Source organism: Pinus tabuliformis, chromosome 9, assembly GCF_031772625.1.
Source record: "Pinus tabuliformis cultivar Carrire ecotype Pingquan chromosome 9, CPIR1, whole genome shotgun sequence".
Classification (NCBI taxonomy): Eukaryota; Viridiplantae; Streptophyta; class Pinopsida; order Pinales; family Pinaceae; genus Pinus; species Pinus tabuliformis.
In genome coordinates this window covers 248081132-248153220 of record NC_142307.1, presented here as the reverse complement: position 1 = coordinate 248153220, position 72089 = coordinate 248081132, and the positions used below count along the sequence as shown (strand labels likewise).

The following is a 72089-nucleotide window of genomic DNA, read 5'->3' as shown; positions in this document are numbered from 1 at the left end:
TTGTACATGCATGATTTTGTCATCTTCTACGTTGCAACTCCTTATTTCTTCCGTCAAGCTTCTCAATGTGTCTGCCAAGTAAGAAGAGTGCCCCACACCACACTACAGATCTATTCATAGGGATATTCTATATAGTCAACTACCTTACTAGCCATCTGATCTCATTCACACAAGGCATACTATGTCAGCTAAACCAAATAACCACAAATAAGCATACCTTATCATAACTCAGGGAGGATACCATCTCTGCAAGATCATCAAATCAGTGTGATGCATTTACAATATAACCATAATGCCATATAGACATATATCAATAAGTGCATCAACGCATAACCATTGTTAGTGTCAGTGTCTTCACACTTCCGTCATTGATCAAATTGCTATTTTGCATTCATGTTATGTGTCTCATTTGATTAGCTGCATTCCATTAGGTCATGGATCAACTGATGGTAGTGGTTTCATTTTAGTTTCCCTCATGTCATATACCTGCTGACTTGTTCAAACATCTTTTCAGTCATCTCAAGTTGTAATTGCAGTCATTTTAACCGAGATTGACAAGGAGAAAGCCCTCTCCAGACCTGGTAGGGCTACCTACTAGGTTAAGCATGGTTTGATGTTACCCTAGACTTACCTTCCTTCAGCCTGAGGTATATCCAGGCACTAACATAGTGGTGACCATACTAGGGAAGAGGTGACTGATCTTCTCTGGGAAAGATCATTCAAGTTACAGATCTGATTGTTGATGGTGGACAATAGTCAAACACATATGAAGGCTGGAATCATCTACTTGATGACTCCAATGTTCAAGATCCTGATCTTCGACTTCACTGCCAAAGAATCCAGTTTTCAGAATGTTGATGGTAATCACCGATGACAGGGTATGTCGCAAATCCGTTATCTACTGAAATGTTATTGATTTTGAGGGATGAGATAGCAAAATTTCAGATTGATTAGAGTTTTTTAACATCATTGTTTCTTAGCTTGAAATCGAGCCAACTCACACCTGAGAATAAATATTGTTTTCCTGGCTTAGTGGTTGAAAGATTGGAAAATGAAATTGAATTATTGGATGTTCAAATTAAATCACATGAATTCCAAGACCCTAAATAGTTCTTGGAAACTCTCCCTCCTCCCAAAGACGAAAAGGTAAGGCTGCCCATAGATGGTTGGATGGAAGGATGTTATGATTTATAGCGAGGATGTGACAATCTCCAGCCAAGAGTATATGTTAATGAGTTGGGGCAGTAGATAGAATCTAACTTCTATGATCCTATATCAACATATATGGAATATATTTTTAAGTTGAAAGAAAAACCAGGTTGCCTTTTACAGAGCCAGAGGTACTATGGGTATATATTGCTGGTAGGATTTCCAACTATGTTCTGGTTCAAACACTATCAAACAACAACATCATTGTCACAGTTGCTTGATTGGTTGGTCTGGCATTATAGCATTACTTGATCTATTGATTTTGCATCTGAGTAGGGTAGCTTTGTAAATAAATAAGCTGCCAAAGGCAACATTTCAGTTTCCGGTATTTGTTATGTACATGTTGCAGTATGTGTATGTTTGGATTGGTATGAGTTGTTTTGAGCTTGCAACTATCTAACCGTATTTGCCAATGGATGAGGCACTTGGTCTACGGTGTTCTTGAAACCTCCAAGGAGTTTCCATCCCCAATGGAGCCGATGTTAGTTCCAGTCTTCGCAGCCTGTCACCAGGGATCAACATGAGCTCTTACTAGGTTTGGTTTGGTTAGATGTTTTGCACATGATATTTAGCACAAAACATGTCACAAATGGGTCCATCAGAAGAAGCTCGGAAAAATATTTCCAACGGTATATCACACTCATATAACTGGTTTTTGGATCATAAAATATGATCGAAATGAATGATTGGTTCTTGGTTATGCATGTTTTGAGGCCAGTTGCTGCACATGGGTACAATTTTACTACAAAATAAGTTTGGACAGGAATTTTAAAAACGTGAAAGAGGTTTTTGTCTATCACATACAAAATAACAGAAACCTCCTTTAGTTTATGCACAAGTGCTACTGTGTGGGAGATATGCAATGACATTTGGAGCCTGCATTAAAACAAAGCAAAAGTTTCATTTATTTTATTGTTTTAGTCATTTTAGTGTGGTTCCATTTTACAACATATGGAAAGTAATTTTGAAACCCCAATGAAACTTTTGTTAAAAACAAGCAATATAACAAAAACCTCTTTCATTTTATTCACAGGTGTTGTGAATTTGGATATGTGACTAGATCTTTACAGCTCATTTTCACAGATTTAAATTTTTAATGATTTTTTGTTTTAGAGATGATTTTGTGGCACAGATTGCGAGCAACTGGAAATGAATTTCCAAAATTTGTGTTATGAAACCAGCTCAAGAAAAGATAGAAAAGATAGATCAACGCCTTAGAATTCAGCCTCTTCGAGGGGGCAACCTCCTTTACATTACATAAATGAACAATTCTTGGATGATACAAATGAAAAGACCTCCTTTCTATATATAGGAGTCTAATGGGTCATAAGATATAATCAGAGCCAACATAACAATAATAATGTAAGGGCACAATAATAACAATAGTGGGCTTCTATATGGCACAATAGTAACAATATGGGCACTACATGGGTACATCAATATAATAAGTGGGTTGTACTAATAACAATAAGGGGTTAAACTAGTAGTATAGGGGCCTAACATGTCCCTCTCCTTCAAAAAGCGTTGTCCTCAACGCTTGAGTAGTTCTTGATGCTTCTGTATAAAATTCTTGTCCTCCCAAGTGGAATCTTCAACAGGTAAGTTCTTCCACTTGATGAGATACTCTGAAATTGATTGATTTTGTAGCTGTCGGGTTCTTGTTTTTGTGATTGCTCTAGGTTCCAATATGATTTTTCCTTCCTCTTCAATTTTTGGAAATATTGTTTGAATTGGGATCTTTTGCAACTTTTGAATAAGTGGCCATACTTCTTCGTCCTTCTTCCATTCATCCCTTGCTTCGTTTATCCAATCTGGTTGGATAATATAAATAGCACAAAGCAATGCTTCCACATCCTCATCCTTGAAGAGTCTTCCCATTCGGTAAGGTCGCCATTTTTTAAGTGCATGTAGTATTGCCAGCATTTCCTTCTCATAAATAGCTTGCTTGAGATGTAGCAGTAAAAATACCCAGTCACCTGCATCAAAACATTTTTCACTATGATGTTTATCTACTTGTTGTTTCATTTGATTTTGCACTGAAGTGGCGTTATCCTTTAAAATTTGGAGAACTTTTTGTTGATGCTCGATGTGATCTTTCACTGCTTGAACCTTTTTCTTCTTGATATGTCCTTCTATCTCTAGAGTTTGAGGAGTGGTAATTTCTTCCAATCCTTTACAAGATATGGTCGGATTCATTTCTTGATGCTCGATGTGATCTTTCACTTCTTGAACATTTTTTTCTTTCCTCGGGGCATCAGTTACCGATAATAATGCTCTACTATGCCCTTTGAATTCCTTCAAAATAAATTTTCAAACCAAGCTTAAGCAAAAATTTAAAAAACTCTACACACCTTTTTTCACTTTGTAGGAGCTTGATATTGCCTCTGATGTATCTCTGTACTTTCCAATCATCTAGTTCTGAAATTGTGATTTGTAGTAGCTCTCTGTGTCCTCTTTCCAATGCCACCAGTCTGATCCAAATTGGATTCTCCAAGAAAGAGTTATGCACAATCTCCCAAGATGACCTGATTATAGACCTTTCCAGAAGAGTGAATTTGTATGAAGTGCCACGTGTACAATTTTCGACCTTTGGTTCTAAAAAATATATACAAGAAACTACAGTCCGTCCTCTTTCTGTACCTTCTTACGAAATTTCAATCCGATCCCCAGAGCGAAAGTTATGACGATTTTCCCTAGGTCACCTGTTTTGAATGTAATTCAGGAGTCTGTAAAAAGACCAACTTCCTCAGAGCATATCTCCGCAGATATCGTGCAAAAAGATCTGAAATTCGGACCCAAGGTTCAGCGTGATTTCTTCTTAAATGATTTTTTTTTGTGAAATCTGAAACGTCACAGAAAAAAAGTTATAGCGAAAATGCCACGATGACCTGTTTGGAGCAGCGAAACCCTAGAATCCAACGCTTTGATACCAAATGTTATGAAACCAGCTCAAGAAAAGATAGAAAAGATAGATCAACGCCTTAGAATTCAGCCTCTTTGAGGGGGCAACCTCCTTTACATTACATAAATGAACAATTCTTGGATGATACAAATGAAAAGACCTCCTTTCTATATATAGGAGTCTAAGGGGTCATAAGATAATCAGAGCCGACATAACAATAATAATGTAAGGGCACAATAATAACAATAGTGGGCTTCTATATGGCACAATAGTAACAATATGAGCACTACATGGGTACATCAATATAATAAGTGGGTTGTACTAATAACAATAAGGGGTTAAACTAGTAGTATAGGGGCCTAACAATTTGAGAGAGGTTTCTCTCCAACATGACCTTATCTACAAAACCTCTTTTAGTTTTTGTAACAGGTGCTATGGTTTAGGAAATAAGGGTTCATATTCAACACCTATTTTCAAAAATTCGGTCCAAGTTTAATGTAACTGGTTCTATTTTGAAGAAGATGGTTGAACTCAATTCCCTTAGTAAAGGGATGAGAATATGTATATATTTTATGAATTTCATAGTGTAGAGGTTTGATTTTGGCAGCAGAGAGGTTGCTTGGCTTTGTGTAAAAATTTTCCTGAATATCATTTTAATAAAGCAGTCTTTTGCCCTTTGGATCTAGGATTCATCATGGTGTCGATGTTTAGTATGTTTTTCCTGTAATGCATTTACAAATTATGTTTTTTCTACCTTGTTACATCATTATCTAAATGATATTTTAGGAATTCAGCCGTAATGATGCTCCTTTCGTGATGATTTTGTTGTTAGCTGTAATGGTTGTCTGAGCAGAATTCATCCTTGGCTAGATGCTTTGTTGAGAAACCTCGTGATTCTCTTTCATCTAAGGTTGTTGTTGCAGATTCATCCTTTGTATGAAGCCTGCAGGGTAGCAGACTTTCTCCCTCATACTTCTCACATTTACAATCTTCACTTGGTTGAACATGGCACTTAATTTACCCCAGGTTTGCAGGCAAAAACTTGCATTGACTCCATAGCCCAATCATCCTTTCTCTTGTTGTTTCGACCCAAAACCTTCAAAATAAACCAAGAAACCTAGAGCTACTATACCTAGCCTAAAATCCATATTTGTTTCAGTCATCTTGACAGAGATTGACAAGGAGAGAACCCTCTCCCGACCTAGTAGGGCTAGCTACCAGGTTAAGCGTGGTTTGATGTTACCCTAGACTTGCCTTCCTTCAGCCTGAGGTAGATCTAGGCTCTAACAACCATCATACTAGCTAGGGTCTAGTCATCGATGTAACACCATATCAATAATGCATGCTATGACCTCATGCATTTCAACAACCACTAATCCAGTGCACACATTACCTCATGCAATTATCAACCTGTATAAGGAATGCCTAATCAACTACACATATGCATAACCACATGTAGTTGAGCATGAAAAATCAATTATTGTAATCAACGTACAAGACTCATGCATGTAATCAAATAACCAAGAATACAAGCCAAAATACAAGAATGTAATAAAGATACATATAATTGCATAACTAGTCATATACTCATGACGATGCATTCAATAAACCAACATCAAGTTGCTTATGATAGCCTTACTTCTAACATGATCAATATGATGTAGTGCAACAAGCACATGGAACATGAGTGTAAGATCCAAACACGTAACTGACATGCATGAATGACCAACACATTCACCCATATCTATAGCACTAGATATGCCCCAAAGAGAGTGCAACCATGCTCTGATACCAATTTGCAACACCCCCTCCCAGGTCTACCCAAAGTAACCGTGTCAACTAGGGTAAAGATGAGAAAAGAGGCTACAATGACTAGATTCAACCTCCTATGTCACCTTAAGGAAGTGGAATCGAAAAAATATCATGTACAGTCATCTAACATTATCAACAGACCCTCAAGAAACCAGTCAGCCACTCAGACAATCTGTTCCTAGGTCCCCTTGCTATTCTACAGCTCTTAGGCCTCAGTCACTCTCATGATATGCATAAGGGAGTGACCAAAAACCTAAAGTCACTCTCACAGGCCTTCCTTCCAGTGAATTTGGTGCAAAATTGTCAGTTATGTGCTAGCAACCTTGAGATTTAAGCCACATTTCTAGCCTAGAATCCTGGCCTACGCCTAGAACTTCTTGTAACTTCTAGAATTCATTACAAACATGATAACAATGATGATCAATAAAAAATCACCCTCAAGAGTAGGCCTAAGCATCCCCAATCAGGACTTCCATTATGTCAAACACTTGACATCAATGCAACCTACATGTCTGGCATACAAGACATAGTATAAATGACTGAAACAACTCCTCCTTCTCCATTGAACTACTAAATCATCAAATAGGTATTTCATCCATCCATTTAACAGTTACAAGTAAATATATGAATAAAATTAACATAAAACAACCACATAACCATAGTTATAACCAGCATTAAACCATGTAAATAAAAGAGATAAGACAACCATTAAATACACATGTAAATCAGTGCAAAAGTAGGAGAACTTAGCTTTTATTAATCATAGGAAAATCTGATAAGGTTCAGGAATTCCACATACCATCTGACCATAGACATGGCTGAAGCAAATCTTTCTTTCAGTTAGTCGCCCTCCTGCAAGATACCAAGAATGAAGGTGGGATCTCATAGAACAACCAAGGTATTCAAGAGGTTAAACGACCTCCACCCTCATCAAACCATGATTGCACCAAAATTGGTGCTTCGATCATAAGAAAACAGAACTCATAATTCCATCTAGAATCCATCACTATCCTTGAGGAATTTTCCATCTCCCATTCTCTCAGGCTTTACCAGAATCCAAACTTGGATCACTAGGCCCTAAACCGAGACTTCTCCCTCAGGATTTACCATTTATCCCATCAAAACTGGTCAAGGGATTCCTATGACTTTGGGAAAAAACCTTGAGACCCTGAATGCCCCATATTTTGAAATCCATCCGACAAACCAAAGATACAAAAGACGAGATAAACATTCGAACATACCATGGAATCTGGAAAAAGGCTAGGCTAGGCTAAAAACCATTGTCATAACCCATCAAAACCATGCCACCGATAGCAAGAGAACCATGCACCAACATGCAAAGCCATGCACATCCAAACCAACTAGGAAATGACACATGAAAAAGGTTACCTACAAGCATTCCTGCTAAAGCTTCTTGATCATGCTTTCCTTCCATTGATCCTTTCTTTCTTTTTCTTTCCTTGCTCCAAACTAGACTACTCCAAGAAAACTCTAAGTAACCAAGAGTGAGAGAGAGAGTGAATAATGAGAGAGCTCCCAAGCTAAGACTGACAAAATCTTGAACTGACAAAACCCAAGAACTAGTCCTCAGAATCCTTTTTATGAATGAGGCCTCTAATTTCTTCATTTTCCATTATTTTCCTTCAGTTTCCTCCTCACATGTAACCTGTGACTTTTCACCTTACTTTTCTCCTAATTTCCTTTCTTTTCATAAATAAATGTGCCAAAATGCCTTTTTACCTTTTAATGCCTTTTCCTTAGCATTTTCCAATTTTCCTTAGCCAAAACACACATCCAGTGATGCCCACTAGGATATATTTTCCCAACATTTAGCTTGGAATAAGTGTCCCTTAACTGTGGCCTTATTTTTCTTTTATTTACTTTTATTACATGAAATTTTCACGAGGGTTGTTACATACATGCCTTACTGTAGCAATACAGGGATCCTATAGTAGTTTCCTATAGCATGCCTATAGCAGCCTATTTAGCCCTTATTGTGAACTATAATGCAATTTTTACTTAGTTTAGGAGTACTTTGACCCCCCAAATTGGACTCCATGATCAAAGACAAAATCTAGGCCATTCCAACCATCCTTTTTCCTTCACTGCAAGATAGAATATCATTAGTTTCTTTGTCATAGATTTAGCACAAGTATAACATTTCTTTATATGCAAGTGTGAATTATATATATGATAAATGAAATCTAGAGTTATGGGTTTGTAGGATAATTTCTTGTTTACAAGTGAATTTGATAGCTATATGGTTGATTTCAAATAGTGTAGTTTCCTTTCTACAACTAGTATAGCTCTTGTGTTGTTTCATGAATTGATTCACTAGAATTTACAAGTTGGTAGCATATACAATTTAGATTTGAAAATAATTTACTTTTTCTATGTTATAGACACCCTTTGAATTTCACTTTCAGTAGTTAATTTCCAGCTAATTTAGTGGAAGAATGGTCTTCGATCCCTATTGATCAAATGACCTAGTTTAGGGTGACATTGTTGAAAAGTGTAACTAGGTTCGGTCTTCATAATGACTTGAAATTATGAATTTATGTAATGAATAAGAAAAATATAATAAAATTTATTTTGTAATACTTGCATCATGTGTTTCGTGAGCAAGGATATTTTATTATAGGTCAAAGACTTCTTCTTGATCTCTTTAGGGGTTTGTCATCTTGTCATAAATGTATAATTTAGAGTCACATATATGAAGTGTTCTTACCATTGTAAAGAAGTCAAAGTGTTTATGTAAAATTCCTCCAATCTAGAAAAACACAATCATCCTATGTTAGATTCAATATGTATATGATGAATAATTCATGTCAGCTTCGAATGGACACACACCCTTTGGATAAATATTGGCCTCAATATATATATATATATATAAGTGACATGTCAACTTTCTTATGAGACACGTCGGTTCACAAAGGATAGGTCGGCTTAAATATAGGCACCAACCACTATATAAAGGAAGCTCAGGTCATTTCCACCACACAGTTTTGGATCACTCTGAGATTTTGGATCATAACACAGAATGACAGTTTCGGGTATGTGCCACAATGAGACAGTTCAGATGCGACAATGATAGTGAGACAATTTGGATGCCACAGAAGAACAGTTTGGATGTCATAGAAGGACAAAATTTGGATGTCACAGTGAGACAGTCTCGGATGGGTCACAGAGAGACTGTTTCGGATGAATAAGGATAGGCTTCAGATGGGTGTCATTGCTACACCATGATGATAATGCTACTAAGTGCTACATGGTGCTACAAGGTGTTGCAAGGAAGGATGATTGTGTCTTGATCTAGGAGAGGCAGTTCTGGTCAAGTATATTTGTCAAGGTCAATGTACTTATCTATTGAAGAATGTATAATAAGAGAGTTGTAGGTTTTCCCCTCAAGAGGAGGGGTTTTGGCCCTGGTAGAAAGCCAACATATTGTGTTCTTATCTCTTTTGTTTTGGTAACTAGTTGATGAAGTAAGAAAACAGACCCTAATAATAACAAGAGAAGATTGTGCTAATAAGAAAAATTAAAAAGTAACTCACAAATAGTTATCATCGTGAGAAGAATCACATTAACCTGATTGTCCTAGATTATTCAACATGGTATAAGAACTATGGTTATAGTCAAGGGAATATTAGTGACACTTAAGGGTTGGCTATCTCTTGCGTGAAGGATTGAAGTCACCACAGTGATTGTTTCATCACTCTATCTTTGTGTTACTTCTAGTTCGGTATCAATTCTAAAATTTTTGGTGCATTTTAGTGACACTACAAGAATGACATCTAAACAAATCTAGAATATCTCTATATAATCCACAATATTGGGCTAGTTTAGACTACATTCAAGTACACATTTCATAACTAATCATAGGTTCGGGTCCTCTCTATACTTAGATACCTCCTTTAGTCTCATTTCAGTGATACACAGTTCTTGACACACCTTTACAAGTATAGGTGTTGCAGTTTGGATGGTCTACATGCTAGCTTCAATTTGGATGTTGACCACAGTTTGGATAAATGCTCATTATAACAATGACGTCAGTCTCAAATCCTTGGTTAAGAAGATGGGTAAACGTTTGGTGGTACTACAGTGATAGTGCTTCACTATATAGGTGTTATTTGACAATGTTATAACCTCAATAATAAGAAGTCTAGAACAATGACAATCTTAATACCACAGAATGTCACAGTAATATGCCACACTATGTTTCTTAATGTCAAGATTAAACTCATCATTCACCTTTCCATTTCTACTTTATTACATTTGATTTCAAATAGTGATTGGTTCGACCTATATGATAGTACCATAAGATGATCGGTGTCATATTTCATATCAATCATCATAAGAATCATATGTATGAGTATATTGATGGTGCTGGACCTGCCAACATGTTAGGGGATCTCCCCGATAATAATTCCAAACTACACTTCAGACCATTTGGTGTAGGAGTCCTAGCAGTGGGTCGTATGGTATTGCCTTGACTGCGGTTGCGCTTAGACGCAAGTAAGATTTCCCTGTTGGTAGCAAGGGTGTGAGATATGTAGTAAGTCAAGGAAGTTGCATGAATGGTTCTAACACACAGATGTTGATGTGAGTGCACCCTTTGGAAATGTATGAAAACACGTGGCTAAGAAGGGAATGCATGAGAAAATATGCATCACAAACTGGAAAGCAAGTAAGCTGAAAATCCAAAGTGATGGTTAAACCAACAACAAATTTCAGTAAGATTCATACATACTTATACATAAAAGTCCATACGTGCATGCGTAAGAAAATAGATATATATATATATATCATTAGAGTAAACAAGTTAGCTGAAATACAATAACAACATCTACATGAAATGAAATGGCTCTATTATATTAAGAGGTGAAAGTTCCAATCATACAATACAACCATGACCAACCACTAGTTCCAATAGTGGAATGTTACAATCACTTCCGCCTCCTCCTCCAAAAGAGATATACTAGCCCTGCACTGTGGAGAAGCCAAGGCTCGTTACAATACTCTCCAATATTTCTCTAAGATACTCCTATCGGAAGCTTAGCTGACAAAAAGCCTCTACACGGAGTTATGAGGTTCTATTTATAGCAAAGAGTTGGGTGACCCTTGACATTCTCATTTGTGATCACTTTTCACCTACCCTCATGAATCTTCACCTACCATACAACTGTTACATTCAACTATCGACACTTGGACCTCCACTTTACAAGATGTTACATACAATATTCACAGGTACTCATTTCAGAAAAGATAGGCTTGAGTAAGCCATGCAAGCTATCACTAACACTCAGACAGTTGTGGTAAGACCAACTCTTCGACATCCTTGCGATGATTGGTGGTGGCGTACTGATGCTAAGCTTGGTCATCCGTGATGGTATCCATGCGCTCAATGGTGACATCCTACTGGAAGTGAACTCTCGCCTCCATTGCATCTAGGTACCCGATCCTCTATCCAACTCGTCTGTTAACACATGCATCATCGTCTCGGGTGCGTCTAGAGCAACAAGATATTGATGCATAGTGTCTGTGATGATCTCTAAGTGTGCATTGGTGACCATGCACATCAACTGGTCAAAGTACATTTTCATCTCCTATCAGACTTGCTTCTTGTCTTCGCCTCGGTGATTGTGCCAAATAGTGGGATTACATGCATGCTCATAATGATATCCATACCCCTAAATACCCTTACATGCGATCGAAAAAACTTCTCACCTTGTCTATGCCATGCCAACTTCTGGATGGGTCCATAACCTGTATGGGCACTGTTTCATCAATCTCTGTATGTTGTGCATCCTGTTGTGCATTTTCTTGCTACAATTCCCTCTCTCGTATGTGTAGCTCATGTTCTTCCTTCAGTTGCTTCTTCAACACCTACAACTCCTTCTTTGTTTCTCTCTTTGTCTTTGCACAATCCTCCTTTTGTGGCAATGCCTCATAGCCTCAGTATCCAAAGCTTATTTCATCACAAGTGGATCTGCTTGAACTTGCAAATTTGTGCCACATTTACTCTATCAACAACCTTCCTCTTGTATGTGTGACATGTTGGCATTATGATGCATGTGTTGTACTTGATGGCAAACAACTCATAGAAGATCAAATCACTTATATATATCTAGATGAATCTACGGAAGAGATATCAGATGACAATTCTCAGTATGACAAGTCCAAAGGGGGAGATTGTTGGCATTTTGAGACAAGTGTTGTCCTTGATGGCAAATCACACAAATGATAAATTATAGTGCAGCAAATTTATTTGATAAATTATAGTGCAACAAAGTTTCCTTCATGTAGAGAAAAGTTCACGCACTTTTATGCAGAGAAAAGTTTATTCCATGTAGAGAAAAGTTCACGCACTTTTATGCAGAGAAAATTTTATTCCATGTAGAGAAAATTTCACGCACTTTTATGCAGAGAAAAGTTTATTCCATGTAGAGAAAAGTTCACGCACTTTTATGCAGAGAAAAGTTTATTTCGTGTAGAGAAAAGTTCACGCACTTTTATGCATAGAAGAGTTTATTTCATGTAGAGAAATGTTCACGCACTTTTATGCAGAGAAAAGTTTATTTCATGTAGAGAAAAGTTTACGCACTTTCATGCAAGAGAAAGGTTCACACACTTTCATGGTTGGTTCATGGTATTAGTCCGACAGTTTTTGATCCTATGGTTTTGGTCCATGGTATTGCATCCAAAAGTGTTGATCTCACACAATTTCATGGTTGGTTCATGGTATTAGTCTGACAGTTTTTGATCCTATTGTTTTGGCCCATGGTATTGCATCCAAAAGTGTTGATCTCACTCACTTTCATGGTTGGTTCATGGTATTAGTCCAACAGTTTTTTGATCCTATGGTTTTGGATCGTGGTATTGAGAAAGGACTAAGGCTATAAAAGAGGAAGGAGATCATTTGGCAAGGTATCTTTTGATTAATTGAATATCTGATAAAGTGCTAGATCTGGAATACGGTGATTGGGTTATGGTACAGATCTAGATCTGAATAAAGAAGGAACCTAAGGGCAAGGAGAAGGATAAGTTCTATTGATGGGTCAAAATATTAAGGCTGGAATAGTCGTATCTGGTGCATGCTTGATCTATAAATCTGATATCTGAATGTTTGAAAGAATGAATTTATAGATCTATACGCAGGTTTCTGTTGGTGAAGTTGCAAACTTTACTTGAAATATGTTTTAGCTGTTTTTATCTATTACTGTGGTGTTCAAGGTTTTGATTTGATATCTGGTTGCTATGTGCTGAGAAAGTATTAATTCAGCTTATGCACAAGGAAGTTGGTTGATTGCAGATCTATTTGATACTTGATGGATCGGGATCTTAAGGATTGGAATGTTTATCATTATCTGGTTTGATAGACTAGATCTGAATTATTGACGTATGTTTTATGAATGGTATGATCTGGGTATGTCTGATGTATGGAACAGCTGGAAAGTTATAAGGAAATATTTTTAGATCTGTATGCGGGTTGGCTTTGGTGAAAGCATTGATTCAGTATTGGGTAATTCAGAGATTGATGATGCTAGTATTGATTGATTATGAGCTTCAATGATATTAATGGGTCCATTATGAAAATTGGATGAAACGTGGCCTTTCAGATTATGATGTTGTGCTTCAGTGTATCCAGTCCGAAAATTGATGAAGCGTGGTACCTGGAGGAAGAAAGAGAAGATTGTAGCCTTCAGTAGGTCCGCACCTACGTACTAGTACATCAGCTAGTACAAGAGCCAAGGGGGTGGTAGCTCCCTTCTAGTAGCAGCTAGAAAACAAGTAAAGGTTGGAGCATCTCAGAAGGTAGCAGCCTGCGCAAAGGGGGTTGTAGCTCCCTTCCAGGAGAGTCTGGAGAATGAGAGAAGGTTGTAGCCTTCTTCAGGTAGAAGCCTGTGTACTGGTATAAGTCTGCACCAGTACAGAACTATTGTATAAGGTATTTCTTATTAAAGAAGATTGAGACGACTTGCAGTAGGTGGATTTCACCCACATTGGGTTTCCACCTTACATCATGGTGTTCATGTGTGCTTCTTGTGTGTGATGATTTTTTCTATTTTACTGCTCTGGTTTACTACTCATATGGTTAATAATGTTCTGATGCACTCATTAGAGATCAACTAACTGAATCATATGTTTAATGGATATATACTTGTTGCATCACATATGAATCGTAATATGGAAAGAAAAAAAGTTATATTGATCTGATAATACTGATTCACCCCCCCCCCCCTCTCAGTATTATTTCCAACAATTGGTATCAGAGTAGGTCCTTTGGTAGAGGCTTGATCGCTTAAAGGAGATCCGTAGAAAAATGGGAAAGAAGCTTAAGAAGAAAGCACATAAGCAGAAGAAGACATCTCCGAAGAACTATGACAGTGGGAGAATCGATTAGGGATTAGGTATAAGAAACTCTTCAGATTCAGAATCAGATTCAGAATCATTTTAGAATGAAGATGAACTATCAGGTATGAATTTGCTATCCTCTGATGTTCCAGCTATCTATCCATTTGGAAAAGATGAAAGTGATAGTGAAACAACTAAATATTCTCTTATGGGTGAACAAGAAAGATATCAAATAGAGGCAGAATTTAAAAGGCTTTCGGAAAAAATCAAAGATCAACAAGATCTATTGAAAAAAAGGGAATGTGACTTCAAAGAAGAAGTTGCCAAACTAAAAGCTCAACTAGAGGAAGGAAACAAGGTAAGGAAGTTATTCAAGGACAAATATCAAAAGTTGCAGGATGAAGTCAATGAAAGAAGCACAACCATCAAGAAACTCAGAGATAGATCCAGTTAATATGAATGTCTTGAAGCCACGATCCGCTCGCTAAAAGAAGATCTTGAAGAATCAAAGAAGTAGAATAAAGAACTACTCCAAGCTCATGAAAATGAAGTTCTTGAACTAAGATGTCAGTTGGAAGAAGAAAGAAATGCTGAAGAAAACGTGAAGAAGCAGTATCTTGAAAAGGAAGAGCAACATCAAGTTGAGGTAAATATTCTAAAAGATAAATTAGAAGAAAAGGATAAACTGTTACGATTTCAAGATAGTACTAAAGTCTTGGATGATATTCTTAATAGTCAAAGGTCTGCTGCTATCAAAACTGGTCTTGGTTTTCATGAATCTATTGAAGGTGAATCTAGTTCACAAAGTAAGACAAGGGACTCGACTGCAAAATCTGAAATGCTCAATAAGGAGATGAAAGGTCAATCTCATCATCAACCAAGGAAAGAAATTCTTCAAAGAAAATCTTTTACTCCTCCTATGAATAGTGTTCAATGTTCTGTATGTCATAATCTTAGACATGTTGCAGCCATATGTAGAAGAAGAAGGTTTCAAGACCATCAGGTAGAAAGATCATCACATTCAAGGTATTTTAATGGATATTGCTTTGCTTGCAATATGTTTGGTCACAGAGCTGTTGATTGCTATAGAAGAAATATGAGACATGTAAGATGTTACACATACAACAAGCTTGGACATATAGCTAAGGAATGCAGGAACAAAGTATGGGAACCATACCAAAAGGAGAAAACACCATCATCACACTTGAAGATGTGGAAGAAGAAAGAAGTACAGTCAGAAAGAGGTGGCACAGCACAACATACAAACATAACATAATCAGAGGGAGCTAGAAGTGTAAAACTTCAGTGTCCTAAATCTAATACGCAAGTTTCTTAAAGAGAATTCATGTATATACGCGAGTTGGTTATGACATAGTCGCGTATATGATTGTTTGAGGAAAGGTAGTAGGGACAGGTTCAGGAAAAGGATCAGTTATGATTCAGTTTATTATTTGCGCTGTTTAATAATGGTTACAATTTGCTAATGATGTGTGGAAATGACTTGATGGTTAGAAGTGTTTTGTTTCTAACTTGATAATGAAGATGTATTGATACTTCTTGCTGATATGCATGATCAGATCTGACAGTAACCAAGATGGCACAGGTTTAGGGGGAGCATATGCTTTTAATGCATTGTTGGCATTATGGTTAATAGTCCTTGGTGATGATGCTTATATGGATAAATGATTCATCTTGCTATGATATGGTTATGAATTGTTCAGATGATTCTTTGGGTTACATAGTTGATATTTAGATCAGATTTGTGGTTGATTCTCTAATGGTGCTTACATGGTGATCTTCATAAGGATAAGGAGAAGTACAAAGCTGGAATACACATCTTCATTACTTGATGAGTCACTCATATGCTGTTGTCGTCATATGCATAAAGATCATATAATACAGTTATGATGTAAGATTCCTATAGTTCTTGGTGCTCATGTGGATGAGGATTGTTGATGATATAAAGAAGCCTTGACAAATGATCTTGAGCTCAAGATACATAGTGCAGGATACATGCATGATTACTCAAAGTTGCATTGTTGGATACATGATGATGATGAGTTCTACATATATGATGATAGGTTGATACTTATATATGTTGATTGATGCAGATACTCCCAAGAGATGATACATGGATGATCTTGTTGATAAGATGGCTATGGCATTTTACATATAGGATATAATGTGAGTGATTTTATGATTTGATATCTATCTGCAGACATATCCTGTCATAGGACATTTACAGGTTGCTGATTTGGAATTGGATGTATGCGAGTTTCATAAGGAGTATCCGCGTATATATGCAAGTTTCTGTGGATAGAGTCGCGTATATGTTGGTTTGAATAAAATTAGTTGGCCAGACTCTGGGTGAGAAGAGTCTGATATGGGTCTCACAGAGACCATCTGACACAGATTTAGGGGGAGCAGATTAACTTCTAATAATGCATTGTTGGCATTACCTTAGAAGCTCTTGGTTCGTGTACACAAGCTGTTTTGGTTAGAACAGGTGCAGAAGGAGAACAGAAGGAGATCATGGTTGCTGATCTGAAAAGTGTTTGACAGATGCTGCTGCTATTAGTTACTGGTGACTTTCGTAAGTCTTGCTCGAGATATTTCATCTCTATGTCATGTATCTCTTTTATGGTGTCAAGGTCATGTAACGGCCTATGTTGTACTTGATGGCAAACAACTCATAGAAGATCAACTCACTTATATATGTCTAGATGAATCTACGGAAGAGATATCAGATGACAATTCTCAGTATGACAAGTCCAAAGGGGGAGATTTTCGGCATTATGAGACAAGTGTTGTCCTTGATGGCAAATCACACAAATGATAAATTATAGTGCAGCAAATTTATTTGATAAATTATAGTGCAACAAAGTTTCCTTCATGTAGAGAAAAGTTCACGCACTTTTATGCAGAGAAACGTTTATTCCATGTAGAGAAAATTTCACGCACTTTTATGCAGAGAAAAGTTTATTCCATGTAGAGAAAAGTTCACGCACTTTTATGCAGAGAAAATTTTATTCCATGTAGAGAAAAGTTCACGCACTTTTATGCAGAGAAAATTTTATTTCATGTAGAGAAAAGTTCACGCACTTTTATGCAGAGAAGAGTTTATTTCATGTAGAGAAATGTTCACGCACTTTTATGCAAAGAAAAGTTTATTTCATGTAGAGAAAAGTTTACGCACTTTCATGCCAGAGAAAAGTTCACACACTTTCATGGTTGGTTCATGGTATTAGTCCGACAGGTTTTGATCCTATGGTTTTGGTCTGTGGTATTGCATCCAAAAGTGTTGATCTCACGCACTTTTATGGTTGGTTCATGGTATTAGTCCGAGAGTTTTTGATCCTATGGTTTTGGCCCGTGGTATTGCATCCAAAAGTGTTGATCTCACGCACTTTCATGGTTGGTTCATGGTATTAATCCAACATTTTTTTGATCCTATGGTTTTGGACCATGGTATTGAGAAAGGACTAAGGCTATAAAAGAGGAAGGAGATCATTTGGCAAGGTATCTTTTGATTAATTGAATATCTGATAAAGTGCTAGATCTAGAATACGGTGATTGGGTTATGGTGCAGATCTAGATCTGAATAAAGAAGGAACCTGAGCGCAAGGAGAAGGATAAGTTCTATTGATGGGTCAAAATCTTAAGGCTGGAATAGTGGTATCTTGTGCATGCTTGATCTATAAATCTGATATCTGAATGTTTGAAAGAATGAATTTATAGATCTATATGCAGGTTTCTGTTGGTGAAGTTGCAGACTTTACTTGAAATATGTTTTAGTTGTTTTTATCTATTACTGTGGTGTTCAAGGTTCTGATTTGATATCTGGTTGCTATGTGCTGAGAAAGTATTAATTCAACTTATGCACAAGGAAGTTGGTTGATTGCAGATCTATTTGATACTTGATGGATCGGGATCTTAAGGATTGGAATGTTTATCATTATCTGGTTTGATAGACTAGATCTGAATTATTGACGTATGTTTTATGAATGGTATGATCTGGGTATGTCTGATGTATGGAACAACTGCAAAGTTATAAGAAAATATTTGTAGATCTGTATGCGGGTTGGCTTTGGTGAAAGCATTGATTCAGTATTGGGTAATTCAGATATTGATGATGCTAGTATTGATTGATTATGAGCTTCAATGATATTAATGGGTCCAGTATGAAAATTAGATGAAACGTGGCCTTTCAGATTATGATGTTGTGCTTCAGTGTATCCAGTCCAAAAATTGATGAAACGTGGTACCTGGAGGAAGAAAGAGAAGATTGTAGCCTTTGGTAGGTCCGCACCTACGTACTAGTACATCAGCTAGTACAAGAGCCAAGGGGGTGGTAGCTCCCTTCTAGTAGCAGCTAGAAAACAAGTTAAGGTTGGAGCATCTCAGCAGGTAGCAGCCTGCGCAAAGGGGGTTGTAGCCCCCTTCCAGGAGAGTCTGGAGAACGAGAGAAGGTTGTAGCCTTCTGCAGGTAGAAGCCTATGTACTGGTATAAGTCTGCACCAGTACAGAACTATTGTAAAAGGTATTTCTTATTAAAGAAGATTGAGACGACTTGCAGCAGGTGGTTTTCACCCACATTGGGTTTCCACCTTACATCATGGTGTTCATGTGTGCTTCTTGTCTGTGATGATCTATTCTATTTTACTGCTCTGGTTTACTGCTCATATGGTTAATAATGTTCTGATGCACTCATTAGAGATCAACTAACTGAATCATATGTTTAATGGATATATACTTGTTGCATCACATATGAATCTTAATATGGAAAGAAAAAAAGTGATATTGATCTGATAATACTGATTCACCCCCCCCTTCTCAGTATTATTTCCAACATGACATGGAGGTGTGCTACCTTTTGCTGTTGATGATGGTGCTTCTCACTGTGATGCCTCTGCGACTTCATCTTGATATCCTTGTCCATTAACAACTTGATGTCTTCATAGATAGGCAGGTTCATAGACACTTGATCGACTTCATCCCCAGTTGTGCTTTGAATGGTCTCATTGACTTTTCTCTCCTGGAAGCCATTGTACCTGTGATGGTGAGAGGTAGACGAATCCCTGTGATATATGGAGACATAACAACACTCACGACAAGCAATTTCTCAATCAAAAACCAAAAAAAACTGGAGGACTGACAAGTAACATTCATGTGTGTCTATTTGTGAATATTGCGCAATTTTCACCAGGAGACTAACTGCCAAAACTACGCAAGGACTGGGCCAGACTTGCATAATTTCTGGAGGGAAGGTAGAGTTTTCACTTCCAGAAATGCACAATTGTATTGGGGCAAAGCAAGATCCGGGCCAAGGAAACCCAAACCCGCTGACGGGTGACTGAAAACATGATAAGTCTAAATTTATGGTGATACTGAGTGTAAACAAGATGAATGATGATGCATGCAAACAACAAGTGTGGGATTCCAAAAATAGGAAAGCATGCACGTGCGTGAAGCGATTTGCCACAATGGCGACCATCAATGAAAAGCAATGTCATGAATGTGACAACAGTGAGATGCGAACGAAAACTGGAATGGTTCTTCTAGAAGATAACATACATTCAAATGATAGCAAACACTGATTGAGATCAAGCAGACAACATTCACACAAAGCAAAACAGAAAAAGCGACAGAAACGCAGTGCAAGACATGTAAAGCGGGCTTACCCTGAAACAACTGAGATGAATGTGACGACAACTCCTAGATGCAATGTGGGGTGTCAGAGCTACAAGATTGATATGAGGAATGAGCTCTGTAGTGTCTGGTTCATAAGTTTTGATAAAATCGAGGTTATGACATGGATGCCAAAAATCTAGGAAAAGCGACACTTGGTAGGTGGTTTCTAAAATGAGCCTTGCATGTAACCTCAAACTACTAAAATAGATCCCTAAATATAGGGATACCCTTGCATGCTATCTTGGGAAAAGTAGTCCATGCATGCAAATTAGTTTTGCTCGGTCCTGGAGGAAACTGGGCAACCTCAAGGCACATGCATTAGTCTGCCAACCTGGGATGAAAATTTGCCCAGTTCTTGGGATGAGATGGGCTAGCTGTCCCAGAGGGATTGCACAATTTCTAGGGTCAACAAGTGGTTGCCTTGCAAAATTTCATAATTTATGGGCTGAGTAGTAGTGTTGGGTCAAATTGCGTAGTTTTTTGGAGGAAGACTGCCTGACTATTCTACGCAATTATGGAGCCATGCAGGATGTCAGGTTGATTTATGCAATTTATGGAGGGAAGGTTGGTTCCCCTCCAGAATTGCATAATTTTTTGAGGGAAGCCTGAAAGACTAATTTGAGCAATTCTTGAGCTCAGTAGGCTGGTCAACTGATTTACGCAATTTCTAGAGGGAAGGTTGGTTCCCTTCCAGAATTGCACAATTTATTAGGGGGCTACTTGGCTAGCACATGGTCTAAATCCAGAAAGATAGCCAGTGAGGGGAGTGAAGCAAACTGACATGCACGGGCTGAAAAGGCATTGAGAAAAAATTGAAGCCTATATGCTCGACGGTGTAAGACATGCTGCTCATGATGGTTGGTAGGGAGGCTCCAAATGGAAGCTAAGGCAAACTTTTGGAGGGCGCTTGCAGCCACTACACCAGAGGAGTAAAAGTATCTCAAGGCTCAAGTGATCTCAATAAAATATAGTCTCAAGCAATTATGGTAATTTCATAATTATGCTATGGTGCTTAGTGATGGACAGTGTAAGAAGGTCTCAAAGGAAGTCTTGTAAAAGGATTTAAGTTGTGTCATGCTAGGTAGCTCAAGTAAGGATATCATTCATGGAAGCATCAAGATGAAGATCTCCTCTTCACGTGCCCAGTAAGTATCTTTCATGTTTATAATCAATCATTGGTTTAATTGACTTCATTTTGCAAGGAAGTTAATATGTTGGTTGGTTAATCGAAGGTCCTTGCATGAAATAAGGAGGACAATCATAGTCCTCATAGATAAGAGAATTCATTGAACATATCAATGAAAAGGGTCTCCTCTAATTTCATAGGAAGTAACTCTTAAGGTTTTCTATAAAAAAAAATATTGGAGACATGAAAGAGATATTTGATGCAATGAAGCAGGTCATATTGAAGGTATCGAAGAATAAAGGGATATCTACATAAAATCTGAACTGTGAGATTTGGAGAGATGACAAGAAGATAATCAACATTAACTAATAAGAAAGGTAACAAATGTCTATGGGACAAGAGAATTGCCTCATTTTGAAACTTGTGGTTTCTATGCTATATGGAAAAAGGAAAGTTGAGGACAAAAGTGTTGAAGGTTAAACATTTTTAGAAAGGAAAGGGAATGTTATAAAATTTGGTCTTCAAAAAATAAAGAAGATAGCTAAGATTCAATGCTATATGGAAATAAAAATCATATCACGAGAAAGATGGAGGAAGTTGAGGAAAAACACCAAGAAAATAGGGAGTAATAGATCTCTACTATGATTAAGATGGCCTCCCTCACAAAATGGTCTTATCATAAGCTTCTAAATCTTTTTGTTATAGATATGGCTATAATAAATAATAGGATGCATCATGGCTTCATGATAGCTTTAGAAACTAGAGCTCATGACATCACCATGGGGAATCATGAATGACGAATGGAACAAAATCCATGGCAGTCAAACATGAAGGATATAGCTCTTGGGAACCTCATTGGACATTGAAGGAAATGAAGAAGTCATCCAGGACAAGGGTCATCATACATCAAGTTGAAAAGGAAACATCTTCCGGATGGGGATATGAAAGATACTCAAAATTCTCTAATGGAATCCTCATTGGGGAGTTCACTAATCTAGAAAGGAAGCAAGTGTTTCATTATAACTCCAACTTCTGAAATTCACAGATGATGTTATGATGACATAAGAGATGAAGAAGGTCAAGGGGTTGAAGACACTTCAATCAAGGAAGACGCTAGAAGAAGCCTCGATGACCTAAAGGTAAAATGAGGTATGTATCCTTGTATTTAATATTATAAAGTCATGTCATATGGTTGCAGGTAACATTGATCACTACTTCTATTTTGAGAAGCATGATAAAGGGAAAAGGATCTCCTCCCCTAAAAGGATGTATGAAGGCATAAGTCACACTAGGTGAAATCAACATAATATGTCCTCATATGAAGTATGAGGTGGTTGACTACACTTAAGGAACTCTGATTCTAATATCCTGGGAATGGAATGTGTAAGAAAGGAAAAGATTGTGAGATATGCAACCATAATGAAGGAAATCAACATCCAAAAGACTAAGAATATTTGACTAGGAAATCTCCCAGAAAGATATGAAGACTCTAATGAGAGTCTGGAAAAGATGGAGACCGTTGAAAATGGATATCTTTGGAATATGTGTCAACATGAATGCAGGATATTGATTCCTATAGGAAGATTTCATGATGAAAATCCATCTTGTAAGGTACTATTTGATTTAATTCTATTTTTTGATTTCTTGAATAATATTTGGATGAGTTCATGCATGGCTACTGGAACAAGAGTTGTAAGCGCAAGTACAACTAGCATTCATGTGGTGAATGGAAATTCTTGAAAGAAGCATGATGAGAAAGAAGTACACATATGAATAAGGTTCCAAATATGTACCAAAAAATCCACTTTCCATGAAGAAAGGAATGACATGACGAACCAAGGAGGAAAGTGATCGATGGCTAATGCCCTAAAAAGAAGAATTTTCTCATGAAAAGAGAGTCCCAAGTTGAGAGGGAGCTCTGAAAAGTCCCTAATTAAGACAGAGCTTGGGAAATTCCATTATCATATGGAGCTTAGGTACATTACTTTATAAGAATGGGCATACCTTCCCTAGTTGAGAGCGAGAGATAGACACATCATGCGTGTCTTAACTTGGAAAGAGAGAATGGAGGATTGGGTAATCGTCTAACATCTAATACTCTTTCAAGACGTGTAAGGCATCCAATAGAAGACTAGGTAAGAGGATTGATATGCTTTGAGGGTTGGGAATCTGGGATAAGAATAGCTCTAGAAGGCCATACTCAGTGAACACCCGAGTGGGTATCTACCTTGAGAGATAATGATGAAGGTGTCTATAGTCATTGGTCTTGACAACATTGTCCTATGATCTGATGAGACATAGAGTTTTCAATCAAGGCCTTGTTGTGGAAACAATTTTGGTTACTATGATGCGAAAACATATGGGTTACCAATCCGACTCTTATTATGAGATCTCTTCAAAGTGATTGAGTGTGACTAGGTATCATTATGAATACCTCCCTAGTTAGGAGGGAGTGTTAAAAAGTGTAAATAGGTTCGGTCTTCAGAATGCCTTGAGATTATGAATTTATGTAATGAAGAAGGAAAAGATAATAAAATGTATTTTTTAATACTTTCATGATGGGTTTCATGAGCAAGGAGGTTTTATTATAGGCCAAAGACTTCTTCTTGATTTCTTTAGGGGTTTGTCATCTTGTCATAAATGTATAATTTAGAGTCATGTATTTGGAGTGTTGTTACACTTGTAAATAAGTCAAAGTGTATATGTAAAAGTCCTCTAATATAGACAACCAGAGTCATCCTATGTCGGCTTCAATACATATATGATGAAGACTTCATGCCGACTTCGACTAGAGACACACCCTTTGAATAAATATTAGCCTCAATATAAATATATATATAAGTGACATGTCGGCTTGGTTATGAGACAAGTCAGTTCAAAAAGGACATGTTTACTTAAATATAGGCACAAACCAGTACATAAAGGAAGTTCGGGTCATTTTCACCACACACAAATTTGGATCACTCTGAGATTTCATATCATAACACAGAATGACAATTCTGAGTATGTGCAATAGTATGACAGTTTGGATGCCATAGTGACAGTCAGACAATTCAGCTGCCATGGGGATATTGAGATAGTTTAGATGCCACAGTGAGAGTAAGATAGTTCAGATGCCACAAAATAATAGTTTAGATGTCACAGTGAGAAAAATTTGAATGGGTCACAAAGAGACTATTTTAAATGAATAAGGACAGGCTTCAGATGGGTATCACTGCTACACCGTGATGATAATGATACTAAGTGCTACGAGGTGCTGCAAGGAGGGATCACTGTGTATTGATCTGGGAGAGGTGGTTTTGGTCAGTTATATTTGTCAAGGTCAGTGTACTCATCTAGTGAAGTATCTATAAGAAGAGAGTTGTGGGTTTTCCCCTCAAGCGGAGGGGTTCTGGCCCTGGTAGAAAACCAACATCTTTTGTTCTTTTCTCTTTTGTTTTGGTAACTATTTGATGAAGTAAGAAAACAAAATCTAGTAATAACAAGATAATATTGTGCTAATAAGAAAAAGTAAAAAGTACCTCACAAATAGTTATCATCGTGAGAAGAATCATATTATCCTGCTTGCCCTAGATTCTTCAACGGGCATGAGAAGAATTCCATCTACTATGTATATAGCACTGTCACCTCAAATTTTCTATAGACCCTAGGTTGATAAATAGAGTTGAGGAACCCTTGGGAGTTGCAACACTCTTGGTACAATACCAGGGTTGACCCCTTTTTGGCATCATCCCTGGGGAGGTTTCTAAGTAGGTGTTATTTCTTTTTAAGCATTGGTTTATGTTTTGCATTCAGTTTTGTAAAAATCACTCAAAAGAAGAAAAACATTCTTTCATACCTCGTAGGAATAAAGATACTTAAGGAAAATTATTACCAAACACCCCCATACCCTTAAACAATCAACCTACACTCATCTTCGGTGACTATCAGATTCCCTCCTTGAATACAGGTGAGTTAGAATACCCCTTGGGTGAACAACCTGAGATTTTTGAGGAACCTTTTGGGTAAGAATAAGAACAAATTTCACCTACCCAAACCATGGCTGAGAAAAGAATGAGCCTGAGGTTTTCCCTATCATAAAGACTATTGGAGAGGCTAGAATGAAGAATATAAGCCCTACTTCCCTTTCTCACTACCACGACTTAACATATGAGGACCCTGATACTTTTATGTTTGAGTTTTTTGGTGTCTATATGACCTATGACTATACCTCTGATGAACAGAAGTTGAATTTATTTCGATATACCGTTAAGGATGCGAACTTGCGCTGGTTTATGGGTTTTCCTGGGGATAACATCCCTACCTGGGTCCAAAAGCAACAAGACTTTAAAAATAAGTATATGGACTACTATAGGTCCAAAAAAATGAAAGGAGAAATCCTTATAATGATTCTTGGACCTGATGAATCCCTAGAGGATTATGAGGAGATATTCCATCTTAGTTATAGGAGGGCCAGATGCACCCTTGATCTTCAAACACTCAAGTTAGTTCTTTTCTGGGGGATGATGGAGGACATTATGGAAACCCTCAACATGTTGTCTCGGGGAGACATCTATAAGTTATCATATGAAGTCATCAAAATAGTGCTTAAGAACCACTTTAAGAATGCTAGGAAGAAGGGTAGGGCTAGTCAAGATTTGGTTAGTTCCTCTCCCTCCACAACATCCATCAAGAATGAAATTGGAAACATGCTGGAGGACTTTAAAAGTGAAATTATGCATACCTTTTCTTTGCAAATGGATACCATACAAATGAAGAGGACACAAGAGGAGTCAGAGAGGGCCTTAGCTATTTTTCCCCTAAATGCGCTAGAAGGCACCCTAGAAATGAATGCCCATTAAATTTCAGAGAGGTTTGCTCAGTTTATGAGGAAAACCATGCCACAGATAAATGTCCTTATTTTCTTGGATTAAAAATTATATACAATGAGGCAAAAGGTGGGGCAAAGAAAATTTGTTTTATAAATCAAATGAGGCCTCAACGACTTTGGACATACCAAAAATACATGCAAGGCACATCTTACTCTTATTACCATCCCAACCAGAATGCACCCTTTCCACCTTGGTACTCTTCCACTCATCCATCATGGTTCACAACTTCTTCTTGGCCTTATGCTCCTCAATATCCTCCCCAACTTGTCCATCAACCATTTTAGCCATATGCTGCTGCACATCCTCAATGGAACAACCCACCACAAGTGTGGAGGCCTCAACTCATCCAACCTCTTGATTTACTGCCTCCACCTCCATCTCAACCACAACTAACTCATCCCGCTCCACCCAAGAAACATTAGATGCCTACTCAACCCAATAGAAACCCAAATAACAAGCAACCACAACAGATCTATAGTGGAGAAACATCTTAACCTTCCTATGATATGGATATTCAAGAAATCAACCTTATGTTTAGAAGAGTGCTCTGAGATAACCAACCTCCATCTCCACCTCAGGAGTTTGAAGAGGAAAAGAAGGAGAGTAGTCGTAAAGCAAATCCATATCCTTTTTTTGAGAGATTGATCCATCCTAACTAGCACACCCCAGAAGAGACTGAACTTCTAGGAGAATTGAAGAATCTGTGTGTTAAAATACCCCTCCTCCAAGCTATTAAGGATGTTCCCATCTATAATAAGTTTGTCAAAGAGAAATTTTTGAAACACACTGGGAGGATAAAAATATACCCCCACCATCAATGTTATTGGTCATTTATCTGATTTTATGTTTGGGAGAGTGATTTGTACAAAATATCTAGACCGTGGAAGTCCAATGGAAGATGTGCACATTGATGGCATCATTGTCCCTCACACCATGATTGATCTTGGGTTTTCCATCAATATGATGACTAAAGAAACCATGCTAAAACTAAACCTCCAAGGATCCTTTAGAAAGACCACTATAGTGTTGCAAGTTACAGATAGATCCACAATGGCTCCTAAGGGAGTTGTTTAGGATGTAATGGTCTCTATTGACTCGTGGGAGTATCCTATTGAATTCTTGTTTCTCCATCCCAAAACCAAATTCAATGGTTATCTTGCCATATTAGGAAGGACATGGCTATCCACTACTGACACTTACATAAGTTGCAGGGTCAGGAACATGACCATTAAGAATGGACATTTGTGCAAACAATTGTTATTGTACCCGCTTGCTCATCCATCCATTGAGCATGACTTATGCCTATGGTTAAAAGAGGAGGAGGAAGATGAAGTGTATCATACAACATCCCATTCTATATTTACCCTATATGTTGTTATAGGAGGGGGGCAACCTAATGAAGATGACCTCATTCCCCAGATCCTCCAAAACTAACCCCCCAATACCATGCCTCTTGTTTATCTTGTAAAGGAATGTGAGGGCAATCCTTGGATTGAATTATTCTTAGCTGACCCAAGTCATGCCCATGTCAAAGTTGTAGAATTTGGTCCATCTATAACGTTGAATATTAACCCCTCTCTCTCAGCTAACCAAAAAGAGAAGTTGTGCAAAATGTTGAGAGAACACTTAGATGCTTTTCCTTAGAACTATAAATAAATGAAGTGGGTGCACCCTTCAATTTGTACTCATCACATCTACATCATGAGGGATGAAAACCTATGTGGAAGCCTTAGAGGAGAATGAACCCAACCCTCAAGGACATAATAAAGGAAGAGTTGTAAAAGTTGTTGGATGTAGGGTTCATATACCCCATATTAGATAGTGAGTGTGTGTCCCCTCTATTTTTGGTCCCAAATAAATATCGGAAGTGGAGGATCTGTGTGCATTACAAAGAACTGAACAATTACACCAAGAAATACCATTTCCATTACCTTTCATTGATCAAGTTTTAAATGGTCTTACAGGGAATAAGTTATTCTCTTTCCTAGATTGATTAAGTGATTACAATTAGATCCAGATCATCCTTGAGGATCAAGAAAAAACTACATTCGCAGGTCCTTGGGGTACCTTTTCTTATAGGTTCCTTCCTTTCAGTTTATGTAATTCCCCTACCACTTTTCAAATGGAAGTTCTAAGCAACTTTACTGAGGTGGTCCACAACTCTGTAGAGATATAAATGGATGATTTCACTCCGTATGGGTGTGACTTCTTGGAGGCTCGCTCTAATTTCAAAAAATTCTTGAAGAAGTGCATTGAAATGAACCTCTCTCCTCATCCTGAGAAGTTTGAATTCTTAATGAATGTAGGGACTGTCCTTGGCCATTCGATATCGTAGGAGAGGATACAAGTGGACCCAAACAAAATTTCCATCATAAAAAGGGTCCCCAATCCTCAAAAGAAGGGGAATGTTAGGAGTTTCTTGGGTTTAACTGGATACTATAGGATATTTATCAAGGACTTTAGCAAAGTAGCCTCACCATTATTTGGATCATTGACCAAGGACTCAAAATTTTGTTGGACATATAGCTACCAAGAGGCCCTTGATATTTTGAAAGAGAAACTAACCATTGCACCCATACTTAGGGGCCCAAATTGGGCTCTACCTTTCAATATCCATTCTGATGCATCCGAAAAAGTTGTGGGGGCAGCCTTGGGACAAATAGATGGTAAGTTACCCTATGCCATTTACTTCATTAGTTAAAATTTGTCTAAGGCTGAATTGAACTACATTGTAAGTAATAAAGAAATCCTATCTATTGTACACTCCTTGAACAAATTCAGACACTACATCACTAGATACCAAAATTTTGTGCATAATAACCATGTAGTTATCAAATAATTGATGAATAATCCTGATGTGAATGCTAGAATCATTAGATGGTTTCTATTGTTACAACAATTTGATTTAACTATCACTGATAAGCCAGGAAAAGAAAATGTAGTTGTAGATTTTATATATAGACTTGTTTTGCATACATGTGCTGAAGGGATGGTTGATGATCAACTTCCATATGAGAACTTATTTTCTATCTCAGTTCTCTCTCCCTGGTTTACTGACATAGACAACTACCTAGTTGCTACTGTAGTGCCCACTCTAGTTTCCTGACCCTAATACGACATTATCTTAGACACTCTATTCTTCAAGGACCTCAGATTTAGGATCTGGACCCATGACACTATTATTTGCGATTGATATATTCATGGTTGTGATGTTTAAGAATGCTTTCCAATGATATTATGGTAGCATGAATGGTTATGTATCTTATCTATCAGTATTCTGATGATTGCAATAGTTCAGTTGGTCTCTATTTGAAATTATGATGAGGGTAGTAAAGAATATGTATGCGCTCTACTAAAAACATAATGAGGATAAATTTTATGGATAGGTATATTTCTACGATGTTACGAGGTTGATAGCTTAATGAATATGTATGTTTCCATTTATGATTATTGATGATAGCCATGAGGGATGTGTCCCCTATGTTACCTACTTCCTCTAGTTCAAACTTACAATGGACAATGATGTGAATGACCAGGAATTGTTAATGATGCTATTATGATAATTGACTAACATTGAGAAACCTTGTTATTGATGATTATCGAGTATGGCAGGAAACCATCAGAGGCACTCGCATATGACATGTCGATGACACCTGGTTTGATGAAAATTTATATTACTTTATCTGTGAAAGTCTAAGTCGATCTTGGAATCTTCCATATATGTTTAACAATATTCTGATGATATATTAATGGTTGCAGGCATAGATTAGTTGCTTGACCGAATGACTCACATATGGGTGATGGGGTTGTACAAGTGGATGGAATCTACATGGGAGGGGTGAGACAGAGTCCCTGATCTCACCCACTAGCACTCCCACCGTGACTTGGGCTGGAAGGGTTGAAACACCTTCGCCTTGAAGATCACGATGCCATGAGGGTAGGTTCCAAAGTTGGTTCGCTCATGAGGAATTTACCGGGGGGCGCGCATCAAGGCGGATTCCTTGATCCCCGACACCATTAGTCTCACTATAGCAGGCAACATAAGAGATGACAGTGGTCTATGACGTTGCATATATTTTCCCCTCATAATCACTGATGCTTGAAGGGCAAGTGGTGTGGCACCCTTGGAACTTCAGGGGAATTTCTTGAAGGGCACGACCAACTTGGCACCCTTGGCATCACAAATAAACTATTAGGTGTGGCATCCTTGGAACTTCTAGGGAAGTTCTTGAAGGGCACAACCAAACTGGCACCCTTGACATCACAAATAAACTATTAGGTGTGGCACCCTTGGAACTTCTAGGGAAGTTCTTGAAGGGTGCAACCAAACTGGCACCCTTGACATCACAAATAAGCTATTAGGTGTGGCACCCTTGGAACTTCTAGGGAAGTTCTTGAAGGGCACAACCAAACTTGGCATCCTTGGAATCATTAAAAATAAATAATAATAAATAAATATAAGCAATGAATGAAAACTAGGTAAATTTACATGAAGGGTAAATGATGATTAGAAACCAATGGAATTAAATCAAAATAAAACTTGGAATAAGGAGGATCATATGAAGAATTAAAATAGAGTACCTTAAAAACTCTACCCTTCCCATTTTGGAAAATACTAGGAAGATTATGTGGTTTAATTAGGAAAAAGGGGAAAGACAAACATAATGGTAAGGATAAAGATTAATCCTAAACTAATTTAAACCTAATTAATAAAAGGGGAAGGTGAATTAAAATGAGAATAATAAATTAAATTTAGAGAAATGTAGAGAAGCTCCATGTGTCAAAAACCAACATAAGAATATCCATCTAGGAGATAACCTGATTTAAATTAGGGAGTAGATTGGGGATAAAATCTTGACTCATTAATTGACTTCAAGTAATGAACACAAATTAAGGAATAAAAGGAGGGAATAAAGAGACAACTAGGAGAAGAAATAGGAATCTTGTTGAGGTGAGGAAAATATTAGTTTTAAATAAAAAATTAAGCAAATAATTTTGGGAGACCCTTGATGTGAGAATGGCACCTGGGTGGGTGAATAATCAAGCTATTGAATTATTAAAAAAAAAATTAATTATGCATGACATGACAAGTGTCACCTATGAGGACTCCTATAAAAGAAGGGGCAAGCCATGGAAGAAGGCACTTTTGGGAACCCTATTGTTGGATGGATGAGATGTTGTGAGAGCAGTGATTACGAAGCTATAGTGAGTTTGGTGAGGTAGAGGATTTAGAGAGGGGACTCTTGAGTCAAGGTGTGCTCTCCTCTACTAGCTAGTGCCTGTCTCCATTGTACAACCCCATTGCAGCTCGGGGGTCCGCGGGGAAGAAGAGTACCCAAGGAATAGGTTGGGAGGTTAATCGGTGAGTCTTCGCATTCGGATCAAGTGCGTCATCATTCACTCGCGGAGGTGACCAGGTACAAGGGAATACCAGCAACAACAGAGCAAGTGGAGTCTCGCCTTCTGGTGAACGGTACATATGTATTTCATTACTATTGATCCTAGTTAAGGTATGAAAATGTTATGGTATGTTTCCTGAAATGCGTGGCAGGAATATGTATGCTAAATAAATTGAATTTCAATGCGTTTCTTTCTGGTTGTCATTGCTGTTAAAATAAAAAATAAAAAAATATATATATATATATATATATAGTCTGGATATGGTCCTCACACTTGGTATCAGAGCTAAGTTAAACCCTTGAGACCTATGGGCCCATGACTAGCTTTGATTAAATTTCTACAACATTCTACCCTAAAATTTTGTATAATGTACAAGAGAATGATTTGCAAAATATGGTGTCAGATTTCAAATTGTTCGGGAGAATTTTATTATATTGATTAGGAGAGGGCCAATTCACCTGACTTATACAACTGATCTGTTCACTTGGAAATTGTTGAATTGATCAATTAAAAATTCGAGGTTCTGGATCTTTTCAACAATTCGAGGTTCTGGATCTTTTCAACTTGGACGCTGCCAACTCACGTACTGAGGCTCTGTTATCATCCAGGAATAAATCTAGATCATCGAAATGTCGAAATGATGGTCCACGCTCTCAGCCTCATATTTTATTTATTTGTTTTTCAGTTTTTAAAATTCCATCCCACCATTGCCGCTGAGGCTCTAAATTGTTCCTAGTCTCAAACAACTTTTCAAAAGAAATCCACTGATCACATCTCTGGAACGTCCCGAGATCGATCCCCGCCATATATTCAGGTTGTTTTGCAGTCCAAAGCCATGATGCATTCAGAGAGAGAACTACAACAGAGAGGTAATTGCACCGGATCCCACAAATCGGAAATTAGCTACATGGAAGACGACGATGAAGGCCCTGAGACATTTTCAAGATATGCATTTGGGAGGGGTTAGGCCAGATTCAAGAACTTTTTCCAGTATTATCTCTGTATGTGCCAACTTAGCAGCTTTATAACAGGGCTTTGGGATACATGAACAATTAGTTAGAGATGGATTTTTCAATCTGATATAGTTGTGATAATGCCTTGATAGACTTGTGCAAAACATGGGAGCATGCATAAGACATGAATTATTTGAATTATTTGCCGTAGGCTACCTGATATCTGTTAGACATTTTGGAGGGGTTTTAAGTATTTTTTCGGTTAAAATTGCCTAAAATCTGGCAGGAATTACAAGTTTGATCTGTAAACTCTCCACAATTAAGGTGCCAAATCCATATATAAGTCAAAAATCCAATTTAAATAACAAAAATGAAGATTGGACAATTTTTTTTTCAGAGAACACCAAATTATCAATTTATCAAATTTTTTTTATCATAGTTACACAACACCAAACTATTTGACAAAATGCATAAAAGGTCTCATGGATAATAGTTGCCCTCAAACTCTTTGAACAAATGAACTCTCTAGGACGAGACCAGCCCATGTTATGTTGCTTTGTATTTTCTCCGCATGGTTATATGCACGAATCGTGGATGAGGGCTGTCAGTACCTCAACTGTATGAGAATACATTACAATATCACGCCTGCAGTGGAGAACTATAGTTGTGTGGTTGACCATGGCCGTGCAGCCGATACTGTATGAGAATACATTACAATATCATCACCTCTGATACAACGTCTGTTTGATGCGGTTAGTTAAACAGTTCAAAGGTGCTCTGAATCCTCCCACATTTGGCATACATGTCTAACCGCAATGACCTCACATTGATACCCAAATTTAATTACATTCTCATGAATCTCCTTACCCTGATGCAGAGCTCCCAAGTCCGCACACACTTGGAGAATACTAGAAAAGGTTTTCGAATCAACCCTCACATTTGCCAATTGCATTTGTCTAAAAGACTCGAGAGCTTATTCACCATTACCACTCTGTGCAAATCTTGCGATCACCGCATTCCATGACACTAGATTGCATTGAGGCATTTCATTAAATAGTTTCAGAGCCATGTCAAGCAGCCGATTCTGTGCGTATCCTGTGATCATTGCCATCCTGGCATGTATATCACTATGGAGTATCTAGAAGAGCTTCTGAAACTCGTTTGGATTCCCTTATTTTGAATATCCCGCTATCATGATAGTCCAAAAGATTACATCTGGTTAGGATATTTTGTCAAACACTTCTTGCACAATTATTATGAACCCACATTTTGCATAAGCGTCTAATAAAGCATTAGCAATTTGCATAAGCGTCAAATCCGTTGCTTATGATTTCCGGATACATTTGCTGCCTAGTTGCAGAGACGCCAGCTTGGCACAGGCTGGAAGAACGCAAGCGAAGGTGAATTCATTGGGTTGCAAATGCGCTCGATGCATTTCACCACCGAGTGACAGTGCCTCCTCAAATCTATAGAGATTGTAGATTTATGAATATTTTCAAATCTCGAGCAAGAACTTACTCCTCCCCATTTCAGTTCCATAATCTATGATCGATATAAATTCAAGTGATCCCAGATGCGATTTATTTTAGACAAACTCCGTATTCTTTCGTTCACAGCCTTCATCGTTCGATATTGTCGAGTTGCGTATTTGAATTTGATGTTAAATCAAAGAATATCCGATCATTTCAGAGATCTTTGCACAATTTCCCAATTTCAAATGCGAAAGCTTTCACCAAAATTCATTTATGCACTGTTGGTTTAAAGCAGGTAAACCTATCGACCCTGACCAAGTTGCCCCTCTCCAATATGTCCTAGAATTGGTTCGTTGTCCTGTATGCCTCAACTTTCGCTCATGGTCCAGGACTTTGGTTGCTTTAGTTTTGGACTGTATGACGTCTCACCATAGTTAGGTTAATTCTATCTGTGCAAATTCTGCAAAATGTCACTGCTCCGCTGTAAAAAAATCTTCCTGTAATAGAGGATATTGTAACAACTTTCAGGCTTTGATTGAAGAAGCCACAGACTTCAGAGTAGACACCAAAGTGCACACTTCATTTGAAGGGTGCCTTAAGCTCTATGGCTTTGCCTTTTGATCAACTATATCATGGAAGTTTGGTAAATATTTTCATGCCTTTCTTTAGACACTGAAAGTCATTATTCATATTTAAGCTGTTATCCAAAATTGAAGCTTTTGCATCAGGTTACAGGATATTTAACTTTGCCTCTTCTCTGATTTTAGTATTTAGGTCGTAAAATTTTCAAGGGACAGATTTGTAGAAAATAAGCTTGTTTTGTGATAAGGCTGGTTGTATTGTTGTTGAATGCTTTTTTTATAAAACTCGACCATTTATAAATTGTAGCTTTGGACATCAAAAAAAAAAAAAAAAATGTAATTAGTCTGAAACATGGGTTATCTGAGATCTTCTGATGTCCTAGATCACTAAGATCTCAAAGATCCAAAATATTGTGATCATCCACTTAAATTACAGAGGTATCCACATATTGCACCATGGACAGACTTCCAAAAATTCATCACTGTGGTATCCGAGATCCTTTCCTGTGACAGTCGTTCGAAACTTCATGAGAACCCGAGATCTGCACTTCATCTAGATATATGGAATTCCTGGACCATTTTACCATTATTTTATGCATTTAATTATTATCGTTGGGTTTCACTCTTGCTGTGACAGAATGAGGGTTTCTTCATAAATAGAGCCTGAGGTTTGGTCCATCAAGCTTCAAACGAACGATAAGGTTCAGATCGATTCTCTTTTGAAGGGCTTTCTTTCTTCTACCCTGCAGCTATGTCGAACAGTAATTTGCCTCGCAGAATCATAAAGGAAACTCAACGCTTGCTTACTGAACCAACACCTGGTATAAGTGCTTCTCCATCTGAGGACAATTTACGGTATTTTAATGTGATGATTCTTGGTCCATCTCAGTCTCCATATGAAGGGGGTGTTTTCAAGTTGGAGTTATTTCTGCCTGAGGAGTATCCAATGGCAGCACCAAAGGTTCGTTTTTGACAAAGATTTACCACCCAAATATTGATAAGCTTGGACGCATATGCCTTGATATTCTCAAGGACAAGTGGAGTCCAGCATTGCAAATTCGAACAGTTTTACTGAGTATACAAGCACTGTTAAGTGCACCAAATCCAGATGACCCTCTTTCTGAAAACATTGCAAAACACTGGAAGACAAATGAAATTGAGGCTGTGGAAACAACAAAAGAATGGACAAGGCTGTATGCAAGTGGGGCCTGACATTCTACATCGATTCATTCCATAGTACTGTTCTAATGTGTAAGTTACAAGTGATTCAAATTTTCTGTCTAACCTAGCAAGCTCAATCTATAGACATGTAAGGGTTTTGAATTCCGTGCTGTTTTGTATGCCTGTTTACTTCATTAAAAAAAATCATAGCAAACCAAAGTGTTGACATTGCAGAAGCTCAAACATTTATAACATTTTACATCTTGACATTCTATAATACCTAAAACATCTAATAATCACTTGGCACTATGTGGCACATGTTAGCATTCCCTACATTCCTGGCATGATTTTGCACTTCCTAGCACATCCTATCACTCCTTGACACCTAACACATCTAGAACTGGTTGACACTCCCCATCACACTCTTATTCATTCATTTCCATGCATTTGAAACTAGTGCTCTCTTGTGTTTCCCTAGCACTTGGCTATAACACAACCCAAAATGCATTGGTGCCACACCCTGACACTTGGCACATCTTGGCATGCCTTATCCCTTGGCATGTATTGGCATACCTAACATGCCTTGGAATTGTCTAGCATGTGTTAGTACTTCTAGGCATTCCTTGGAACACCTTGGCACGCCCTAGTTGTCATGGCTTCGTAGATAGCATTTTTTTTTTACTTGGGAACTCAACCAAGTCATTGAAAAATAATGTTGTGCCCAACCCAAACTATTCATTTCTATAAAACTACTTTGCCCATGCTTTATCACAACCATAAGCTTGCCTCTTGCAAGTTCTATTATGAGCTTCTCCTAAAACACTTCATCCTTGGGATGCCTAGAATTCACTGACAGTAATTAGCAGACACTCTTATTCGATCATTTCCAAGAATTTTGACCTTTGTGTTCCCCTAGCACTCCCTAACACTCCTCAACATGCATTGACACTCTCCAACATGTGTTAGCATGCCTTTTCATTCCTTGGCATGCCTTGACACTCCTTAGCTATCATACCCTCACAACTAACATGCCTTTTCATTCCTTGGCATGCCTTGACACTCCTTAGCTATCATACCCTCACAACTAACCTTACTTTTTTTTAGACGTGGGAACCCAACCAAGTCCTGCCTCAACTACAACAACTTGACAAAGTTATAGTTACTACAACTGGACTATGCCTTATTCACCTGAGAACTACCTATAACTCATCCTAGGCTACTCATGTCCAATCTCAACTCATCCCACTTAACAATTTACCAAGTCAAGGATCACGTCCAACTGTGGCCATAAAAAAACTAAGCAACATAGTTTACATCTTGACATGCCATAACACCTGACATGTCTAACAATCCATTGGCACTATGTGGCACGTGTTAGCATCCCTTTCATTCCTTGGCATGCTTTGGAACTCCCTAACACACCCTAGCTCTCCCTGACATGCCTTGGCACTCTAGCATGCCTTGGTTAAAATTACTTTTTCCAACCCCTTTTCATAACCATAGGCTTGCCTCCTACAAGTCCTATTTTTACCCTGTCCTAACGCACTTTACCCTTGAGACACCTAGAATTAGTTGACACTCCTTAGCACACACTCTTATTCGTTCATTTCCGTGCATTTTGACGTAGTACTCCCTTATGATGTTTTGGCACTCCCTAATACTCCTCAATATTCATTATCACTATTCGACATGTGTTAGCATGCCTTTTCATTCCTTTGCATGCCCTAACACTCCTTAGCTATCTTGCCCTCACAACTACCCTTACCTTTTTTGGGACTTGGGAACCCAACCAATTCTTGCCTCAACTACAACAACTCAACCAAGTTATGGTTACTACAACTATAATGTGTTGTGTTCACCTAAGAACTTATTATAACTCATCTTAGGCTACTCATGTCCAATTTCAACTTATCCCACTTAACAAGTTACAAGTTGCCTAGTCAAGGCTCACATCCAACGATAGTCATAAAACAACTAAGAAACATATTTTACATGTTGACATGCCATAACATTTGGTACATCTAACAATCCCTTGGCACTATTTGGCACGTGTTATCACCCCATCCATTCCTTCGCATTCTTTGGCACTCCCTCACACACACTAGCACTCCCTGACATGCCCTGGCACTTTAGCATGCCTTGGCACTATCTAGAATATAACCTCGTCACTACCTCCTTCACACCTGAAACTCATTGACACTCCCTATCACACACTCTTATTCGTTCATTTCCATGCATTTTGAACTAGTTATCCCTTGTGTTTCCCTGGAACTCCCTAACACTCCCTAGCATGCATTGGCACACGCTAACACTTGGCACATCTTGGCATGTTTCCCTAGCCTCTAACATGCATTATCACTACCTAGCATACCTTTCCACTCCCTCCTTAGCACACTTGGAACTCACTGACACTTCCTGTCACAAACTATTATAAATTAATTTCCATGCATTAATTTGACCTAGGGATCCCTTGTGTTTTCCCTACACCCCCTAACACTTCCTAGCACACATTGGCATACCGTGGCACCTCGCAAATCTTGGCTGCATGCTTCCCTCACACTCTAGTATGCCTTAGCACTGAATAATAAAACTTTGTAAGGTCTTGGTGAATCTTTTACTAAGTTATATAACATTGTGAAGTCTTGATGATTTTTTTCATAAAGTATAAAACCATATATGGTAATAGGAAAACATATTCATTAAACTGTAATATATCAACTTACATGTTTGGAAAAAAAACATAATTTGTTCTTCCTAAGGTGGGCCAACTATTTCTTTCGAGTTAATTATAGTAAACATGTTATCAAACATGTTTGTATAGGTTTGGGATTCGAACACGGGTCTCAACTATAGCTATACCAGAGTTGAACATGGGTCTCAATCACAAGACCTTTTTGAGATTTGACCTCACCCATCATCATACCCAAAATATTTGTGTTTTGGGTACTTCTCTGCAACATTTTCTAAAATAAGATTAAACAAGAACTTTTCTAAAACAAGATTTCAAAGGGACTTGGAAAAGTTACAATTAAAAAATAAAAGATTGACAATTTTTTAATCTTTTGTGCAAAGAACACAGACATTTGGGCCATGAAAACTTTTCCGCAATACACAGTCCCAAGTTTGAATACGGTTCTCTAAGGAAAGCCACATAAAACATTTTAGTTTAGGGGAAATAGGCCAATCCCATAATTTTGAATGTCGCCAACTAACCCTTTGCAAAGGGTAGCTTTTCGATATAGCACAATAGGCATGGTGAGTTGTGACATGATCATACGAGGAGTTGCAGGCCCATTCAAAAGAATCATCCTCCTTAGATAGTGTAATACCACTGACAATGAGGGATTTGGTGAAACTATCCCACTCCACAACAAAAGAACCCCACAGGCCCAAATCATGGGCGCTTTTCCATCTGCCAGCTGTGAACAACTCCGAAGGGAACACATAAACCCAATGAAGTCTGGTAACACCTTGAGCACAAAGATGGTTGGAAAGCTTAGGGGAACATCTATGAGAGCATAAAAACACCTACTTCTCTAGAAGCACCTATAATACTTTTGTGGGTTTGACTAATCACTCTTTGGTCAATGTCTGCACACTAGCCTAGATTCTAAAGTGATGTCCTTACAATCATAATCAACTAGGTGTATTTTCTCTTAAAAAAATATTCAAAGATAGATGTCCCCTTTATGGCCAAGTTCCACCGAAATGGTTCCTCCTACCTAACCTACTACATCCATTTATTTCATAACAAGACTACCCTACAAGCCACCAAATGCCAATCATATCCATGAGGTCAACAACAATTTTTGGTTCAAGATATAACTAAGTTGGAACAAACTTAACTCTAGAGCCTATGTTATTTTTCAACCCATAATGTTTATGGACAAATAGATATCAATTTTCTAAAGCATGTGGGAACCAAACTATCACGTTTTCCATGTTGACTCCCTATATTGAATATCATAAAAAATATCCATAAATTATTTATCCTTATTAAACCAAACATTTAATTGTAATGATCATTCATCATATTACTACTTAGCTGCACTTTTTAACCACACAAAACTTATTTTAATTTCACCATAATTCACATTTAATATCACAAGCAAAATCCACTCCAATAATGTTTAATGACATAGAAACCCATCAATTTTCATACAATTAATAATTATTAATAATTGGAAATACTTCCCTATTAAGCAAAAAATTACCTATTTCATTTAATTACCCTTGAAAAACGCATATGTATTTCATTTATGTTCAAGATTTCCCACGATATTTGTCTTTAAAATATAAAAAAATGTCCATTTCCCTCGTTTATTTATGTCACGTTGCAAGGTGTGTGTCCAGGGAAGGGCGAAGGAAAGGTGCAACCATGCCGTAGAAGATATGATCTGATGCATCTAGTTGAATTCAAGGGATTGGATTTTCGGTTTCTCCAATCGTGGTGATTTCGTTCTACAAAGGGAAGAGGGAATTTGCATAAGGTTCCCACATTCATGGTCGATGGCCCAGCCTCAAACCCTCCATTTCTCTTTGCCACTTCAAAATACTTCTAAATACTTCTAGACAAGCACAGCTAGGCGTTCAACAGGCTATATGTTCAGGATTCCATGGAGGAAGAGGAAGCTGAAGGCATGGGCGATAATGGCTTCACCAAAGAAGATGACAGGTGCCTTTCCAATTCGAAGATTAGCAAAGAAGTAGATAACAAAGCAATAATACATTGATTACAACAAGGAAATCAAATGTCTTAAGATCATATGTTGTCACCAGCCAAATGCTCTAGCACACATGGATTGTGATGATCTAGTCATCCCTAAAATTTCCAGAGACCCAAAAAGGGCATCAGATTTGCCTCGACCCATGTTCCTGAGAGTCCCAAAGCAAAGAAATTGGATCCTAAGGAAATGGCCGTGGAATCAGACGAGCATGATTAAGGCTCTGTGCTAGAGGAGAAGCTTCCAGAGGCTACTAAACCAACTCAAGAGGTAGCTAATTGCATCTTATTTTTATTGTTTACTTACCTTGGATGTCCCAACTTGATCAATTAGGCTTCATATCATTCTCATTGGCTCACTATTTTAACTGTTTCTTTGTTTTCAATCCTTCTTTCCTTGCCTTTTTTCATAATTGTAATTCCTTGTTGCCCTATTAAAATTTTATGGTCACCAATGGAGTGTATTTTTATTTTGGTGTCATTAATCTAGAATGTTTTAAACACATCTTTCTTTTCAGATGTAAAATTTATTTTAGTATGAAACAAGTGAAAACAAGCAATAAAATGTCTTGTGCCCTAAACTTTGTGCATTTCTTGGCTTGACCTTTCAGGCATGGGAAAACTAGATAAAGGATTAAATTGACTATAGCTGATGTTGTTTTTGTGGCTGATGATGTCAAGCTGAATGGAATGTATAGATTGAAAGATGGCATAATAGATCAAATGAAAATGGGATCTCAAAAGCTAAGAAAAGTTGTTAGACTCAACCTAGAAAGTGGAGCAATCAGGAAAGAGTGCAAGAGTTTGACTAAGATTCAATTAAAGCTATGCAAAACTGTGTTAATAGTGAATTCACTAGGGTTTTTTCTCCCAATGTAGGATCACACTTGAGATAGAATCATTACATGAGAGTTCCTAGGAATCCACTCCTGAAATTCTCTTAACTTGCTTGTACTCACACTATATAGAATTCCAAGATGATGTTCCTTCCATGGAGTGCTCTTTGATGCTCCATAGACATATAATGACCCCACAATTAGGTTCTTGCCTAGCCATCTCGGTCAAATCTTTGTCATATTCACCCAAAACAACATTCTTGCCCTAAGGACCTCGATCAATAATTATTTTTTTTGAGACTTATGAGTTGCCTGTGTAACAATAAGCACACCTCTTCTATGCTGCCACATTTGGCATACAGGTCAACAAGACCATTCTCCACAAATATTTGAGTCTAGCCTAAATTTAGTGATGATTATATGGAACTGCATCCAAAACTAGAGCATGCTGCAAAAGCAGTGGAAAAGGTGAAATTATCCACTGTCATCCCATTCTGTTACAGTCGATTGAACAATTTCAGTGACTCCTCACAAAGAACATTGTGAGAATATTCTTCATCATGGAGAAGACCTTAACAGTCTGATCATTCAACATAGATACCATTTATATATCCAACATCCAGGAAACATAGCTGACATTTCTATATCCAACATCCCAACATCAAATTGGTTAATTCTTGATAATTCACTAGTATTAACCCTATGCCAAAATACGGGGTAATACAAGCTCCAACTCGGAGATGTTCTCTTCTTGGGAGTGCTTGAAAGTCTTAGAATTTTGTCATGTATATATGAGAATGGCCTCCACTTCTAGTAAAAGCACCACACAATTTTGTGTTTTACAAAGCAAAAGACAAGTCATATATTTATGCCAACATGAAATCAAATTTAGTGATCAAGGGAGCTTATTCATGCTACACTGCAGCTCAAAGGAGTTTATTCCTTTCCTACCCTATTGTAGCATGTGAAAAATGAGGGTGCTACCTGAAATCATTGATCCAATGCAACCACTTTAAAACTTCATCAATACAATGTTTTCTTCCCTTATGCAAAGTTATCACACAAAATAATGAAACATGAAAATTCCAGCATTCATAGGTTGAGTTTTCTATCACTAATGGGATGAACAAGAATTTTTGGTACCTGCAAATCAGCGGTAGCTTCAAAGTTCAAACACATGTAAGTGTTGACATAAGTTGCTACAAGATCTGTCCATCCAAGATTGCATAGGAATATAATAATTATTGCCCATTAACTTTGAAAATTATCCTTTACTACCACTTGGGAGTACATAATGATGTCATGTTCTGTCCCTCATGAAATATTGGTTCCATGGGATAAGCATGTTGTTTTCGTAAGTTTGTATCAGGGAATGTGAGTCATAGACACATATCAACCATTGCAGGACTAGATTCTACTATCTTGGGAACATAAAATCTTTTGAAAATTTGCATCCATGCCTCTATCATGTTGAGAAATCTAGGGCATGACTAATTAGATGATTTCTCTACTTATGATAATTGCTTGTGAGTCTTTTTAATTCTTGAAATATTTTTTCTTGACTTATTATCATGTTATTTTCATCAAGACAATTACCAAATCATGAACAATAAAGAGACAAGAGACATAGTATATAGGCTAGTCATCCAAGGCCCAAAACCTCTCACTCTTTGAGAGGAAAACCCGAACAAAATTCTTCTTATGGAACCTTCAATTGACTAATACCAAGACCATGAAAAATACCCTTGACACTAGAGTCCTCCCAAGACCAAGTCACTAGCCTCCTCTTCAAAGTTGGTCTTCCTCTTCCTCTTCTTGGCTTCCTTCAAATTCTCAGCCTCTTATTGTAGGTTTGTAACCCTACAACATAAACCCTAGATAATTTCACTCCTTGAATAGTCTCCTTAAGAGAGAGACTCGTTACACTTCTACTCGGCTTCTTCTAGTGAATTCTTCCACCCAAACAGGATCACCTCAATGTGACTGCAATCCTTTTACCTCCTCTTGACAACTTTGGATCTGCTACCTTCACACGTGAGTGAGTAAACTAGCCCAAAACAGTCCACAACGATCTTCACTATCCTTCCTTCTTGCTTCACTGATGTAGAGGCTTCTTCTAGTAGGATTTGCACACTTATATGAGAGACTTGCTTCACCGAATTGATTTCCTCCAATTGAGGCCGAGCACTGCTATATATACTTGTTTGTCCATGCCCATTAGGCTGATATGATCTCTAGGGTAAAGCCACCATTATCTCTCTCAAATCATCCTTACATTGTAAGCCGACTTGAGTGAGGGCTAGTGACAAGGTCTTGGAGGGTTACTTACAAAGACAAGTATGACTCTTTACAATGTGTAACATGCCTTCATTACATGATAATGACTCTTTTAGACTTTTATGACTAGATGACAATATCCCTAAAGGCTCTCAATGGGAGCCTTAACTAAAAATAAAATCTCTTCACAGTCTTCCTCCTTTGCACTGTATCACTTCATTCCTTCTTCGCACTATTATTACAATGTCACTAGGAGAGTCTCGGTCTCCTTTTTTTTTTCTTTTGCAACCCTAGATATAATCCTCGGCCCTCACTGATCTCTTCTTTTGGTCCAAGATAACCTCTCTGTCTTCGGTCTTCTTTTATCACCATTCAATGCTTGATATAGCCCTTAACTATAGCTACCACTGTCTTAGAACAAAATTTTATCCTTCACTTAGATGACAGACTTAGTCCAACAATCCTTAAGACATTTACGCAGTTGTAGTCACCTTCCTTCTTCACTGTAATACCCTTATCTTCTTCACTCTGAGATTTGTATTGTTTCCGATCAGATATGTCTGATTTCCTTGACCATTATGAGGTGAGGTTACTCTATATATATAGTGACTTATGCTTGCCATTTAGGCCGACATGAGATCCTGGAGATAGGCCAACATTACCTTAAGGAGAATATTGTCCTTCTTTTAGCCAACTGCAAGAGAGATAGTGACAATGTCTTGGAGTGTAACTTTGACATGTGTAACATGACTTCATGACTTCTTACTTATATTCATAACAAGACAACAAAACCTAAAGACATTAAGAAGAAGTCTTTGACCTATGAAAAACACTTCTTTCTCATGAAACCCATGATGCAAGGAATACAATAAATACATTTGTTTCTTCTTTTCATGAAATCATAATTATAAGTCATTATGAAAATTGAACCTAGTTAGCCCTTTCTTCAACAAGGGCAAGGCCATAGTCACTTCCAACCCTTGTTTTCTACCCAGACTTTCTCTTTACACCTGCAGTAGTCCTTTCTTGAGAGTCTGTGCTAGTATGTTGCAATTTTGGGATGTTCTAGCCCTCATATAGGCCTCGACTCTCCTTCTAATTATTGCGTCATGCTTCAGAATGGCTCCACAGGCCTGCAACAACCTTGTTTGAGGACAATCTACCCATAATTAAGCCCCTCTCTGCAAATTTTGAGACTTAGAGCACATTAGAAGCTACCAGAAATCAACAACCCCTCTTAGCGAGGAATTTTCTCTAGCAATGCACCCTGCTGGAGTATCACCCTGTTCCACAACATCTCTTTCTAGGTTGCTAATGTCTAACATCCTGTCCACCAACTATTGTGAAAATGTTGCATATGTACTATTTTTGACCTTGCAACTACCAACACTGCATCCATACTGCAACTCCCTCTGAAATTCAGCATCCACGTTGATGTTGGCCCTGCCACTACCAGCACTGCATCCTTCCCCAACGGCTGCTGCTACTGCATCAACAACGTAAAAGTATCCCAAATATTGAACTAACTATGTTTAGTATGATGCATCTCGTTGTTGGAGTCTGACTGCTACTTGTCTCTACGCTGACCCTATGGAGACTCTACGTTGTTGCTGACTCTACTCTGTGCCAATTGAACTGTTGCCAACTCTACTCTACGCTTCTCAGTCTCCGACGCTCCTGGCCATTGCAACTATCACTCCAGAACTCCTCTACACCAAATGGCACTGGTCCATCCTACTACTATTGATTTGGGCTCTCATAGTAAGGTATTGATCCAAGAGGTGGACTCCTCAAGGATCTTGCCCATCTGCAACAACTCTGAGGGTTTTTATTATTAAGCAGTAGTAATTTCTGAATACAATCTCTGGATGCTTTCCTGACAATCCAGTTACAGATAATATCAATGACTCTTATCACTTAAGGGCAATCCAAGCCCATAAGTGACTCTTGTGGTGCTCCCCCCTCCAAACCCTGAAACCTAGGGCTTGGAGTACCTCCCAAGCTACTAAAAACTCAGCACTCCCTCTTAGCGAGAGTGGTACTTCCATGACTAGGAAGTAACTCATAATCATCATCACTACTTGCAACACTTTCCCAACTCTTGGCGCTCATCACTACATCAATCGTTGTAGCATGGATTACGCCTGTCTCAAAAGTGTCACTGTCATTGGAGCATCATGCTTCTATTTCTTCTCCTGTATCATTTTCCAATCCCTCCATGATTCCTTCTTGGTATATGTGGAATCACCCTTACTCCCCACTAATCACACGCTATTCTTAGGATGCAAAGTTTCCCTCTGAATCTGCAAGCTTCCACTAGAACTCGACTCCCTCTGTGCCTCTGGAACCTGTACCTTCTTCTCTAGAACTTGTACCTGTACCTCTGAAGCCTGCACTTGCACTTGCTCCACCTGCTTCTTCTTCCCATGATCCATAGGCTTTCCCGTCAGCCTGTATAGACCATGCTCTCTAACTTCAAGCACAATACGTGTGGAGATAGAGCCTCTATATGTGTGTCTTAATACAAACAATACATCCTAGACTTGCATCACCCGTCCTGTATCCATCCTACATGGCACAACTCTAGATCCTTGGATCTCCTTCTGACTCTTGTCGCCCAACACCCTATGCAACTTCAAGTCCCATTCAGCTAGAGTCTCGAAAACCTCTTGTGACCCTTTCATATGTTTCAAAGCACCATTGTCCATGTACCATCCATCGTCATCGATAGTACCTTGCGAGAAATGAGAGATCATAGCAAAGTTGTCCTCCTCCAATCTCCTAGTGAGAGCATCTATCTCATCAAAAGTGGCAACACCAACAGCTTACTTCTCTTTCTTCTTCTTGTCATCTCCCTTCTTCTTCATCGGACATCTCAATGAAAAATGATCCCATCTTGCCACAGTTGAAACACTCAACTTTACTCAAGTCCTTCTTCTGCTTACCCTTCATTCATGTCGTAAATGCCATGTCATCATCTGAAGCCCTCTTCTTCGGATGAAGATCCTCGTCTCGCAAATACTCCTGAATGAAGTCATCCCACAACCCATTCCACTTTGGAAACCTATCTCTAGCAACAATCCCTTTGATGAAGGGCTTCCATTAATTTGTGAACCCTTTCAAAGCTATCCTCGCCATATCAAAATCTGAAATAGTCATACCAACGACAACAAACTCATCTTTGACCTTAGACAATCTCGTCATATACAAAGTCACTCCTTCACCCTATATCATCTTGGTGGACTTCAACTTATCCTCCAATACTAGTACTTGGTTCTTGTTCTTAATCTAGAAATTTTTTTGAAGAGCCATCCACATCTCATGTGCAGTGTTCTTCCTAGACACTTCCAATTCCTTTGGATTAGTTGGATTCTTGATGGCTTTCTCAATGAACTCCCTGATCTTGTTGACCTGCAAGACCAACTTGATCCTTTCCTTCCATGGACTATAGTTGGACAACCCCTCTAAACTGTCCTCATACTGGAGACCATCTTGTAATTTCGACATTGTCACTTACTATTAAATTTAGGATCACATGTTCTATGCTGAAGACAAAAGCTTCAATATCTCATTAGCCCAATTATTAACTCATTAGCAATCATGTGAAACATTATCATGATGAAAATAATTGAGAGAAGAACATGTATAATAAATAACGAAGACAAGCCAAGACATGAGGACACAATAAATTGGCTCAAGCCAAGGAAAAACCCCAAGATGGGGAAAACCCTTGATCAATCTTCTTATTATTATTAATCATCAAATGTTCAACAGAGAAAGAGAATGTGAGTACAATCAATGTCAAGGATGACTTTCCAAGATGATGACTATAACCACTGATCATATGCCAAATATAATGCCCAGACAAGTTTGTAACTCTGCCTTCAAATAATAACAGACAAGTTCTGCCCTAACCAATAGACAATAGAATTCAAAGCAGAAAATCAACAAGCTCCAAAAGATCTTAGACTTGATTCACTTAAAGTGGCTTCCTTTGCTGATTATGAAGAGGCAAAGACAATCCCATAATTTGAGCAGTGAAGCCTAGTCAAAGAATTGACAAGTTTTGTGGTTGAAAATTTACAGTTAGGGCTTGAAGATATGTTGCCTAAATAGCCCAAATCTAGAGACAAATGTTACGGTCCTTCCTTTAGGAAAATCTAACCTTATTTGGCTAAGGTTCTAAGTTGCAAACAACCCTCACCAAGGTTCCATGTGTATTGTACATGGGATTAGATATGCGGCCTATTTTTCTTCATAGAACAACCCTTCAGCTCCTTTGTCCAAGACTCACACATCCTATGGCCTTCCTGAAATGATTACAATACTTCAGCAATGGAGAAAACTCACTAATCTTCACTTCCCTAACTTGCAGCTGCCATTCAGCTTCAAGGTCGAACCTATGGAAAGAAAAACACACCAAAAGCATACCCAATACATGTCCTCCTAGCTCCTTCATGCTGTGGTTATCTCACAGATATATTAGAACCCTTTTCGTTGAGTCAAATCATGTTGAGAGGAACCTCCTTATTGGGACACTTTATTGATCTGTTGGGACACATTTCTTACACATCAAACACATCTGAACAAATTTTTAAAAAAATTTGGTGCCTCGACTGTTGTATATGTAGGGGTAGCTGGGGCTGGACCGTTTGCCACATGTCAGACATGAAAGCTTGCATGCCCATGAATCCAGGTGTCCAACATGTGGATTTATGGGGATTTTGATTTCTTGATAGCCAAATTTGTATGGCTTTAATAAGAAGACCTTACTCACATGATTTTGCATTATGTTGTTTTGCTCTAGTTGATGATGCCATATAAGATGGTTTTGGTTTCAAAAAACTTTGGATTCTTCTACTCACTGAAAAACAATCTTATTTTTAGGTGTGGATAAAGCTTCTTCTTTGACTCTTCTTGGAAAAAAATTGGTAACTCTTTATGGTCATATGGATTCTAGAGAGTAAATTTAAGTCTTTCTCCCCTTCCATGAAATAGGATTTTTTGTGGTTTGCTGGGATCTAAGTATGCTCATAAGGAGTAGAGGATGGCCAAAACATAGCCTAATTCTTGATGACATAGTCATGTTTATCAATTAGGCTTCAACCTTCAAGGTGCTATATCCCATTATTTATACCTCTTGAATGCCCAGCATTAGGCCTACCAGCCTACTGAGCTGCCTTATTGCTTGCGAAAGAATCTAAGCTTTTTAGGTAGCCTTGCAACTAGTTTGGATGCCCACATGGTTTGGGAAATTGTTGGCTTACTTTTGCCATGTTTTGGTCCTGCCTTAAAAATAACCCCTTTGCAATACTTTTCATGTCTTTTATTTTTAATTTTTTGTAAAGAAAAAATCTATTTAAGCCTTGAAGAAAAACATCATAGCAGTTTATGGTTTGCCTTGGTTTTCCACTTGGGAAACCAAACTAGTGAGAAAACCATAAATTTCCAACATCCAAACAAATTGTCTTTGAAATTTCATCAAAGAAACAAAAAATCTATACTAAAGGGCTAGAAAGCTTGATCTATCAGCGAACTTAGAAATAAAAAATTGACAAAAGTAACTGAAAAAACTAAAATGATTGGAAATTTTCATTTGGATCTGAAAAAGTTTGAAGCATCCATCACTATTGGCTCCTTTCTACTGCCAGGAGAACATCTAGGTTTTTCTTTTTGGACTTATTTCAATCTAGCAAGACATGGCCAAGCAAGAGATTCAAATGCTAATTGATGTCAAAAATGTATATGTATTGAGTATAGGAAACTCTGGCATGCCTTGTATCAGGAACCCAATCAATTATTTCCCAAAGCACTTCAAAATCTATAAAACAATGACATCCCCTAGCTATGTCACATTATACCTGAGTAATTTCTCCTTAATATATTTTGGAGTATTGGCTAGATACCTTTTGGCAAAGTTTGATGCTCTTTGTTGGGCTCTAGAGCTCCCTTGATCCTGAAAGTAAGAAACCCCTCATTGACTCCTGGTGTGTTGATGAGGCATGGGGAGAAGGTGTCAGATAAGAGATGAATTTCTTAGAAAGAAAATATTGTTGCCTAGGGAGGGTACTAAGAGAAAAAGTATGATGAAGAGGGGCAAGTAAGGGAGAGATTCATCTAGCAATGAGAGAATAAAGACAAGAAGATTTCAAAAGAAGTTGCATGGCGAGGAAATTATGCAATGTTTATAATGTTATCTAACATTAGCTCACTGTTTTAACGCTTTATTAATGATGTGATTTTTTAGCAATCATATGTGGTTGTGTCATTTATTAAGTATTAGGGGTTCCAATTGAGATTCAACTCTAACTTTGAAAACCATATTTTTTATCCTTTACACTATACCAATGTTTATTCCTTTCCTTGAATTATACATATATTTGTTAGAAAATTTGCTTACATAAATTTAATAAATATTCCCTTTCAACCTAGGAAAAACTAGGGGATAATCATTCTCCAGATGGAATTGGGGGAAAACACAATGTTTAGTTTTATATACCGTAATTCGTATGGTCTACAAAAAACAGCTAAAATTAATTAGGATAATTCAGTCACTGGTTTGGCAAGATTTTTAAGGCTGATTAGGGCCTTACGATACATAAATGGATTTGGTTCGCCAAGTGTCTCTATGACAAGGCAATGAATTTTTGTGCACCCCTAAACAAGCATGGGATTGTCATAGATATTTATTATTGGAACACCATTTTGGCTTATAGTATTTTCTCATTGAGAAGTGCAAACATGTGATTTGACAACATCATTGAGAAGAAGCTCTCTTCTAGTATTCCTTAGTGATCATGTGCAAATACTTGTAGAAAGCTACTTCTCAAGTTCACTTTCACTGCAATGTTTAGTGACTGCTTTAGGTGGGAAATCAAAATGGTAGTAAACGAACTCTAAAATGGTACAAGTTAGAACTTGGCACTACCAATTTTACAATATTTGCAAGCAATTCTATTTTTGGTTGTCTCTAGTCTTAACAAAAGGTTTCAAAATGGAAAAATACTTGAAAAAATTAATTAATTTCTTGGAGCATACCTCTCTAGATGATGATAAAATGAATCTGAATCATCTCCACTGTTATGATACAATGGCAATCGTAATATTTCAATACATACAAAACAGAATAATAACAGAAAATGCAAAACTAACATAAATAAGATATGTCTTGTGTTTAATTACAAGAGATCACCTGTATTTATAATACAATGAGAGGGACCTAGCATTAAATATAGGTGGTTGGCTTGTTTACCAACCAATTAGTGACAAGTCAAATATGCACAGGATTAGACATTTTAATCTAAATAAACTTAACTACATGATGTATGTACACCAATGCCCCATCATAAGTGCATCTTAGGGACATAGGGAAAATATGTTTAATCTCAAAATGGGTCCTAGCTACAAGGTCATGATAGGTACCATGTACAAAGTGTTAAAAAAAACAGATCAGAGATGGGGAGTGAGATTATCCCCACCTTAGGGACAATTTCCTTCACCCCAATCAAGGTATGAAGTTGAACATAATGAGACCTTGTCAAGGGTTAGCGAAGATGTCAGAAACTTGCATCTCAGTGTGTGACAATACTGAAAATCAATAATCCTACCATTAATAAAATGTTAGATGTAATTCATATGGACTTTTATAGGTTTGGGAAGTTGATGCTCTACTAGTTGCCTGATAACATGGATAACTCTCTAACTATTGCCCCATATTACAGTAGGTTGCTCTTGCTGAAAACTAGACTTGGTCAAAATGTGTTCAATCCAAATAGACTTAGTGGCGGCACTATCAAAATCTTTATATTTTGCATCCATACGAGGAAGGGCATTGACAACTTGCTCTTTCCTAGATCAAAAACCAGGACCAGATCCAAGATGAATGACATAGATAGATCATAGAGTTGGACTTGTAGTAATCAAGATTTCCAACCTAATCAGAGTCAGTATAACCCACTAAATTTGCATTACCATCAGAATAATATTGAATGTAGATTTCTAATGAAGCTCTTATGGTTCCTTCATGACTGGGAGACCAACCGACTACATAGGAGATATCTAGACAACTATGAGTCAAGTACAAAATGCCTCCAACGAGCTGCCGATAAAACATAGCATCAACCAAAGGAGTGGAAACACTTGGTTGATAGCTTGACCCTTGACAAAAAGGGTGTGGGTGTAAATATGCAATCCAATCTCTGAAATCTGCTAAAGAGATCAAAGGCACAATTGAACTGTGATATGCCTATCCTAGATGCAAACTAAAAGAGTTGTTGATACCACATAGCGTCAACCAAAGGAGTGGAAACACTTGGTTGAAAACATGACCCTTGATGAAAAGAGGGTGGGTGTAGATTTGCAATCCAATATGTGAAATCTACTCAAGAGATCCAAGGTATACTTGAGTTTGTGAGATGCTTATCCTAGATGCAGACCAAGTGACCTGTATCTCAAGAAAGTAGTGAAGGAGCCTCAAGTCATTCATGTTGAACTATTGATGGAGAGTGGACTTCATGTGATTAATGAAGGTAGGAAAATTCCCTACAACATACTTTCCCCTACTATCCACAGGAAAGGAAGAATCATAGCTTGATGGAGATGACAAATTGCATGATCCATTCGAGAGGTCCTCACTGGAAGTTTTGGGCTAAAGCCATCAATTGTGCCAAATATGTTCAAAATTGCATTCCTCACAAAAGTTGTCTAGGGGGTGTCCCCAGAACAAGCCTTGAGAGGATGGACACCCTCTATTCGCTATCCTAGAGTCTTTGCAAGAAATGTTGGGCCCAAACCCCCAAAGAAAAATGCAAGGTAATGTACATACAATGTTTGGTTTGCATATTTGTTGTCTACCGAGAATATGTTAAAGGTTGTAAATTTCTTGTTCCAGATACACATCGGTTAGTCATTAGGAGTGTTTAGTTTTATGAGCATTCCCCTTAGAATCTTGATCTTCATATGATTTTTCTTCTTTTGAGTTGACTTCTCCAGCTAATGATTGTGCTCTTGAAGAAAATTGCGATGAAATGTTTCTACCACTTTCTAAGTGGGTGAAAGTGTACATACTTGGTTTAAGTTCACTTAGGTAATACATTAAATCCTTAGTTGGTATATCTGCCAATCAAATTCTTAATTGCGGGACTCTTCCCAGTTTGTTATGAATGGAGGGTCTTGCTTTGTATTCTAGACACAATAGATTTTATAGACAGTGATAATCTTGTTCCTTAAATTGGTTTTGAGTCTCTGTTATTTTTTCCGAGTTTTGTGGCCTCCACATTTAAAACAAAGAGTGTTGACCAGGTTGATTTGTTAGCTTGAGCTCCATACAGGCAAGGAAAAACAACAACAGAAGAAAAAAAACTGACATAAAGACTTATGTTGTTGTTCTTCCTTTGTCAGCATGGATTTAAATAAGTTTAATTACAAGGAGATCACATGTATCTATCACATAGACCGTGAGGAGCCCAACGTTAAATATAAGTGGTTGGGTAGTTCACCTGCCAAGCTGTAATAAGTCAATTATGCATAGTGATTAGACACTGAACATCAAAGTTAACATGGATAGATCTGAGGGTATGGATGCATAGTTAACATTCCATGGTTGGTTTGGAAAGGTTTTTAAGGTTGATTCAGGCCTTACAATATGTAAATGGATTTGGTTTGCCAAGTGTCTCTATGACAAGACAACAAAACTGTGTGCACCCCTAAACAAGCATGGGATTTTCATAGAGATTTATTTTTTGAACACCATGTTGGCTTATAATATTTTCTCATTGAGAAGTACAAATAGTGTTTTGACAACATCATTGAGAAGAAGCTCTCTTCCAGTATTCCTTAGCAATCATGTGCGAATACTAGTAGAAAGCTACTTCTCAAGTTCACTTTCACTACAATGTTTAGTGACTGCTTTAGGTGGTAAATCAAAATGGTAGTAAATGAACTCTTAAATGGTACAGGTTAGAAATTTGCACTACCAATTTTATAATATTTGCAAACAATTATATTTTTGGTTTTCTCCAGTCTTAGCGGAAGGTTTCAAAAGGATTGAAAATGGAAAGATACTTGAAAAAATTAATTAATTTCTTGAAGCATACCTCTCTAGATCATGATAAAATGAATCTGAATCATCTCCACTATTGCGATACAATGGCAATCATAATATTTCAATCCACACAAAATAGAATAATAATAGAAAATGCAGAACTAACAAAAAGAATATATGTCTTATGTTTAATTACAAGAGATCATCTGTATTTATAATATAGTGAGAGGGGCATGGCATTAAATATAAGTGGTTGGTCTATTCATCTACCAATTAGTGATAAGTCAAAAATGCACAGGATTAGATGTTGTAATCTAAATAAAATTAACTACATGATGTATGTACACCAATGCTCCATCATATGTGCAACTTGGGGGCATAGGGAAAATATGTTAAATATCAAAATGGGTCCTGGCTACAAGGTCATGATAGGTACCATGTACAAAGTGTTCAGAACAAAAAAAGAATCAGAGAGGGGGAGTGAGATTACCCCCACCTTAGGGAAAATTTCCTTCACCCAAAGCAAGGTATGAAGTTGAACATAATGAGACTTTGTCAAGGGTTAGTGAAGATGATAGCAACCTGCATCTTAGTGTGTGACAATACTGAAAACCAATAATTCTATCATTAATCAATTGTTCGATGTAATGCATATGGAATTCTACTGGTTTGGGAATTTGATGCTCTATTGGCTGCCTGATAACATGGATAACACTTTGATTATTGCCCCATATTAGAGTAGGTTTCTCTTGCTGAAAACGAGTGTTGCAAACATCTGGATAACATCTCGATTTTATCTCGAAATCACGATTTTTTGGCCTAGCCAATGTTTGCCGACTTTTAAAGATATTTTTATGGTATCTTAATTTTGCCAATGTTTGCCGATTTTTACTGATATTTTCCCGATTTTTACCATTTTTTTGTTTTCTGGACCCTTGCCAATTTTATCCCGATGCTGACATTCACAACATTGAAAACTAGACTTGGTCAAAATATGTTTAAACCAAATAGACTCAGTGGCAACGCTATCAACACCTTCGTGTTTTGCATCCATAGGAGGAAGGGCATTGACAACTTGCTCTCAATTTTTCTCCACAACCCTTCAAATTGATCATATTTGGGCTGATCTTTGATGTTGTTGGTAAAGGAAAGCTATCGAGGAACATCATATTGCATTAGTCAATTTTATGTTACTGCTTATGATGTGCTCATTATCTTCTACTCGTTTATAGAGAAGAGGAATCCCAACTACTGTGGGAGAAGAACTTACTCATAAAGGAGGAAGCCCTTGGAAGGGATCATCCTTCTTTGGCAGTGCACCTTCAGAACCTAGGAACATCTTATGCTTTATCTAGAAAGTTTGAGAAATCAAAAAATATATTCTTAGGAGTCTAAGAATACTTTCAGCTAGCTTGGTGCCTAATGCTCCAGAGGTTTCATTTCCTATGCTAAGTCTTGCAACAACTTCATATCATCTAGGGATGCATAGGGAGCCAGAAGATTTAGCTCAGGAAGCCTTGAGGATATGTGAAGCATCCTTTGATAAACAAAGTCCTACATTTGGTGAGTTGTGTTTTCTTCTTGGTAATTGACATATGTATTTTCAATTCTATGTCATGAGATCCACACTCTAGGTTACAAAGTCCATTTTCTATTTGATTCTTAGTTTATTTCATGAAACTTCTTTTCTTTACAGGAGAGGCTTGTGATTTTTTAGCTTTGATACAACATACTCTAGGTAAGGATGATGAAGCTAATCCCCTCATGTGGAGGGTCTTACAGATCCAAGAAAAGGATTTTGGTTATGACAGTCCAAAAGTGAAGTCTACATTAGAAATTCTGGTTGTATTTCTTGGCAACTTGGAAAAAAAAAAACGAAGAAAACACTTCTTCATCGAAGATTAATGAAGCTACAAACAAAATACAAAGATTGATTTTCAATCTAGGCATCATTATAATCTTGTTTGTTTTACCTATTAATAAAAGTATGTACCTTTTTTACTAGTTAATAAAAATATTACTTGTTTGCTTTGATGTCTTGAACTGTTAATAGAAATATGTAATTTTTACCTGAATTGAACATTCCTTTGAGATTGGTGGTTTTTCTCCATGAGTAAAAACTACAATAAGTTTTTTTGTTGTGTAAGCTTAAAATATCTCACTCACATCATGTTTTTCCTTAGTACTCTTCTTTCTACTCGTCAAAACAGGTGAAACATTACACAATATAACTTCATAAATTCACTTGATAAGGTTTTGCAAGTTTAACGAATTCTTTATAATTTGACTTCCATAAGATATGCACAATGGAACTAATAAATACGAGTTTTTTTGGATGATTGAATTATGCAAATTCCCAAGGATTGTATATACTTTTTATAATACAAGAAGACCAACATTGGGTGTGGCCACCCTATCCAATTGGCTTGGCTGAAAAGTAAGGAAGTTTGGGCACACGTCATAGTTACAGTAACAACTGGAACAACATAGGGTGGAGGTCAATGTTGTTGGCATTGTGGTGTTGGTGTTGTGGAGGCAGCCTTTGTGAAACAATTCTTCAACACTAAGGGATCAGATTGTAATAATTTCCTTGTTTTGTTTGTTGTAAGAGATCTAATAGTAATGCAATGGGTGTAGAGGCTTCATGGTGAACCAATTGTGGCTAGCCATTATTGAGCTAGAAGCCTAGAACTAGTGTTTCAATTGTTATTCTTTTATCAGTGCAGGTAATAGTTCTATAATTATCATTATTATTTTTAATTACTTAAATAAGTAAGGAGAAATATATGCTCAGATATTGAGTCTTTGATCATGGCAGAAGACACCAGTAAGGCCATAATAATATGGTATGACAAGGATAAGGCTATGACAACTTTCGGGGTCTACATAGCATATAAAGCTAGTGCCTTCTAGAGATCCATATCAAAAACTATATCAGAGTGCAGGAATACATTAAACCTTTGGGAAACTTTGTATTTCAATCATGTTTATGTGTTTGGATCTATATCCATTTATATCGTATTCTCAAGGCATCTTTTTATTCCAACCATATTCCATTTATATCGTGTTCTCAAATTTACTCTGGAATAATTGTTTTTCAAGTTGAAAATTTTTAAACATTTAAGGATGTCAATCATGTTTCTAATTTATTTTTTTGGCCAAATTTTCCCTAACTTGTGTTCAACAATTGCTCTGTTGATATGGGTGGTTGTGGGAAATTGTTGCTTGATTTGGAAGTGATTATTTTGGGAAGTATATCTAACATATTTAGATCAACCACAAACCTTGGCTAAGTAAGGATTATTTTAATAACCTTCTAGCTTGGTTCCTTTTTGTTCCATCTAAGCTTGGAAAAGTGCCATGAATTTACATTGAACAATGTAAGAATCTAGTATTTTCCAGAAACAATCAAGCCAACTCTTTCATTTCGAAAATTACCTACCAGTTTTGGACATATTCTTTGAAATTTCTATGTTGAAGGTGTTGGATTTAGGTAAGTGATGCAAATTGCACACCTACAGTTCTATTGTTCACCTATTAGACCAGTGCAAATTATAGGCAAAATTGGAAGGGTTGGACATGACTATTCCAACAATACTCTTATTGGCCCGCAATACATATATTCATAACACATACCTACAATACTATTGTTCACCTATTCGGCTAATGCATATTGTAGGCAAATTGTTAAATGTTGGACTTCGTTGTCTCAAGTTCACACACCAACACTAAAGATGCAACGTATTGTGTGCATCCTTAGATATGTTTGAGATTGCAAGCTAACTGTTTAAATAAATGCATGTATAAAACTTCTATATTAGCAAAATAACCATCAATATTTTTTTCTAGCATTTTGGGCTGAATTCACAATAGTATGCTAAAAATTGTCATTTCAATGTCTAGAAATTAGGATATATAAATGTGACATATATAATCTACATCTTTGGGTTATCTCCTTTTCAAATCTGAGCTTTTTTAGGCTACATATTAGTTGTTTTAACTTTGAAGAAATTCTTGAATGGACTTCGTAAATACTCGAATGAATGGACTTCATAAGGAAGTGGTACCATAAATTGTGTTATTTCAAAGATTTGACTTCCATATTTTCACAAAATACAATGTCCTCAATAAATACTTATATGTATAGATACTTATGTTTAGGATTATATATGTGTTGGAGTGGTTCTTTTATGTTTTACTATAATCCTGATGTTGACAAGCTTTAGCTGATTTTTTCGTCAATTGTTCATAGAATATGCAAAATATTTCATTGTCAAAATGTGGCATAAATTAAATTTCTCGTGATTTCTTTTTTAATTGTTCATGAAAAGATAATCATGTTGTAGGAATGAGGTATCCTACAGTCTATTTCAATTTGTGGATATTTTTTTCCTCCCATTTTTTTAGAAGGATGTAGATTTCATTTTCATGCTGATCGTTTTTGCATGTATCTTATCTAACCCTAAATGCTGGTAATGGAGTGGAGCTTGAGAAGTAGTCATGGACACAAACTAACAGAGGTTAATGTTACAATACCACTTCCACCAGGTATCAGAAAAAGTTTAATGGTTTACAACATAAAGAAGAGATATTTAACAACATGGTTGAAAGGGCAACCTCATGTCTTAGATCTAAATCATTTATTTGTGTTTCTTAGTTGTAAGTCATCTATTTGATTTTGAGCTTTATCAAATCAATTCTTTCACTAATCCAATATGCATGGCTTGTATTTCTCACCCGATGTTAGTTACTTGACATGGTTGATTTAACATTCAATTCTAGGCCACTTTTATTTTAAGTCATAGATTTTATCGATTAAAAAGATGTTCATATTTTGATTAGTTTACTTGGAGCTTGATTTTAAAAAGTTTTGTAAATTCCATGCGGATTTTATTTTGTCAGGGTGAGTTTTTTTCACTAATAAGGTTAGATGAGTCCTAGAACACAGGTATACAACAAGTGCATGTTTAGCCTTTGTTGTGTATCTATTATTCTTTATATCATTGACGGATGGTTATTGATGGTGTAAAACAGAGGATGGGAAGGTCCTACCAATTCTCTTGACAAAACAAAATAAAATGGAGTGGTAGAATTGTGTTTAAAGGGTGATCCAGAAATCAATACTTGAAAGGTAGAACTTGAGAATGGAAATCTATCTGATCTGGATCTAGAGACACAATAGACCATGGAAAAAAAATGATGGTATTGATGAGTCTTCCGGAAAATAAAATCTAATTATTAGACCATTCCCCAAATTTCAGTTATCTGCAATGGCAATAGTGACTCTAGTTTATGAATAGTGACTTTGGCCATTGCCCTGTTCGTTTCCTATGAATGATTTTGATTTTCAAACTCCAACTAGTTTGTTGTTAAACTAATTAAAACTTTGATGACAAACTCATAGTTTTCAAAGCTTATTTCTAAATTTATTTTCTTGAGCAAATTTATCTTTTTACTTTAGGTACTGTAGATTGCTACTGCGTGACATATGATTCGATATAATTGCCTGGATAAATAAATAGAAGCGTTGTACAACATAGTCTTTTTTAAATCTAAAGAAACAATATTTGCAAATACAAAAGTTTATTAATTAAGAACATCTTTTGGACTTCTTAGCTAAGTTATGATTATATTTCAGTAGGGGATTTTGTGTACATTGATATTTTGTTGTCTCTTTGGTTTCTGTCAGGTAACAATGGTTAATAAGGAATTTGTTCTTGAGCAGCAGGCCCACATCTTATTCTACTATCGACATGAAACTCCATGGTTTTCAGGGATGGCAACAAAAATGAAAATGTTTGTGGGATATCCAAAATCCGTGTTCGATGAATTTAATATTAGTGACAATTTTGATTCCTTGTCAGATAAAGAATGTCACAAGTCAAACTCAAATAAATAGAAGCTGCTCAAGAATGAAGGTGAAGCTATTGCTTTCTGTCCAAGTCAAATTTTTTATTTTTTAGTTGTTGTCATGTTTTGAGTGAGGACTTGTGAAATTCCAAATTGCATGTTGGTTTATGTAAAGGATATATATATATATATATATATATATATATATATATATATATATATATATATATATATATATATATATAGAGAGAGAGAGAGAGAGAGAGAGATATGTATATATATATATATATATTAATTATCATATGTCATTCATGGTTTCCAAAGATTCGTGTTACATTTGCACAAAAGTTTAGATATCATTCAGATATCTAAACACCAAACAACAACAACATTGAGATTTTTCTTTCACTCAACCTATAACATATTGCATTTGTTTTCATCAATGCTCTTCTTCCATATGCTATCCACTTATGACATTTCCTTTGCAATATTTGGTGCATTTGCTAGTTATAGGTCATTTATAGGTTATAAATGTCTTCAAATTTTCACTTCTAATTGAATATATTACTGAACATATTGATTCTCTTATACATAATTATTTTTCCTTCCACCCACTTTTCATAACTTCCATAATTATTAGGTAAGGACCTGCAACTTTGATGTTGCTTTGCTTGTTTAGTAAAATATTGTTGAGACTTTAATTTATTGAAAGTTGTAGAATTTACAATTTATGAAGTTTCAAGGCCTAATTTTTAAAAGCCTAATTCTTTAAAGGGTGCTAGCTCAATGGAAGAGCACCTGCTTTACAAGCAGGAGGTTGGTGGTTCGATTCCATCGTGCCCTAACATCCATATGGAATGACGATGATCAATTTTTGGTGACGAAGGCTCTTTTGACCATCACTAATGAGCTTTGGTGACATTTTTCGACCCTCGCCAAAAATATGAAATGGTGACGGTCAACGAACGCCACCACATATACACATCAATAGTGATGACCCTCAAAGGTTCGTAACCATAAATCGTTGTTGTTGATATGAAATGGTGACAGTCACTTTTCGTCATTATATTCATTATTCATGACGGACCTTGAATGTCACCACAACACCTATACTTTTGGTGACAGTGAACGAATGTCACCATATATATACACCAATAGTGACGACCATCAAAGATCCATGACAATAAATAGTTGTTGTTCATATGAAATGGTGACGGTCATTATCAGTCATTATAATAAATATTCGTGACGGACCTTGAATGTCGCCATAACACCTATACTTTTGGCGACGCCACCTTTGGTGACGTTCAGTGTTTGGTGACTGAGGCTATGGTCCGTCACCATTGCTCATATTAAATGGTGACGGTAGCTATTCGTCATTATAAATCATTATTGGTGATGAACTTTGAATGTCACTACAACACCAATACTTTTGGAGACACCACTTTTGGTGACGTTCAGTTTTTGGTGACAGAGGCTATGGTCCATCACCATTGCTCATATGAAATGGTGACAGTTGCTATCCATCATTATAAATCATTATTGGTAATGGACTTTTAATGTCACTACAACACTTATACTTTTTGCGACACCACCTTTGGTGATGTTTATTTTTTGGTGACGAAAGCTCTTTTGACCATCACCAATGAGCTTATGGTGACATTTTTCGCCCCTCACCAATGTCCTTTTTTCTTGTAGTGATGCATTACACTTGACTATCCATAGGGTCACACACTTGCTCGCACCCAAAGCAAACATACTTCACTCTGTGCATTTTCGCAGTCAAGGCATAACATTACTACCCACTGTTGGGACTCCTACTCCAAATGGTGTGAGGTCTAGTTGGAAATTCATATCGGGGAGATCCCATGAGTGTTGCCAAGTCGAGAACCATCAACACTTGTGGTGCTAGAAGTATGATAAGATGACAAGCTTGGCCCTTGAAGTCTGTTTTGAATTCCCGCGCTCATCTAATGACCTCCTCTAAAATCATAACCCTGACATGTTTTTCGAGAAACGTAAGTATACAAGTGTTGATGAGCATCATAGGTGACTTGTCATTTCTAAAATTTGTTGGTGGAGGTGAAACAACCTTATTTGAGCACACCACACATTTTCTTGATTTCTGCACAAAGCACAACATCCACTATGAATATTTTGGTTGTAAGTTGTTCATTCTCACGCTCAAAGGGTGCTTAAGGGAATGGTATCACACATAGCTTGATGCCTCCATACACTCTTTCGAGCATGTCTTTATAGAACTATTTTGTGTTTTTGATATGTATGGTCGTAAATCTCTGTGCAAGAAAATTTTGAATTGGAAAAATCACCTGACGAATCACTGCATTATTTTCATAATCGTTTCATGAATTTTTGTTTTGAATTCCATAAATATGAAGTTGATTGGACTTTCTTGTTAGGGAGATTTCAATATCTTTTTCGAATTTCAGAAAATCTGCATGACCTTGAATCCTTCAAACCGCTACCAACATACCATGGTGTTAGAGCTTCTAAATATGTGATGGATAAGGGTATTGTTCTAGGTGACCCTCTATCCCCTTCTCAGAAAATAGCTCTAGTTTTGTAGGTTGAGGTGGGAGAGATTGAGATTTCATTTGCTGATCTACTACTTATTAGGGTCCTATGATTCATAGGATCAAATGATGATTGAATGTTTCCTTTCAGTATATCAAATTATAAATAATATTGCATATTGAAAATGATTTCCAAAGAAAGGATATATAAATAAAAATAAAAAATGAAAAGAGGGTGTATATATAAAAAATAGAAAAAGTTGTAGACTTGAGTCAGGGACTGCCTCATCACATTACATTGAACTGTAACAACACTCTGAGGACTAAACCCTTTGACTATGATAACAGTACATTCAGATGCCACAACTGCATGCAAACAGGACACCTCCAATATACTTGTCCACTGGCCAGAAAGGTCCCCAAAGGAAACAAGAAACATCAAGAAAAGCCCAAAGGGTGGCAGCATATAGATCTGATGGAAGAAGAGGACATACAGACAGAACCTGGGAACCAAGTGGAACCTGACATAAATATGGATCAGAATTGTTCACAGGATGTAAATACCCCAGACTCTCATTTGGGGCAAAACAATATACATCAGCATCAAGAACCATAGCTGGAAGTTAATGGCATAAAAAGAACTCATGGATCTGAAGGATCTGAATCCGGCAAAGAAATTCCATTTATCACTCTGGATAACTAGCAGGCCATCATTGCACCCGCTCTCGACTCCGAGGGTTGGCGAAGGGTGGAGAATAAGAAGGGCTAAAAAGTATAGGCTTGCTGATTTGATTTTATTTTTCATTTGTAATTTATCCTCTACATGGATAGCCATCTGCATATACTATAAGCATCTATAACATGTAAAATTTTCATTATGAATAAAATTATGTCCTTTTTCCATGGAAAAAAAATAAAAAAAATAAATAAATAATAATAATAATAATAATAATAAATAGAAAAGGAAAAGGAAAAAAAGAAATAATAAAAGAACCCCATAGAAAAGAAAAAATGTGAAAGTGATGCCAGTTGAAGTGCCACTGATAGTACAATATTTTTTTAAGAATAAATTCATGAAATTGTGTGCAACTTGTCCAATATGCCACAATCCTTTTTCTTGTTTGAAACATACTGTTTAATCATGTTTAAGAAATTTTCAATTTGTGTCAATTAGATTAGAATGAATAAATTAGCCAAACAGTGTAATCATGGCTAAGATTAGATTAGGTAGATCAGGTGAATAAATTAATCCAACTGTGTAATATGGATTAACACTTGGAAAATTGAACTTATTTGGTTAACACTTGGTGTTATTTGTCGAAAGTTTGGACCTTATGATAAAAATAGGTGTGTGATGGGATGTTTTGTTGTTGGCGCTTAAACCGTGCACTTTTCCCCGCTCCCAATTGCGAACCACTTTCCATCGGATGGCTCCCAGGCCTTTTCAGCCCCCCTTCACCATGTTTCCCTATACCGGTGAGGGGGCTCCAAAAAGGATATTTCCCAACCGGGCCTTGCTGCTACATGTCCCTCTCTCATCTTTTCACACCCCCCCCCTCACTTACCACAAACCACTCACACCCCCCTCCAAAAACCACTTAGCCCTCACTTCTTTCCCACCAACGGTCCCGCGCCTCCATCTGCCTATCACTTGCCACCATGTCAACCGACCATTAAACTTTTCCGTTGCCACTTCCTCCCATTGCAATTCATCTTGTTGCTTAGTAAATGCTCCTCCCAAACAACCGTTTAGCCAAACGGTCCTGCTCTTTTGCGAACCTATAAATCTTCGCTCTCACCCTCGATCACACTCTTTCCTCACTCCATACTCTCAAAGGTGTTGTAGGTGGAAGCACCCTAGGGTCTTGGGTTGAAAACCCCAACAGTGTGGAGGGCATACAACATAAAGAATTATGTAGACAAGCATTCTAAATGCTTGAACTACTGAAGTAGGAAGAGGAGGTATTGCCCGGAGGTCCTATGTTCGAACTCGATCCCATAGGGTCCAAACCCTCTGCTCCTTTTGATTTCTTTAGAACATGTAACTTATCCATGAAAATAACATACACGAATAGTAATAGAAAGCAAGTTCATGATATAGGTGTTAAATCATATAAGAAGGTGAGAAAATAAGCATTAACATAAGATTCACAAGAAAATCATAGCATAGATTAATGCATAAACACAATAAATATCAGGAACATACCAAAATTTCTTTATTGATGTAAGCTAAATGAAATGTGGAAAACGACAACCTGAGTCTTCTTCCAGGTCCAAGTAGGACCATCCTATGGATCCATCCTGCATAGGCCTTAGCGACCTTCCTCCATCGGTATACACAAGGATGTCATAACAACAAGGCTATCAATTCTCTTCTTTTTCTCGCCTATCAACTATTGTTGACAAAGGAATTGCGTCCAAGGTTTCTTTCCCGCACAATTAATAATCATCTTCTGTAATTCCGCCCTGTTATCACGATGGCCCCCAAAAGAAAAACTAATGCCACTATGATAAATCCCATGCTTTCTCCTATGATGGACTTATACCACATTCCCTTATCGGATAGAGAATATAAAATCATTTAAACGCAGTGTGAATTCAATCTCTTTGAATTAAACTGCTATTTCGAGACACCCATTTAGGCAAATCAGATGAAATTGGGTTCTAGAAATCTAGACTACCCCTATTTATCTTTCCTCAATCCTATCATTTCCCAGAGTTTTTCCTCAAATTCCATGCATCTTATCTCTCAAGTAAGAGAGCTATCATCTCCCCTAATGGTGAAACCTTTTTCACCATTACCCCTGAGAATATAAACCAAATGTTGCAGATCCCACACAGTGAATCCCTAACTCCCTTTTCCATTGATGCTCTTAAAGAAATTTACCAAAAGCTCACTTTTCCCCAGAGAGCCAGGATTTTTGAAGTCTTCCTACCAGAAGATTCTAAATTGCCTAAGAAAAACCCCTCTTATCCCTCTTCTATTTTCCCCCAAAGAACCAGACAGATCATCTCAGTCTTGTCTTACCTACTTGGGTACTTCTCAGATGAATGGGTCAATGAGCCTATTTTAGGTTTTCTATCCACCCTTTGCACAGAAGAAGGACTGCAAGTCATATTTTATTGTGGTCACTTCTTGTAGATGTAATACATGAACAATTCCTTTAGTTTTTAACTAAAATAATGTTCAAATATTCTTCCATTCTTATGCATATGTTTATTTTCATCCAGACAGAGAGGTTTCCTTTTGTAGTCCAGAAACTCAATCAGAAAGGAGAGCCTCAATCCATAATATTTTGGACTTCAATTATCAGAAAATAATAAGAGTACAGGTTCACAAATTTTGTAAATCAGCCCATATTTCCATCAACTTATTTGTTGATTGTCTAGTAGATTTCGAGGATCAGTGAGGACATTCAAAAGATGTTGCATCTTAGTGAGTAGGTGAAGACAGGAAATTGGTATTTATAGCAGTCATTTACATAAATCAGGGTTTATGGCCCTGAGCTACCACCCTATAAATTACCAAATTACCTTCCTATGAAGATATTTGCCTTGGAGTACACCAGGAAAATAATCCAATCATATAACATTCATTTTGTGGCAGCCAAGAAGAAGTCCAAGTTCAGAATCAAAACATAGATAGGGCCATTTATCTATAATAGTAGCACAAGGGGAGAGGAGGTACACCTCCTACTAAAACAATTGAATTTCCCCCTTAGCTTCACATGGTCTTATAACCCCTTTGGGATAATTTCTAAGCTGAGTTTTAAACAAAAGACAACCTCGTATGTACATACCCAGAGACCAGAGATTGAGAAATACATGATTTAATAAGATTAGGTAGAGAACACATGGTAGGAGGCTGAAGAGCAGGTGTTGTCCTAAACTGCCTCAGAGACTTCTACCCCTAGAGAGAAAATTGAGAAAATACCAATAGAGGAGGACTCCCCTTCAGTCACAGAAGTCTCAATCAAGGAATTGAAGATCTATTCAAAGAAGACAAAGACAAGCTCCAAGGTACATTTCCCACCATTGGAGGAAACACATGGTACTATTATACTCTTTGTGATTCATACCTTTGTTGGGTTGTGTTATATTCTTTCCATGACTAACCCCCCCTTTGTTGTGTAGTGGGGGGTTTGAGGGGGACAGTAGACCCCCCTCTAACAAGTCCAGGGTAACATCTTGGAGAATTTTTTTTGGACCCTATATTAGCTGGGTAGACCTCCCTATGGTTTTTTGCATGGATTTCTTTGGACGCAATGGTAAATGGTCCATGGTATTTTTAGATCCGGTCAAGGGAACTATGATTATGTTCTAATCCAGGGTTAATGGATTGGGGTTTATTGGGGTTAATGAATTCTTATAATGACTGTAATAATATGAGTAATAATAATACTATTAACAACATTGATTATAGTAACAATAACAATTATGATAGGGTTAATAATATTCGGATAAGTAACAAATTCTTTTCTAACTCGAATTTTATTAAGAATAAGGTGTCTCCTTGTTCTGATAACCTTTCTTCTAAAAGGGTTATTAATCTTTCTAGCTTCAATTTTCCCCCTTCGGTGTTTAAGGTTCTGGGTAAAGGTTTAAATTTTGCCTTGGCCCCTAGAAAGATTCCCGTTGAAGATATCATTTGCGATATTGAGTTTGGAATCAGGGGTTTACCTGATAGGATCAAGGATACGATTAGGCAGGATTGTGCTGTTGCCTTGAGAAAGGCTAGGCCGCCTAAGAGTAACCTTAGCAAGGATGAATTTTTAGCTCTCAGATCCTTGAACCAGAACAAAGATATCGTTGTTCTTAAAGCAGACAAAGGAGGTGCTGCTGTCATTCTTAATAGGGTTGATTACCGCAGCAAGATGTTGGATCATCTTCATAATAGTGGTAGCTACAAGCAGCTTTCAAAAAATCCTTTGAAGAAGGTTGCAAGAAATGTTGCCTTGGCCATTAAATCCATTGGCTCTTTAAGTTCCTTGCACCATAAGCTCATTGAAAGCAACCCTATTACCCCTAGAATCTATGGTCTCCCCAAGATTCACAAGGAAGGTGCCCCCTTGAGGCCCATCGTCAACACCATTGGAGGTCCTACCTACCTTCTGGCAAAGTTTCTTGCGTTAAAGCTTAAACCCTTGGTTGGTCGAACAGAGTCCTTTGTGAAAGACTCTGCTTCATTTATTGAAGAACTCAAGGGCATTAAGCTTGATCCTGGGGACATTCTTGTTAGTTTTGATGTTGTCTCCTTGTTCACTTGCATCCCTATTAATGAAGCCATGGAGGTGATCCATCGCCTAACAGATCCTGACACGGCTAAGTTGGTTGAGATCTGTCTCACTTCCACCTTTTTCAGTTTTGAAGGAGAGTTCTTCGAGCAAACCTGTGGGGTTGCGATGGGCTCCCCCCTTTCCCCTGTTGTTGCTAATCTTTTTATGGAAGATTTTGAATCCAAGGCTCTTAGCTCTTCTCGGCTCCTGCCTAAGCTGTGGAGAAGGTATGTGGACGACACCAATGTCATATGGCCTCATGGGCAGGTTGAGCTTGATCTCTTCTTTGATCATCTCAACAACCAATCCTCAGCCATTAAGTTCACTAAGGAGCAAGAAGTTGATGGATGCCTTCCTTTCCTTGATATTATTATTTCTAAGAATAGTGATGGTTCCCTCGCCCATCGTGTTTTTCGTAAGAAAACTCATACGGAGCAGTATCTTCATGCCAATTCCCACCATTTCCCGGCTCAAAAGATGGGTGTCCTCAATACCCTTGCTACTCGGGCCCTTAGAATCTCCGACGAAAAGAGCTTCGAGGATGAAAAATCCCATCTGCTTGGTGTCTTTGTTGAGAATGGCTATAGTAGATACTTGGGCCAGAGGGCTTTCCTTAAGGCTTCCAAGAATTCTTTGAATAAAAGGGAACCGAAGGAACGAATCCCAGGTGTCCTTCTTCCGTATGTTCAGGGGACTACTGATAGGATTGGGAGGATTCTCCGGAAGCATAGTATCCCTGTGACCTTCAGGCCCCTGAACACCATTCGTGGGTCCCTAAGATCTGTAAAGGATCCTATCGACCCTAAGGATATGAAAGGGGTTTATTTGATCCCTTGTTCCTGTGGGACACCCTATATTGGGGAGTCTGGTCGCTCTATTAATCAAAGGATTAGTGAGCACGCTGCGGACCTTAAGCATAGGAGAGCTAAGTTCTCCGCTTTAGCTGAACATGCTGAGAAAACCAATCATCATGTTTGCATTGAGGAGGCTAGTGTTATTGCTAGGATTTCACATTTCCATCATCGTAAATTTAGGGAAGCACTTGAAATTGAAAAAAGACCTTGCAATCTTAATAGAGATGATGGCTGGAAAGTCAGTAGATGTTGGGTCCTTGCTCTCTCCTCCTAGTTGGTTTCCGCCCTCTTCTGTAGGGTTTTTTCTTTTTATCTATTTACTTTTATTATTATTTTTATTATTTATCTAGTATTAACCTTTTCATTTTTAATGATTTATGGATTTACTTTTATTGATTCATTCTATTATCACCTTTATTGTTTTAGTCTTTTAACTAATTTTTATTATTTTTATTCTTATTTTATTTGTTCGATTATTACTTTTTTAACTAACCTACCCTCTTACTTTTTGTTTTGTCTTTAGTTTATTTATTTTTTCCGACTTGTTACTAATTTTTCTAACTAGCCTATTTGTTTTATTCTTTTTATTCTCATTTATTCATTACATTGTTACCATTTTTTAACTTAATTTTCTAACCTCTGTGGTTTTCTTCCATTAATTTTTCGATAATTTTTAATAATATTTATAGGTTTTTACTTCTGATTTGATTATTTTATTTTTATTTTTATCTTTATTATTTTATTTACTATTATTATTATTATTATTATTATTATTTTAACTGATTTTTGTCCTTTTAACTAATTTTATTCTGAATTTATTTATTTATTTAACTAACCTACCCTCCTATATTTTATTTGTCTTTATTTTATTCTTATTTCTTTGTTACTTATTTTTCTATCCTCTGTGATTTTCTTCCATTAATCTTTCCATAATTTTTTAATTTTTTTTAATTTTGATTTGTTTATTTTATTTTATTTTATCTTTATTATTTTATTTACTATTATTATTTTTATGTTTTAACTAATTTTATTCTGAATTTATTTATTTATTTAATAATATTTATAGGTTTTAACATAAAAATAATAAATATTTATTCTAAATTTATTTATTTAATAATATTTATAGGTTTTTACTTCTGATTTGATTATTTTATTTATTTATTTAATATTTATTTATTTAATTATAGTTATAGGTTTTAACATAAAAATAATAAATATTTATTCTAAATTTATTTATTTAATATTTATTTATTTAATAATATTTATAGGTTTTTACTTCTGATTTGATTAATTTATTTTTATTTAATTATTTATGGCCCCCTTTTGACCTTTGTTAGATCTTTTATTAATTTATAATTTTAATATTTTAAATAATATTATGTTATATATATTGCTTTTAGGGTCCATTATTTAACTAATTTTTATTAAAATTTGTAAACTAAATTACCCTTCAATTTATATTTTGGTCCTAATTCTGCTAACTAAACTAATAAAATATTTTTGACCCCGATCCTTGAGTCAAACTAGCCATTAGTCAGGAGTCTCTGCTCTGCCTATTTAACTTGCTCAGCTGGATCTGTTTCTTCAACCTGTCCTGATGATGAACCACACTTGTTGGTTCGAAACGCGTCGACAAATGATTTTCCTTGTGATTTTCACCGAAGATTCTCTCTCTAAATCAACCAATAAATTTTGAAATCAAACTCTAAACTTTCATAACTAGCCTAATATCTAAATAAATCAAAGTTAAATCTGATAGAGAGATCCCTCTCTGAAGCTGGTAGGGTTAGATCCCAGCTTCCAAAGTGGTCTCGTGGTTACCTCTGTGGTTCTCATTTGCAACCTTGGAAAATTATAGAGTTATAACACTATTCTCCCACCTCACATACTTGGAATTTTAGTGCAGGTTTGGACTGTGAATTCGTTGGTTACAATGAAGTGTTATCTTTGTGTCCTCTATCCTTTGGTCCCTCTAATCCTCGAGATTATGAGTTTTTATGTTCACTTGTTTTGAATATCTCTTGTGATGTTCATGAGGACCAAGTATTGGATGGATTTGGTGTTGAGTAGCCCACTTGTGATATCATTCATGATGATTATGTGATGGAGTCCACTACTAAATAATAATCTACGAAGAAGGATGATTTTCTTCCTTCCACAGCTCTCCATCATCTTGAAATTTTCCATGATTCTATCATTCCCATTGAATCTTGTGAAAATTTAGCTTTTGATGATGTTACTACTTCCGATCATTCACATAACACATGGCATGTTAGTTTTTCATCAATATGTGGAGAGGATGAATCTTCTACTCTTGATCTTTCCAATCTCTCATCAGATCACGAGGATGCATCCATTTGTGATCCTAAACTTTCTAATCATGGTTGTTGTGACCCCTTCATTGATTCATTTGGCCACGATTCTATTTTTTCCACTACTAATCTTTCCCAGCCATTGATCTATGACCATATACGTTCTTATGAGTTGGAGCTTCTCCAAGTTGTCGAGGCACTTCAATTTGAGCTGATGATTATTCCAGGTTCTCATAGTCTTGAGGTCAGTTAAGCTTCTAATCATAATAGTGTTTAATATTTTGAGGCCCCTCATCACTCTATCGCACATATTGAAAATCAATATTTCTTACAATTTTTGGATCCTCCATATGTATTACATGATCCTGTCACTCAGTCATTGGAGGAGGCGTACATGGTGAGCACTGTTGCAAAAGGAAAATTTTGTTCTTTCTTCATGTTCACTGGGTTTCCTAGTTCCAAAGTTTTTGCCTGCATCTCTTAAACTCATAGTGTGTTTAAACACCATGGTACATCTATAGAGTGTCGTTCATGCACTTTTTGTTTTTACTTTTTGGCGTGTGTTCATTCAAACTTCAAACGTTTTGGTTTCTATTGTCTTATCTTTATTGTTTGTTGTTATGCTTGTATATCTTTCTTAACATGCATTCCCTCACCTACATAGGCTAGCCAATGGTTTGGTGGCTACATTGGAAGTATCACTTCATGTAAGTTTGGCCTAAGTTCTGTTTACGTTAAAACTAGTAGTAGTTTTTATTTTCTTTTTTGTTTCCTTTGATTTTATTTACTTTCTTTTTATTTTGCTGCACCTTTTTAAGTTTGTTTGTTTTCTTTCCAATTATAGGTTAGATTTCACATGAAATCATGTTTGGCTTCTAAAGAAAGCATAGTGAAATCCAAGAGGAAGATGTGCTACTATCAACACTTGGTGTTTTGTGTATTCCCTCTCTTAGTGTAAATCTTACATTATTTTATTCAATGGTACTCTGATGGGAAATATGTTCCTTCTCAGAGAAAATCGCAATAAAATCACGATGTTTGAATTTCAACTAGTACCGCCTACTCTAACACGTGTTATCTTTTCAATTAATCCTTGTCAACTTAGTTGAGTAGAGTAAGGAGGGGAGGAACACTTTAACAAGTATGTCGTAGGTGTATACAAATATCCTTCTTTGAAGGAACAACCTATTCTTCTCTTAATAAGTCTAGATCCCTCTTCCTCCCCATGAAATAAATAAGTGCCTATGCATAGTTATTTTAACAAATAAAATGAAATAAAGGGCGAAAGAAGAGAAAGGCTTCCTACACAGACAGGTGAAGAAAGAAATTCTGTCAGGGTATTGTCAAGGCTCACTGGTAGCAGAGCAATACTTTTGTTCTTGAAATGAATCCACCCACGTATTATCCAGGCCTGCTTGAAGCGAAGCAACACTAGAGATGAAAACTAAGGCTCTAACAATCTCTTTTACTTGTTCATTTATATACTTATCATCCCCAATAAAAACAACTCAGTTTCACTTGGCTTGGTATGTGTGTTGTCGATGAAGAGAATGGTAGGGATTATATCTTTAACTCAACCTAAGTGAGTGTTATGCAACTGGATCAAAAAATAGAACAAAATATATATCAACGACTTCAAAATAAACTTCTTCAAGAGGAAAACCTCCTTTACATTACAGAAATGAACAATTCTTGGATGATACAAATGAAAAGACCTCCTTTCTATATATATATATATATATATATATATATATGATTCTAAGGGGTCGCAATATAATCAGGGCCGACATAACAATAATAATGTAAGAGCACAACAATAACAATAGTCAGCTTCTATGGGGCATAATAATAA

At 37.0% G+C, this 72089-nt stretch overlaps 1 non-coding gene and 1 pseudogene across 1 annotated transcript; both read left to right on the top strand.

The window, feature by feature from the left end:
• Positions 1 to 34944: 34944 nt before the first annotated feature.
• LOC149148122 (ubiquitin-conjugating enzyme E2 35 pseudogene) lies at positions 34945 to 35644 on the top strand (annotated as a pseudogene).
• Positions 35645 to 60033: 24389 nt separating this feature from the next.
• On the top strand, positions 60034 to 60105 carry TRNAV-UAC (transfer RNA valine (anticodon UAC)). Its single transcript has one exon. It is a non-coding gene; the product is annotated as a tRNA-Val (tRNA).
• The last annotated feature ends 11984 nt before the right edge of the window (positions 60106 to 72089 follow it).